Below are 72,089 nucleotides of genomic sequence, written 5' to 3' on the forward strand. Positions count from 1 at the left end.
ACACTTCACCCACTTGCTGATAATTTTTATAGGTTTTAAGTTTTTTGCCAACAAAAACCGTATTACAGACCGCATCTCACAACTGATGGGAATTTCATCTGCAGCGCACATTTTAAATTTGACTTTAAAAAAAAAAAAAAAAAAGCAGAGATGTTCCCGTTGGAATGACTGGATGCCGACTGGGATGCTGAAGACGTAGATACCAAACTATACGTGATTGGCACTCAACTAGCGGCGTCAGATGGAAAAGTTCCTTACTTTCTGAATAACCCTCGTAAATGCTTATTTTAAAAGATTGCTGTATGTGTAAGGAACTGTACTTACGTGGACATTCTTCAGTACACGCTCGGCAAACGTTATACGTATGAGGATAGTCTATATCCAAGGGAATACAATTGACAGATTCAAGGGTCTTATTCACACGGCATTCCTGAAAAACACCCTGGAAGGGGAAAAAAGTTTTGCTATGAAAAATATTTAGTTTTAATAAACTTTCACTAAAAGTTAAATAACACTCTCTTCACACCGATCGCGACAAGATTTCCAGCATGTTAACGAACTATATTGCTTTCACGAGAAAGATAGACTATTTGTAAACAAAAAATGCGCGGTTTGGCATCGTCAAATACGTGTCAGGAAAAAAATCCACAAAAGTAACATAGTTTAGTGGCAAACTGCTTGTTTACTCCTGGGATATCTTTTCAGTGAACGCAGTATAGCAGAAAAAAAAAACACGAAAGGGCAGTACAATTTGTTATAATAATGTAGCTCCGAAATTAAATGAAAAAAAATAAAATAAAATATGGGGGAAATGAGGTATATATCGATTATTTCCTTTTTTAGTACTACATGGGAACTAAAGAGAGAGCCATGGCCTCATCTATTTTGACTGGTTGGAGCGCAAATAGTTGCAAAAGCTGAAAATTGCGTCGGATATTTATAATGGCGTTAACCCCTGTCAAGTTTTTAGAGCCGTTGATTTTCATCTGGACCAGTCGGGCTTGATTTCCGGCAACCGGCATGGTAAAGATCTGCCACTTCTCTCGTGCTACATGGCAATCATAAGACTTCACACTAAATGATTATAGGTCGTTTGTAGAGAAGTACCTATGTAGAGATGGGCAAGAATCTGTAGCGGAGTGTTTTGGTTCAGGGACAAACGATATGATTTGTTGTTGTCGTACTTGACAAAGTGCAAAGGATGAAACGATGATAAAAATTATATATTGCCAAAGTCATGAATTGCTGCCCTAGGCAATGTCTTCACCTTCCAATTTTAGAACAATTTAGATCTGTTCCTAGATTGGATGGTTAGATCAGGTTTGCGTTTTGAATGGTATATAAGCAAAAAAAAAAAGCCCAGCAAGTCCTATATTATTGATCTGGACAATAACTCCAGAGAAATTTCCGTGAAAACTTCCGAATACTAACATGCAATGTCAGTGAAACAACCCAGTCATCTCTACCAATCTATGCAAGCCAAACTCTCTCAAACCACGAGATTAGGATTTTTTTTTTTTTTGTTCCTTTGAAGACGGACTTCTACAAGGGAATGCTATTTTCATTCAGTACAAACCAGCCTAATAATTTGTAAGGTAGAGGCAATTGAAATTCAATATTTCGCTTTTGCATCTTGTTCTCGCAGGCAGATGAGCTACGCAGAATTCATCTAGCCTAAACTTCGAATCTAAACTTACTGCCGATCTACCTTCCAAGTGAATCGATTATTGCATAAAAGGCATAAGTCACATTTTTTTTCAAAATTGAGTTAGCTGTGGTTTTTCCATATTTGTATGTAGCGACATCGACTAGTGTAGCAGGGAAGTCAATTCTTGTGCAACAAAGCACTTTATTTAGGGGTTACATTTTTCGTTTAGTGCAGAAAGGGCGTAAGTCCCGATTTATGCCCTTTCTGCGCTAAACTCGAAGGAAGAAATAGTAGGACGCAATGGCAAGTTCCTGGAACTAGATTTTTTGGCGAAATGAAGTAAACACAAATAACTCCTTTAAGGTAGCTTAATTTCGGTAATGGTAGGTTCGTCAGTTCGGGGGGTTAAGGCGGGGGGGGGGGGATTAAAAATCACCGAACCAGAATGAAATTCGCTAATTTCTTAGGAGTTTATAAACATTACTCTAGGAACTGCGAAAAAACTGTATACTTTCAGTGAGATATACACTGGCCAAAGTAAAAAACAACACTGCAGGAGACTTTCTAGAAATAACACTGAAAAAATTTAACAAGCTGCTGATGATTTTACTCTGGGAGGACATTCGTTTGTCCATTGCAACCGGGATTTTGGGATAGTAAAGCAAATGTTAAACAGATATGACAGATTATAATCATGGGAAATCAAATCTCTTATAAGTGAAATCCTGATATTATATCAAGATTCATCCCCCGTCAAAATCTGTTGAAAACAATAAAATCTGTAACTGCTAAAACAGGTGCCCTTCATTTTTTAAGTGGACTTATCTCTTTAATTGAGATTTTGGAAAAATATTCTACCGGGCGACAAATGTTTTCAATTATCAATATTCATGATGTTTAAATATTCGATAGAACATCAAAGGAACGGTTTCAGACTAGCTATTTTATAGACGGTTTTCTAGAGAATATTGCAAAGTAACGCTTGTCGATTGAACTACCTTTGCCAATATTGAGTATAAAGGGAAAATTTTCATATTGTTGGAAGAAATAACAAATAGCAAGATGATTATTCAGTGCAATTTTGAACACAGTCATACTAATATGTAAATCAAACTTGGTACACTAAACTAGACAAGAGAAGGATAGAAGAAAAAAAAAAGAAAGATTTGCATGGAGGATGTATTTGATGAATATGAATGTAGTTTTATACGCAAGTAAAACTTTTGCTTTTTCTCTCAGTTTGTTAGTTTTTGTATTTTTTTTTAAATTTTAAACCACATTTTATTATTTCATTAAAACAAGACTAGAGAAAAAGGAAAAACAAGATGTATTTTCTTAAGATAATGAATTTATGAATACGGACTTCACTAATTATTTTTGTCACTTTGTCATATTATTTTTCATTATCATAAATCAGTTTGAATCAAATCCGATTCACTTGATTTACATTTTTATCACTCTAAACTTGTCTTTCAGGATATTTATTGCAGAAAGGGCATACGTCCAAATTAAAAAAAACAGTTTTTTAATTAACTTCAGTGACAAAATGAAACTTAATTTAAGGTGAGGTTTACCACAAGTAGGTGATCCTACTTTTGACTGGATTAGTCATAAAAATTTTCATAGACTTTAGTTCATTTCTGAATGAAATAATCACTTTTTTTTATTCCTGAAAAGTTACATTAGTTGGACTTATGCCCTTTCTGAAAAAATTGATTCAAGTTTGGAAAGTACTAAGATCGACTCCGGGGGAGGGGGGTGATCCCCTCCCTTGTACCCCTGACACAATCCCGTTCAAAGCAATAATTTCCTTGACCAATGAAAAGGCTACAATGTGCTGTCCGGATATCTTACTGGCGTTTAACTGGGTCGGTCAATATGGCCTTAAGAAGTTTTGAATCGGCTAGGTTATAAGGTCGAAAGACATGTATCCGATCTAGATACACTTTATTGGGTGTAGCAAAGCAAGCAAGTCGTAGCAATATTTAATTTCATACCAGTTGATTTACAGGAGCTTTACCACCGCGTTCTCTCCAAGTCTGTAAATAGTCTGTGCAGTTCGACTCGTATGGAGATGGCAGCAAACGAGTCTCTTCCTGCAAAAAAGTAAAAGTGATTTGAACAGCAGGTTCACCACATGAAAATAACTATTCACTTGAAGCTTTGGGCTCAAGAATAAATACTAAGGCGCTATAGAAATGCAAACAGGTCGAAAATTTGAAGTAGATTATGATATATACCGATTTCGACTTTTTTCAATAATAACGTTCTTGTTTTGAAAGAAAATCATTATTCTTTATTTTTAAGCAGAAACGAGACTTCACAGAAAATTCGTTTTCATTTCGATAGCGTTTGTTGGGAGAAAAGCACTGGTTTCCTAGGAGCGAATCGCCGATCTTCGACGTCGCTCCTCGCCGTGTCGCTGAAATCAAAGTCAAGTGGATTCCGGCGTGGCAATTCAAGACGTCGCTTTAGCTCGGGCACGCATGCGCAGAAAAATCAAGGTTTTGCCTCGGCGAGGAGCGACGCAGACGATCGGCGTGTTCGCTCTACAGCATTGGTTTCCTAGAAGCCGACCCTCATCGTCGCTTATCGCCGAGAGGAAAACTTGATTCTTCTGCGCATGCACGCCCGAGCTAAATCGACGTCGTGAGTGGCCACGTCGGAATCACTTGACTTTGATTTCAGCGTCACGCCGAGTAGCGACGCCAAAGCTCGGTGATTTCGTTTCTAGGAAACCAAAGCTTAAAGCAGAATTTCTTCGTAGCAGATTTGACTTAATGGAGTTCAACTTTAGTAGCTACTGGGAGGGAACTGCAGGATGTAAAAAGAGACACATTCCGCTGAAGTGTACACATTTACATCTAAAAATGCAATAAAATGCTGTTCTTTCTCTATTTTCTTAACCGGAATCAAAACAAGTGCATTATTTGGCACTCTCACAAAAATTCAAAACCTAGTATTGTGTGGGTTTGGATATGACACTGGCTTAATACTGCTTCGAGCTTCATTTTGTGAAACCTACATCATAACGAATAATGAAATACCGGTATCGACATGATATTAAATCCAGAATTATAACAGTTTATAAAACACCAGTCCCGGTATGCTGATGGATTTGGTACAATTTCGGTTTTGGTATGTTATACACAACGGTTCCCTTATGATACATGAATGGATATTGTTCCGGATTCGATATCATACTAAACCGATGTTTCATGAGTTGAGTATTATATATTTTTACTGGATTTTTCTGGATTAGAGTTGTCACTACAACAGGCTTGTATCAATGGTTCTTCTGAAAGTACTTGCTGCTCAAGAATGAAGATTGGCTATGGGATGTAACCAGCTCTCTCCGATACGTAAATGTTCTATACTGCCGTGGGCAGGTAAAGGGCAGTAACTCCCAATTTTTCGTTATTTTTCTGTATTTTTGTCATCTATTGTACTTTAGCTTAATTGTACAAGCTTGCTTTTTGCTTTCCTCTGGAAAAAAGCGCGAATGAAACGTCTAATTACAACATTTTCCTATTGTTACTTAGTATTAAATCCAAACACATTTCTTCGAATGTCTCGAAAACTCATTTTTGTAGATACTGCCGTTTACACAGCAGTAAAAGACATTCGAATAGTTTAAATTTACGATTACAGGAAAAAGAATGCATGTTTCCCTCCCTAGTTGGTCATATATCTTCATTTATGAGGAAACTTTTGCTTTTTCCCATTGTATGCTCTCTCTCTCTCTCTCTCTCTCTATATATATATATATATATATATGTGTGGTCCTTATTTATATGGGAAAAATTTTTTTTCGGAATTCAACAAGTGACGCCCCCTAGTTTTGTGACACTATAACAAAAAGTAATCGGTGCAAAATTTGAACTCGATCGGTCAATAATAACACGTGCCCCTAGGACGTTGAACTTTAACACTTTTGATAATTTTCTCACAAATCTTCAAGTTTTTACTTCAGGCCCCTTACATCGTTTCTCCTAAGTTTGAAAAATATTTTTATAGCGAGGCAGCACTAAAATTAATCTTTTTAATTACTTCATATCGTCTAAAGATTTTACATTGAATAAGAATGAAATAGTGATTTAGAAAATTTACCTTAATCGTACGCTTTTCTCAATGTATCTCAATCGTGTTCATTTTTTCCCCCGATAGTCTTGTACTGTCTGTAAAATACTAAATTACTTTTGTGACTCATATTTGGTAAATTGATTGTGAAATTCTTCGATTAATTGTGCTCCTCTTTCAGCTGTATCATTCACAACTTTCAGCATTTTAACGATATCTCTTCCCTTTAAATAGCTTCCTTCATTTTGCCATGAATCAGGATCAAATAGGAAAACATCTTTTGGTGTTTGTAACTTATCAAACAATTTTATTAACTTGTAATTGATTCTATAAAGAGGAAGATCTTTACTAAGAAAGTATTCCAAATCAGCTACTGTTATCTGAAATTTTTCATACAGTCATCAGACACGTCTTCCTATTCAGCAAGCATTTTTTTGGAGTAGACTTTTCCTATCTTCAAAGTTAATTCTTTCATCCAATACGGACAAAGCTACTAGTTCATCCCCTAAGTACCATAAGTGATTTATGAATTTTTCAATCACTGCTTCTACTGCATGTTTGTCATCATTTTGTACGCTTCAGGTTTTTTAGACACTAGACTTTATATTAATTTAAAAGCCCTAGAATGGGTTGCTGCGAAAAACTATATCTTCATACAACATTCAACTGTAAAACAGCATTTACGGGCATTCTCTTCATGTAAAGTCAATTTAAATTGTTTCCTAAATATATAAATATTCAAACAATAAATTCCTTTTGCCACCCATCTGGCTCACGGATAAGCTCCAGGTTGCCGAAAACATATCCCTGTAGGAGGGAGGACTTCACCAAGAAATATTATTACACGTTATGAGAATTCTCTGTAATATTTCTTAATTCCACTTTCTACGAACAATAATATGTCATCAAATTCTTCTTTTAGAATTTAAGTGGTATGTGTACTTTTTGAATTTTGAAGCGCTTAAATAATGGAATATCGAGTCTAGAACTAAGAAAGGCAAGAACTTCTTCAAAGACACTCTGCAGTACGATTTCAAGTGCGTGATGATAGCAATACAAATGCAATATATCACCGTTCAGCTTTTACTCTAAAAAATTACATGCACAATTTATACGGCCGGTATTGTAAGCCGCTGTATAAAACACTACAGCTTAAACAGTTAGCAATAATGAACAATCATCTAAGATATCATATACAACCGAAGAAATATCTCAGAAATTCTGAGTAGCTGTTCAACACTGGGACCTGAAGCTATCATGGTAAGCCTATCGGCGTTTTTTTTTTTTTTTTTTTTTCAGTTACATCTGGATGTAGCTTTGTATCCCAGGGAATAACTAAAAAAATCTAAATTTAAATTCATGAAATCTGATTTTACCTCTCGAAGATTTTCTCTTACTCTCGTAAGGGATGTACGATTGATCATAAGTTTATTTGGATTTAAATTTACTGCATCTACATTAATTAATTAACTAATTTAAATTTACAGCATCTTTGTCCCTAATATGGCATTTGTCTAACACTGATGAAATGCGAGCAGATATCAATAGTTGTCAAGCTTTTTTGCATTGTGGTAGACCAGAAAAAGAAAAAAAGGTTCAACAGGTTAGGATAGATACCCATTTCGGTTTCTAAATCTTGTGAATTGCAAGAGGAATTTGATGATAATAAAGGATTATGTACTGAAATAGAAGACAGTTTAAAGTATAGATTTTTACATTATTCCGATCTGGAATTTTTTTTTTAATTTATATTTTGGATATGGAAAATAGAGTTGATTTTTATGGTAATGTAATCGAGGATTTTTCAAAATTTAAATTATAAGAATGCATAAACATTTAAGTATATAACTAAAGAACAGCGAATTAAAATATAATTGTCATTAATTATATTTATAGCATGGAAACCTAGTGACCCTATTTGCTACACCTATTACATACACAGACAATTTTCTAAATCAACACCCCCAAAGCCTGCAGGAGGCAATTTGTTATTGTCAAAAATCATTCATTAATGGCCTAGGCCATTCATTAATGGCCTTTAGAATCCCTTGTGTCCATCTTGGTGGAAAGAAATGTTCCTCTGCCGCTCGGTTTGAAACGAGCGCGAATAGCGGTATGCCTGTCCCAATGCCATTGGTGTACATGTTCCCTATGTAATATGTAAAATTTTACACAATAAAAGTGAGGGAATGGTTGGTCTGGAAGTAGCAACATCTGTTGAGGCTCAAAATTACTTTAAATATGAAATCTAGGAATATTTTTACATAAAAATGAGAAAATTCGCATTTTTTTCTTTGAAACTCAAAAAAGGGGGCACTAGGGGCACGTGTTAATATTTATGGATTGACTTAAAATTTTGCGTGGATCATTTATTTGTATGATGGAACAAATTGAGGGGGCGTCGTGTAAAATATCTACAACTTCAAAAATAAGGACCACCCTAATATATATATATATATATATATATATATATATATATATATATATATATATATATATATATATATATATATATATATATATATATATATATATATATATATATATATATATATATATATATATATATTGGTTTTTAAGAGGATATAAAAAATGCTAATCTACTTAAACTGGAAAATGAAAAAAAACTTTTCACAACTCCTTTTTCAATTTCCCTGCCAGCTGTTAGTTGTTACAAACCTGAAATAGAAATTAGAACCGTGCAATGTGGAAAAGAAAACATAAGGAACTTATCACCTGCCGTTAGCCAAATACATTGAATTTCGAAATTTGTACCAACAATAATTTTAAAAATTTACACGATTTGACTGTCGGATATCGTCTTAAGTTTGGTTTACTGTGGTGTGAAGGTGCTTGAGAACAAATGCCTTCTATTATAAACATTAATTTAAATACACCTGAAGAGTCCAATTTTGTTTAAATTTTCAAGAACTAATTCTAATATAAATTGATGACGTGGAAAAAATTACAAATACATAAGCCATATAAAGTATTGACTGTTTAATAAGTAATTATTATTAAAAATTTCAAGTTTTTCGATTGTATTTTATACGTAAATTAACGGACTCTTTGAAATTATTTATTTACAGTAAAACCTTCATTTCTATTTTCTTTTTTCTCGTCATATAGTTTTAATCTCCAATACTCAGACTTGCAAAGGAAAAGCATGCATAAGTGGCATTTTTTCACTCTTAAAGAAATTGGAAGTGGTACGCATAGCCTTTTTTTCTTCAGGTACTAACGCGCTTCCCAAAATGGTTGGCCAACTTGGGAGCTGGCAGGGGGTGCAAGATGATGCCCTTGCACACCCTTTATTAAACGAGCTGATGACTTTCTTTTACTCCAATTTAATGATAATAGTGCCTTGGAATAAGAAAAAAAAGCACTTTAAATATTTTTACCCCGAGTTTGCTGCGAACTGAAGCAAAAAAAAAAAAAAACCGTTTTATACAGATTAATTTTCCAATGTGATTCAATGATTAAAATCTCTAAATAGCGCCAATTGGGGTCAAACTAAAACCAAATCAAACAACAACAACAACAAAAACAAAAAAAAAAACCGCTAATTTTTTCGCCAAGTTGTCGAAAAAACTTGATGTTCAAAAGATTGGTGATCTATCGGAAAGTGTCCGCCAAATTATAACACCACTTGAGTTTGTATTGAAATTAACAATGATTCCCGCCCCCCCAAAGAAAAGGTGTAAAAGACCCCCTTTGGAACATTCGAATGCAACCAAAAAGGAAGGTGCACAACTAGACCCCACTATGTGTCTACGTACCAAATTTCAACTCTCTAGGACATACCGTTCTTGAGTTATGCGAGATACATACGCACATATACACATACGCACATACACACATACGCACATACACACATACGCACATTAGGGTGGAACGAAAAAAACAAAGTTTTTACTTTCGAATCGTAATAGTGCGGAAAAGTTGCGATTGGTGAAGACTTACAAAACAAAACAAAAATTTTTAAAATCGGATAATATCTTCCGATCCTGCAACGAGCCTCAATATTTGAAAAAATGGAAAATTTCGTGTTTTCTTAGTGATTTTTCAAAAATTTTGTTTTAATGTTTCTTTTTAAGGCTCTAACACGGAAAAGTTACGATTGGTAAAGCCTTCAGAAATAAAAAAACAAATTGAAATCGAATAATACCTTCTGATACAGAAACAAGCCTAAAAAATCGAAGAAGTTGAGAATTCCAGGGTTTTTTCCGAATTTTTAACATTTTTGGTTCAATGTGCTTTTTCAGGCTACAGAGCGGAGAAGTTACGTTTAGTGAAGACTTCAAAGCAAAAAAAAAATTTTTTTTTGAAATAAAACAATATCTTCCGATCGCGCAACGAACCTACATATTTAAAAAAATGTAAACTTGAAGCCCTTTTTCAGCTTTTTTTTTTTCTTTTAGTTTAACGATCCTCATAAGTTCGGTATGAAATACTAATGAAAGAACGTTTGTTTATAAAATAAATGATATTTTAGTACTAGCCTGCCTGTGAAATTGTCCACATGGCCCTTTAATCCCGCGAGACGCATAATTGTTTATGCCGCTCAGTACAGTGTATGCATCTATTACGGCCCATTAGCGCCTCACGATCTTGAATTTATGAGCTTTTTAGTTGGTTTGTGTCTATAGGTATCTTACTTAAATGAATAAAGCAGTCGTGCTGGCATCGGTATTTCTCAATGTTTCTAATGTGCGTGTGATGTCTATTTGCTCTTTTTAACGTGTTTCTAACATGAATCCATCTTTGCAGAAAAGAATTACGAGAAAGTCCTTAAGAGCATTATTCTATTATCAAAGAACCTGATTCCGTTTATAGTGTCTCCAAACTCTGGATCAGCCAAAGACATAGTGAAAAGCATTGTATTATATCTAAATGAACAAAGAATTTCACTGGATAGTTTAGCCATCGTAGGTTGCGATGGTACTAAAATCAATGCTGGGTGGAAAAGTGGCGCGATTCGTCAATTTGAAATTTGTATTGGACGACCATTGCAATGGGCTATTTGTTTATTACATTTCATTGAGTTTCCTTTTCGCCATCTTTTTCGGCATTTGTGCAAGGATCAAAGATATCTTTTAGATATATCTCAAGCGATAAAGGGTGGCAATTGTCCAAATGATTTGTCAAATCGTGACCCCGGCCCACTCTCACATTCCAGATGGCTCACTTCTGCAAATCGAGTTCTTAGACTGTACGTAAGTGTATCGATCCCATCAGGTGAGTTAAAATACATAGTAACTTTTATTTTGCGATGTTACATGCCGGTCTGGTTTGAAATAAAGAACCGCAAAAATTTCACAGACGGTGCCATTCATGTTTACAGAACAATTCAAACCTGTCGATACTTACCTGACAATCTAAAACAAGTTGTTTACCCTGTCATTGAAAGAAATTCTTTATTTGCGCATCTTGAAAACTTATTAATGGCAGTGGTGTTTGATGAAAGGAGTCACATAAGAGAACCAGCGTTTAAAAGTGTGTTAAAAGCCAGAGAGTTTCTTTCTAAAGGCAAAAACATTAGAAACTTTCTCATTCCATCTCTAAATTTCGAAGCAGAAGATTACACAGAGATTATTAATTGGAACACGACAAAGCTATCTTCTCCACCTTTTCTTCGAAACGGTCATAACAAAGACATTGAAAATTTTATTGTAACAGGCACTATACCCGACTGGGATATAAAACTATTCCCCTGCCATACGCAAGCTGTCAAAAGATGTGTGAAGTTAGTGACGGAGGCTTCACTCAAAGTGTGTGGATTTAAATCAAGAGATGGCTACATAAAAGCCACATTGAAATCCAGATCAACTATGCCCGAATTTTCCAAAAAAATCTGATTAAAAAATAGCTTCAACAAGAAACACTTAAAACAATAAGACTTGTATACTGGATTGTAAATTTGGTAAATATTTTATAACTTTTTATTATTTGAAAATATTTCATTATTGTAAAGAATGGTAGTTTTGCATGTTTAGAAGATACCTTAAAAGTCAAGTAATAAATTAATGTTTATGTGTAATGTAGGGTTTTTTAAAAGGCTTTTCCCTGTAACACCGGGGGAAAAAACAGCAAGAACAGTTTTACTTTTAATCACTAAGAAAAGATGAAATTCTCCCTTTTTTTACTTTTCATTCTTGTTCCTGGATCAGAAGGTAGTATTCGATTTCAATATGTTTTTTTTTTTTAAATTCTGAAGGCTTCACCAATCGTAACTTTTCTGTCTTAGAGTATTAAAAAGAAACATTGGAGCAAAATTTTTAAAAAATCGCTAAAAACATGAAATTTTCCATTTTTTTTCAAATTTTTAGGCTTATTGCGGGATCGGAAGATTTTAACCGATTTTAAAAAATTTTTGTTTTGTTTTGTAAGTCTTCACCAATCGCAACTTTTCTGCACTATTACAATTCGAAAATAAAAACTTTGTTTTTTTCAGTCCACCCTAACGCACATACACACATACAGTGGCTCCCAAAAGTGTTCGTACACCTTGAAATTTTGTAGTAAAACCAAAATAACGCAAAACTGAATTTGAATACGAAGTCCAATTTTTTTTCACACCATTCTTATGCCATTCTGAATAAAACTCAGTAGTTTTTTCAAAATATTGCCAGATTTTTATTTTTGTCAAAAAATGAAGAGACGGAGAAATAATGCGCCACAAAAGTCGTCGTACACTCAAATTTTTTCGAATAAATTCATGATTAAAACTATCATATGTCATTTTTTTTTATTATTTTTGCATTGTGTTGACCCTTAAAAGTCATTTGGCTTTAATTTTGTGTTTATTTATTCCTTAATATTGTGCTTATTACTTTAAAATGACTGGTATTTGAAAAACACCACAAACACCATTCGAAATTTGAATTGTTTACTCACAGTAGCAGTAAATTGGTTTGAAATGTCTCTAAATAAGGTAATTTATACCATTCTATAGTGAAGTGCTTGGTAAAATGCTTTAAAGACAAGAATAGGATCGAAAACACGGTAAGAAAAGGTCAACTGGCAAAGTTAACAATGCGTGATCGGAGGTTTACATTTAAAAAAATTATGAAAAATACACATTTGAGTGCTGAAAAAATTTCTGCAGAATTGAATGAAACATTTTACGTTTAATTTTCACCTAAAATTGTTCGCCAAGTTCTCTGATTAACTGGATTAAATGGGACCTCTTCCTGCAGAAATTTTCTTGTTCGTGCGAATAACAGTAAGCTTACGCTTTCCGTCGCAAAATCAATGATAAATAAGCTCAAAACGTTTTGGAACAACGTCTTACTTATAGATGAAAATAAATTTAACATTTTGGGGTTAAATTGTTGTATAATTGTAAATAAAAGAAAAAATGAGGAATTTAATCTGAAGAACTTAGTTGGATCAGTTAATCAGGACGGTGAAAGTGTTTTAGTGTGAGGGTGCATTACAGCATCAGGACTTGGAAATTTGGAATTTTTTGATTAAATAATGAATCATGCTGTTCATTTAAATATTTTAAAAAGCAATTTTAAACTATTAGCCCAAAATTTGGAAATTGGAAACAACTTTGTTTTTTATCGAGATAACGATAAGAAGCACACGTTTGCGTTTGGTGCCTCAAAAATTGTCCTTAAGCTTAGAAATACCCCCTCAATCTCCAGATTTGATCTTAATGTAACATATTTAGAGATATCTGGGGGCTAGATTACGAAAATACAGCTTTGAAACGAAAATAGAGCTAGAAACAGTAAGACTCAAACTGGGGTTGAACACTTACTCAGAAATTACGCAAAAAAAAAGAAAGAAAAAACAATGAAATCTATTCCCAGACGTTTAAAAGCTCTTGTTGATACTGCATGATGTTCTACCTAAATAATAACTCTGTAAAAAAATTAGATTATTTACTAATTTTTTGACATTTTTTCAAAGTGTACGAAGACTTTTTGTAAGATAAAATTTCCGGCAATTTTTGGTTTTTGATTTTTTTTAAATTATGTTTTAATGTTTTATTAAAAATTTTCATGTAGTTTTGTTAAATATAGATCATAGATCTTATAATAAAATACCTATTCCGAAACATTAATTCTAACCAATGGATAATGGCCTATTTCATTGAAAATCGTAGGTGTACGAACACTTTTGGGAGCCACTGTACGCACATACATACGTACATACAGCCGTCACGAGAAAATTGGTTGTAATTAATTCGGGGATCGTCAAAATGGATATTTCGAGTGTCTATACGTTCTTAGGCAGATATCCACGTGTGGTTGGGTTGAAACAAAAACTCAATATTCATTTGCAGGCGAGCAAAATGGAAATTAAGGCCGATTTTTTGGTGAAAATTTTTTTCGCGAATACAATACTTCCTTTACTTCGTAAGAGGAAGTAAAAAAGTTAATTCATGAAACTAAATAAATTTCATACTTTTATAAAATTAAAAAAATAATAACTATTTACATTAAACAAATAAAATTCAACTTATTTTAAACAAAGGATCAACCATAAAGTATAGCATGAAAAATACTAGTCTCATTTTTTAGCCTACTTTCCCAGTAAAAGTCAGAAAAAGAAGAAAAAAAGCATGAAAGAAGGCTTAATGCATCTTAAAAATATCGTGAAAAACAAAAAAAAGTCAAAAATAAATAAAATAATTAAATAAATATCGAAAAATTAAAAATTGGAAAGTTAGGGTATTGAGATGGGGAAAAATGTCTGTCGGTCTGTCTGTCCCCCCCTAATAACTTTTGAATGAATTGTCCGATTCGAACAAACTTTTTTTTGTTCGAAAGATCTCGGCGAGGACACCTCATTCCCACATTTCACTTTTTGATTTGAAATTTTTTTGTTCAATTTTGAACAGTTCGAAAAAACTAACGCGTACGGGGAAATTCAAGGCAATTCCGAACTCTGAAGCGAGTTTGCTTCAAACAAACTTTGTAGGAAAAAGCTTTTTTGATGAAAAACTTGTATATAAAATATCTTTTTGATTTGAACAATTTTCCGTTCAATTTTGAACAGTTCAAATCCCTTAACATTAGCGCCTACGGGGAAACTGAAAGTCAATGTAGATTCCATACTTGAAGGCGGATTTACTTCAAACAAATTTTGTTGCAAATAGCTCTTGACGCCAAACTCCAGGCTCCGAGAATTTAGGGGCACATGACTCCGACTCCCCGACTTCGACTCTGACTTCGTAGCTTTGGCAAAAATTTATACACGGGGGACAAATGACTGACTCCGATTCTTGAATATTCGACTCCGACTCTTTTATCTCAAAATGAGATTGACTCTGACTCCGACTCCGTAGCTATGGTTTTAACAGTAAAATAATTATTGTTGATACGACTTGTTTTTATTTTCACGCTAAAGTTTTAATTTAGGTGTTTTTAATTTAATATTTCTACATAAAAATATGCCAGACGATTTTTTTTTTTTTTTTTTTTTGACAATGAAAATTATTTTTTTAAGTTGACATTTTATTGTTTTTATTTATTTTGGTAAGTGCATTAATTCATTAAAGTATTATTTTTGGCAACAGGGGAAAAAGAAACGATTTTTTTTTTTGATATGATGTATTTATTTTAATGAGCTTATTAATTTTAATTATTATTTTTTCGTTTTGAAAGCTGTTGAAGATTTTTTTTAATGGAAAAAAGTGTATTAGCTGATTTGTTTAAAAGGTGCTGCTATTTTATTTGTTCGTTTTTTTTTTATTTTATTTTATTTTATTTTTATTTATTTTATTTTATTTTTTACGCATCTAATTTTTTTAGATGAGTGAGGAATATTTTATTCCTAGAAATGAGCTTAAAATATTTAAAAAATATGTTTGAAACAATTTGCGATTTTAGCTATTTTTGAGAATTTTGATCAGGTACTAGAATGTAGTATGGGTATACGGAAAAGTAGGCTCGTATAGTTCTAGACAGAACTTCTTGTATGTCTATGAGTGTCTGTAAGAGATGTAAGAGACGCACTTTCACCCCCTAGTTTTAAAAATAAAATTTAAGTCATTAACAAAGGATAAAATAAAACACGAAAACTTTAAATATCATGTTTATGTTTAGGAACACGGACAGGGGGTGCTTCTCACACCTCTTGGCTTTTGAAAATAAATAAAAAGAATTAAACAAGGGCGAACAACAGCATACTTGAAGAAAAAAAACCTTAGAAACTGCGTCACGAAAAATATTAATATTACACTTATGTCAATGAGGGCTAGCAGGGGGCAGTAAGAGGGTGTACCTGCGCTGGCTTTTAAAAAGAGAATTAAATTAATTAAAAATAGTATAATACTTTTTCAATAGCATTAAAAAAAATTAACGTATAATTATTTGAAAATTTATTATTGGATATAAAATTATTTTTTTTTTTTTTTTTTAAAGCAAAGGACAAATCTGTGCCTGAGAGCCAGACTAGAGTATGTCTAAAAGTTGAGATTTTCAGTTCAATAGTGCATGATATGTAGTATCCTATGTATGCACCATGCGAAAGTTTTCTCTCTCTCCTGTAAAGAGGCGATTCGCAACTCCAGCGCTCGAATACGACCTTGCGGTGATTTACAAAACTGTCGAAAAAACTAAAACATTGCCACATTGCGTTCCACGTGTGTCTGTTGACGTCGAAACAGAAAAATTTTAAATTAACCGATTCGGAAGTTTGAGAGAAATAACTCAGCTAAAAATGCAAAACAATAAGCGCTAGCCAAGCAAGGCAAAGAAGTATCATCTTCTTCTGATAATAATTCGTAATGTCATATTAAATTTTCTAGCATTAGTTGTTATTCTTGTCAGGCCACAATTATTATTTAGTTTTATCAAGAATTGATGAATATCGAATTCAACATCGTGGAAATGGTTGCTTAGAACTACGAACTAAATAGTTTGCAATAATTTTTGACGTTTAGTAATTCTTCTTGAATTCTCATTTCTTTCTACGTGGGCCAGAATATCCACAAGACTTTGACAATTAATATGAAAAGAATAAAGCGAAAAAATCATGCTTACGAACAACATTTACTAGGCTTATAAGCATTTTTTACGCTACGGCGTGCGTTTGTTTTACCCTTTTCATCCGCCATTAGACGATGGCTGCAGTGCCCACTATAGTTCGTTGGAGTAGCGAATTCTGCCAGCAACCATATTGGCCATTCCTGTCGACATTATATACAGTGCTGGCAAAAAAAAAATCTTTACATTTGGTTAGCAATTAAAAATTTTACATGCAAATTTCTTTTTATGATATTGCTTGGCATGATCTCTATTTATTTAGTCGAATATCGAATATTCGTTTAGATTGTGGCCGAATATTTGGCATTCGGCCAATTCCAAAGGGAACATGCCAAGTAAAATCACGACAAGAAAAAAATATGTAAAATATTTAATTGCAACTAAATGTAAAGATTTTTTTTTGCCATCACTGTACAAACTATGTAGTTACTATGTTATTCAGGAATTTTTATTTCTTTCCTGTTCCTGTTGGGTGAGCAAATAAAATTCTAATAAATCGCAACTCCAAAGAACTATAGGGGCACTCTAGCCACTTTCTAATGGCGGACGAAAAAGGTAGAACAGATGCACGTGATAACGAAGAAAATGCTAATAAGCCTAGTAAATTTTGTTCGTATGCATGATGTTTTCGCTTTATTCTTTTTAAATTAATTTTCAAAGTCTTGTTGATATTCTGGCCCACGTAGAAAGAAATGAGAATTCAAGAAGCATTACTAAACGTAAAATATTAATGCAAACTACGTAGTTCGTAGTTCTAAGCAGCCATTTCCACGATGTTGAATTCGATATTTATCAATTCTTGATAAAACTAACTAACAATTGTGGCCTGACAAGAATAACAGTTAATGCTAGAAAATTTAATATGACATGACGAATTATTATCAAAAGAAGATGATACTTCTTTGCCTTGCTTGGCTAGCGCTTATTGTTTTGCATTTGCAGCTGAGTTAATTCTCTCAATTTCGATGTTTCTAGTTTCTGAGTTCTAATTCTGAACAAAATTCTCACGGATACATGGTGGTAGTTTTCTTTTCAGTTAATCTACCATTATTTCTTTTTACTTATCTAATTCTGTAATCTTTCTACCATTTTATTCTACTCATGATAAAAATTATAAATGGTGGAATGGTAAACATGCGGAATCTCGCCAAGTGTACTTTGCTCGCACAATACTAAAGCTATAACCCTAAACAAATTTGGTGACACCTTTCAGCTGAGAATAAAAGCAATAAAGTAAATTCTTCCTCTGTTAAACATTTTCATTTTGTTCTACGATAATATATTCAAGAAAATATTTTGCATACTGTCTATTCCAACTAAATGCTGCTGTAAAATATGGTTAGTTAAATTAATTTAAGATAAAAAAAAACTATATTCTTACAAATTCACACAAAACATTAAAATTGTTTACCTGGTATAACGTTATCCAAGTTTGTTAATCCAGAGTTTTCTAGTGTTAACGCTTTCACCATTTCTCAATCAACTCACGTTTTAGAAGGAAATAAGGAAAACTAACATTATTTTGAGAAGCTCGAGAATACTACTAAGGGACGAAACAATTTCTGTAGCTGAGAGCAATCTAAGACACATCGATTGCGTTAATAAATGCTTAGAACAAACTACCTATGTTTACGTCAACAGACATACGTGGAAAGCAATGTGGCAATGTTTTAGCTTTTTCGGCAGTTTTGTAAATCACCGCAAGGTAGCGTATTCGAGCACTGGAGTTGCGAATTGTTTTAAAAGAGATTTTTTTTGGCTGCTGTCCAAATCTTAAAACAACGTTTCCATCTAGAATTTCATTTTAAATTAGTTTAAAATTGGTTGCCCTATTCGGACATAGCCTTTATTTTATCGTCTGTCCTTATTTTAAATTTTTTACATTCAACGTTCTTAACTCTTTCCAGCAGCTAGGCTACGTACTGGACATTTCAAGGACATGAAGATTCTACCAAATAATATTAAATCCTATCCCATCTGCAAGCACTGTCCCTATTCACAACTAATCCCGGACCATGTCTTTAATTGCCAGGCCATTATTCGCTCCCTCCTCCAACTTGGAGCACCACCACATGAAATCCCTTACAGTCATCGGGCTCCAGAATTAGCGGATCTTGTTTTTAAGACTTTTGAAGCCATTTAAACCTTTCGCACTCTGCACTTCTTTGGACACGACAACAACAGCAACAACAACTCTTTCCAGCATATGAAACTTGTTTCTTTAGCTATGTTTATTGATTGTAGTGTAAGTTTATCATTCACCGGCCTCATATTTTGGTACATTTAGGATGTGCGACTTTTTGTTGGACTTTTTCCCGTCACATGGGTGAGTAAAAGATTAACTAGAGAGTTAGTCCAGTCAATGAGTGCTCAAAACAGGGGTGTAGCGGACGCAAGGAATATGCGATAATTTTTGACTTCAGAATATTGTTAGGGGTAGTTAGTAAGTCAACATACTAAAAGTACTCGACCCTGGGGGGTGAGTTAACGGTAGGAGGGAGGGGGGAAGAAAATTTTGGGTTTTTCGAGAAAATGTTGGAAACGGTGGGAAACTGCGTTTAAAATAAAAATTGAAGCTAAATAAATTTACTATGAAACTGTGTTTACACATATGTGTCGAATTTCTAATAATTTTCCGGGTATTTGTTATGAAAAATCGATGATTTTCGGAAAAATTCTCTCTTTTTGTCAAAAATTTGATCCTAGTGTCTCCAAGGATCAGTAATAATGAAAATTGTCAATGACAATGTTGTAGAGCTTTAAATTTCCTGTCAATTTGATATGCTACTTTGTTATATTTTATTCAACCAATCAAAAGTTACAGAATTTCAAACACGCACTTTCATAGCAAAAAATGGAACATTTGCCACTCACAAATTTCAAACCAACTCGAAAGGATCGCGCACTTCCTCTTTCTTCAATGAATTCGACAATCCTGATGGAGAATAAAGAAGTATTTGTGGTTTACTACTACTCAAATGATGTTTAAGTGTTGAGGGCGGGGGGGGGGGGGGGAGGGGAAGAGTAAGAAGTGTGACATCAAGCATTTTTTAATACGAATATGTTTATAAAAATTAGTTTATGAAAAGTACTTTGTGACAATTGGGGAGGGTGTCAAAATGTTGAGAAAATGTGTAACATCATTTATAAACAGCCCCTTACCAAGAAATCGGAAGAAGATTTGCAGAACTACGTTTTAAACGTTTTATTCATTCTGCATAAACTTTATGCAGAATGAATTAGATCCATACTCATTGCATTATTTAACGAAAGTGAACTGAGGAAGTGCAGAAATCCAGCATTTTCTCAGTAAGAAATTTGTTAGCAGTAATTAATAAGTAAATACGACTGAAAGTCCCCGACGCTGGGAGGGGGGGGGGAGGGAAGTCAAATTTTGTGGTTTTTGATTATATCTTGGAAACGGCAGGAAAAATGTGTTCGGAATAAAAGCAAAAGTTAACTAAATTTATTGTGAAATTGTTTTTCTTACATATATGTCACATTTTCAGTGTTATTTTAGGTACGCGTTCTTGAAAACCAATATTTTTCGAAAAAAAAATATCTCGTTCTTTTTGTCTCAGAGTGTCTGTGCCAAGCAGGCGCTCAAAGGATCTTGTGCAGCAGTCATGTGACAAGGACCCTGACGATTTTCTGTGTCATGAAAATCCACCAGCTGAACACCTGAACTACAGACTCAAACGTGATACCAAAGAAATGCGAAGCCTATGCTCAATCACAGCGACACCTAGCTGACAAGCAATCAAAATCTATGAAATTCTAGCATGTACTCATTTTCGTTACTCTTATTGAAATGAATATGTGACACTATAGCAGGATAATGAAAATTTAAATAACAGAAATAAGGTAAATATAGCTGACCGGCAGCACCTTTTTGTAATTATAGTTTTTATTACATTATTATTAATCATATCTTGAAAGTGTTTATATGGAATATGGACTAACAGTAATTAGAAAATGAAAATATCATGTGTAAGGTGACATCTTGGTTCTATTCTGAGGCGGAAGGGTCATGTCACCAGCAGTGGAAAAGTTGTTCTTAGAAATTGGTAATGTATTGATGTCATCGTCGTCCCCTTCGTGTTGGATAAATATTTTGATTCCGCTGTTGCAACTGCCCTTGCAATGCAAGCTTGCGACAGAGTAGTCTAACGATGATTTTCTACAAGTGACCTCCTGCTCACTTGTAGAAAAGCAATCTGTCAAAATCATCTTCTAGATTCCATCAGGAGCAACATCCGATCCCGAAAGTTTCCCAGCACGAGTTAGTCATTCCTCCTTTCCCAAACCCCTAATCCGGTACTTCACCATTAAGTACCTAGCTACAGGTTAACTTTGTAGTACGGCAGAGTGAGATCAGTCTTAATGTTGGCAGCTACTTTGATAAATGATCTGTAACGGAACTCATTGTGCGATTTTTCTGTGGCTAAAGCACCATACCATGAGAGATCACTGGACGCGGCATTGTCCCGCCCCGCCAAGGAAACCAAACATCAGCAGCCAACAGAAGCAAATCCACCGCCAAAGACGAAAGAAAATAGAAGCGACCAAGAACAAGATTACACGACAGAACAAGTTGGGGTTTTTTGGGTTTTTCACCCCTCTGTATCTCAGCCCCATGAAGACCTCCGAAGTTCTATCACAGCCCCCCGGGGGGCTACGGTAATGATTTTTTGTATACATATTCTTGGGGGGCCATTGAGTACATATACAAAAATTCAACTCCCAGAGACATCATGGGCCGGAGTAATTGAAGTTTGAAAATCACTAATTTTCCCTAAATTCTAATGTACTTACTTTCAACTCATAGGTTTTGTTTATCTCGAACTGCAATTGCAAGGTTAGAACAGATCTAACAGTTATTCCAAAGTTGTCTTAGAAAATGAAATTCAATCAAGACTAAAACATATCCAACAGTTGCAACTAGACGTTAAATCGCGGATATCACAAATTTGCCACAGCGATTGCGCATGCGCGCAGACTTAGCTCATTGGGCTTTCTGTTTTCAGATTCTATGTTGTTTGTTTATACATAAGCAGAGAAACAAATTAATGAATGAGATTAGAATACTGTCTCCCCTCCCCCCCCCCAAAGTTTTGACGATACGAAATTTCTTTCCTCCTGATTTTCAGTTTTGATATATTTATGGAGGGAAGAAATTTTAAATGACGTCGCGAAACTGGGGTTAAACCATTACAATATTTTACGTGACAAATTATATGAAACTGTACGCATATGAATACGGCATATGTAACTTTTTAATTGAAAGTGAAAAATAGCACTTTTTTATTGGTTTGCTTATTTTCTAAATTAATGGATTTTTCACAAACAACGCATAATGAATTGAAAATATATGAAATACGTGTGTGGATATCCGTGCTTTGCAGTAGTTTGTTAGCTGAAGAAATTTTTGCAATAATTTAAGCAAGACTTTTAATGAGCTTAGTCCGCGCGCAACATGCGCATTCGCTATGGGAAATTTGGGATATCTGCGATTTGACATCGAGTAAAGTTGAATAGATCTTCTGACACATTCAAATTTAAAATATTTAATGTCTTAGTTTTTTTTTTGCTTGATGATAACATGCGTCGTTTTCAAATTATCATATTTTGTTTTTCAAATGAACTTTTAAACAAAACTACACTGAAAAAAATGAAGTTTTCAAAAATGAGTACATTCATGCTTTCAAATTTTCTTGAAACCTTTTGTTTCAATTATGAGTACCCATGTTTTCAAATAGTGTCCTGAATTATTTCATACTCAAAAATGAGTACATAATACTCAGTTTTGAAATTATTGCATATTCAAAAATGAGCACAAATACCTCAAAAATGAGCACACATGTTGATTTGAGTATTTGACGAGAATTTCAGTGTTTCAAATTTGAATACCACGTAGTCGGAGCCATTTTGACTCGCGATATATTCAAATTCGAGTGTTTTTTCATCATTTTTGAAATTGCTGGTTTTAGAGTGTAGGTATTAAACAAGACAAGGACTTCTATCAAGAAAAAGATAGATCAACAAACAATTAAAATTATCCCATAAAACGTAAAATGATCCACGATTTAAGAAAAAATGTAATTAAACAAAAAGCGAAAAGCTAGATTAAAATAGCCCTCAAGCTGTAAAACATTTAAAGAAACCTTCATGAAAATGTTAAATAATCTGTAAATAAAGAAACTAATATAGAATTTATTGCGAAGTTGTAAAATACTCGAAAACAATATAATTTAAAATATAGTATTTTGTTATCCAAGAAGTTTTCTTTGCAACAGAGAGGATACAAGAATTGCAATAAAATTTAAACCGCCCAATTCTCGCAAAATGAACATAGAATCTTAATAGTCAGAAAATAACTTAACGTAAAATTAGGCTAGCCATTATTGTTCCTTAAAAACACAAAACAGCGTTGTTTCAATTGGAAATTTTCTGACTTGAAGTTCTCAATTCTAAAAATACAGACAAAGTAATAATAACAATGCAAAAAGATGTGATATCTCATCAAAAACAACCCTGTTGTAAAAATTTCCCCGCCAAGAAAACCTTTAACTTTTCCGCACAAAAAAAAGAAAACCTGCATCCTAAACCCAAAAAACCTCAGCCATAAAAAGTTATGATATCTAGTTTGCCCGACAAGTATCTGCCAAACTATCATCCTCCTTCTTCTCCTTTTTCATCACAGCTATTTCCATTAGAACCTCCACCCACCTTCAACTCCTCAGATCCTCAGAAATACGGATAGATCCTTTAAATTGTTTATCTAGTTTGGCGGGAAGCTTTTTACTGACCAAGCAACCACCTCAACTAGAAAAGCTTCCCGCCAAACAAGATAAACAATTTAAAAGATCTTTCCATATTTCTGAGGAGTTGAAGGTGGGAGGAGGTTCTAATGGAAGTAGCTGTGATGAAAAAGGAGAAGAGGGAGAATGATAGTTTGGCAGATACTTGGCGGGCAAACTAGATATCATAACTTTTTATAACTGAGGGTTTTTGGGTTTAGGATGCAGGTTTTCTTTTTTTGTGCGGAAAAGTTAAAGGTTTTTTGGCGGGGAAATTTTTACAACAGGGTTGTTTTTGATGAGATAGATATGACCCCAGCAGCCTCAATGGATTCAGAGGAATAACTGTTGATATATACCTTAGATACATGCTGTATGGTTGTAGATTTCTGGCAGAATGTTGTGATCAGTTGAGGATTTGACTATCAAGAGGGCAATCAGGAAGACTTCCTCTCAAATGATAGCTACCGAAGAATTTTGCCATCTGATGATATCAACGCAATATCAACGTCAACGTCACCTAAAGCTCGGAGGATATTTGTCTGGTTTTACTGCAGCTTCATCATTAGCGGATTTGTCAGCTGGCTGTTGTTATGAAAGTTGGACAGAAACCTTCTTGTCCGTCGTTTCAATTTTCTAACTGACATTGATGTCCATATGGTTTATACATTCGTTTCTTTTTGCCTAACGGTTTTGTAGATTATCCTCAATAACAGCAAATTCAAATTTAATTAAATCAATGTCGTTATCAATTTCCTTAAACAGTATGTTTAGTGCTGACTTTCTGCACGTCCTCAGTCCATCAATTCATACTGCATATACGTAATTTTGCAAATCTTCGTCCGATTCCTTGGTAAAGGGCTGTCTATAAATAATGTCACATTTTTTTTCACCATTTTAACCCCCCTTTTTTAGGCCCCCTTCCCAACGTTTTTAACCTCTACCCCCCTTCCCCTCCCTCTGTCACAAAGTTCGTTTTATAAGCTACTTCTCATAAACATATTCGTATTTAAAAATGCTTTTGATTGCACTTCTTACTCTTTCCTTTCCCCTTGTCACAAAGTCGCAATTTCACGACCCCCACCCACACACACCTTAAACATCATTTGAATTGTAGTAATCCACAAATACTTCTTTATTGTCCATTAGGATTGTCGAACTCATTGAAAAAAGAGGAAGTGTGCGATCCTTTCGAGTTGGTTTGAAATTTGTGAGTGGCAAATGTTCCATTTTTTGCTATGAAAGTGCGTGTTTGAAATTCTGTAACATTTGATTGGTTGAATAAAATATAACAAAGTAGCATATCAAATTGAAGGAAATTTAAAGTTCTACAACTTTGTCATTGACAATTTTCATTAATACTGATCCTTGGAGGCACTAAGAGCAAATTTTTGACAAAAAAAAGAGAATTTTTCCGAAAATCATCGATTTTTCATAACATATACCCGGAAAAATTATTAGAAATTTGACACATATGTGTAGAAACAGTTTCATAGAAATTTATTTAGCTTGAATTTTTATTTTAAACGCATTTTTTCCACTGTTTCCGACATTTTCTCGAAAACCCCAAAATTTTCTTCCCCCCTTCCTCCCACCTTTATCTCACCCTCCAGGGTCGGGGACTTTTAGTATTTTTACTTACTAATTACCCCTAACAATATTCTGAAGTCAAAAATTATCGCATATTCCATGCACTCTACAGTGTGTTCATTGACTGGACTAAGTGAGGAAGAGGTCAAAACTATTGGAAGAACCTGACACTGGTCAATTTGTATCCTAATCAATGTATTATCAATTTTTGTCCTAATATAATACCAAGATATTGCTAAATTGTTCTTATTAGATTATATTCATGATTTGAGGTTCAGTATTTTCAAAATATTTGTCGAGTACGTATTCTTTTCTATTGCTTAAATTAGTGTAGTATATTCAAAAATGTATGTTATACATTGATAAAAAGATCGATGTTTTAAAACATCGATGTTTGGAAACATCGATGCTTTTTGGTCGATGTATCAATACCATTGATGTTTTAATTTCTAACATTGATGTTTTGAAACATCGATGTTTTGCCATCGATGTCGCACCTCTACTTGGAAGGAAAATTCATGCAAGGTAAAATAAACAACTTTACACAGAAGCAATCTTAGGAAGCTCGTAATAGGATTGAATACTTTGACCTTGAGGAAAAATGATGCACAAATATACGGCCCTGTATAATCGCACCTCATTAAATTTACTTTTTTAAAACAAATGATTGGCGAAAAATTCTTAGGGAATCAAAGTACTTCATTTTGAAAGAAAATTTTTTTTTCTTCATTTGATCAATTTTCCCTGAATTTTTCTTATTTTTTCAAAATTCCCTGACATTTCCCTGAATTTTCCCTAAGTGATAAAGTTTCCTGACTTTTCCCTGATTTCCCTGATCTGTCGTCACCCTGTTAAATCTCCGTGGATATAACAGATATTTTCACAAAAATATAAAAATAAATCCTACATAGTTTGTACAGTGCTGGTAAAAAACCTTAAACTAAAAACAGTGCTTTACATTTGGTTAGCAATTAAAAATTTTACATAACTTTTTCTTGTCGTGATTTTACTTGGCATGGTCCCTTGTGAATTCACAATCACACAAGGGCCACATCTGGACGAATATTCGGGATTCAACCAAATAACTAGGGAGCATGCCAACTAAAATCAGGACAGGAAGTTTGCATGTTAAGTTTTTAATTACCAACTAAATGTAATAATAAAGTTTTACTATTTTTTTAATTTATTATTAATTTTTAAATTTATTTAATATAAATTTAAATAAATTTAATCTCTCTCTCTCTTTCTCTCTCTCTCTCTCTCTCTCTCTCTCTATATATATATATATATATATATATATATATATATATATATATATATATAGAGAGAGAGAGAGAGAGAGAGAGTATTTGCGTGAATACAGTTACATATATACATACTGTACGTATACGACACGAATCATATTAAAGCAGAGTTTAAACAAGTGTGATAGCAACCTAGAAAACACATTAAAACAATTAGAAGGAGCAAAAGCAGTAAGTCTGTGGAAATTAATTTTTTAAAAATGAGGAAACTGGATAAGAACTACTAAGCTTATGATGCTAGATTTTTATCTTTCACAACTAACATTTAACAATAAAATTCAATATTTAACACAAACATTTAACAGTAAAATACATCTAAAAGATTATTTTTTGTATAGTGAGTGAAAAACAATTTTTTCCGCTTAAATTTTGAAGTAAAATTTAGACGATATAATGCAAATATTTCGTTAACATTTGTTGATAAAAAATATTTTCTTTGTGTTAAGCAGAATTTTGTTCTAAACTAGAGTGTCTTCGAAAAGTTCCATTGTAGATGTCATGATATAAAACTTTACAATAATTTTCATCTAAAAATATATTAGTAGATTTGATTTTTTTCTCTATTTCCTTGGCACAGATTAAAATAAGTTCAACGCTTGATCTTTTCAAAATGTTCAAAAACCTTTCAACAGCACGAGTCAAATGATTGTTAATAAGCTTAAAATGCAATTTATCTTTCACATTCAACAGTAACATTTAACAACAAAATTCACATTTAACAATAAATACATCCGAAAGATTATTTCTTATATAATGAGGGAAAATATTTTTTTCCTTTGATGGCGGAGCACCAAGATTTCGTAAAAAAGAAATTTAATATAATTATTTTGACCGTACTTGTTCGTAAAAAATACTTTGTTTGCATTAAACTAAATTTTCTCCTAAACTAGTTCGTCTTAATCGAGTTCCATTGCAGTTGTCACGGTATAAAACATTACAATAATTTACATCTAAAAATACAAGAGTTATAGAATGGTTTTTTCCCTATTTTCTTAGGGTAGATTAAAATAAGTTCAACATTTTCAAAATGTTTCAAAATCCTTTAATTTTGACTGCCAGAGTCAAATGATTAGTAATAGCACCAATGTAGAAACGGAATTTATAACTGAATGACATTCTTTGTAAGTGATACTATATGAGAATGATATCGTTTCAGAACGAACCACCACTTTCAGTTTCCCAATCGCACTTCGTTTCGCAATGCATCACTGTGCTAAATATTACCCTACGGATGAGGAATAAGACAGTTCAGATCACAATGCAATTTCGCTAAAATCACAAAACAGAGAGTTTTACTGCTACAGTAGAACGATTAAAAAATAATTCACACTTATTTATATTGACGGATTTCATCCATATTGATAGATTTCATCTTTATATTGACGGATTTCATTTTAGTGGAATAATGACGAATAGACATTTTCTTTAACGCAACGAAACCAGTGTTGCATACTGTTCGTTAGAAACACTGCTGCAGAGTCAGAGTCTAAGTCGGAGTCGGGAGTTGAAGGTTTGAAATTTCACGAGTCGGAGTCGGTCATTTTCCTTCAAAGTTCGCAACTTTGCCTGTGCTTCCGAAGTCGGAGCCGAACTGATTTTGAGGTAAAAGAGTCGGAGCTGGAGTCGGTCATTTTTCCTCCGACTCTGCAGTCCTAGTTAGAAGATCAATAATAACGAACGGCATGGTTTGGGTTTTCACTCTTCTGCTCCATACCAGCGCTGTCCCGAAGAAGACGAAACCGTTTCTCCCATCTTTTATTCCAGTAGTGTAGCACAGCAAGATCCACCCAAATAATTCCCACCCCGAAGAGAAAATAAAACTCCATCAGTAGCGGGAAGAGACTTTTAGGACATTTTGTCTCATTGCTGTTGACGGTTGTGTTGTTGACATTCGAGGAGGTGGTGCGGTTCACATTCGCGGAGGTGGTGCTGGTGACACGCGAGGAGGTGGTGCGGTTGATATTCAAGATGGTGGCGCTCCTTCCTCTCATCCAGAAGTCATCGCTTGCCAAAGTGTAGAGAAAGCCGCTTGCCCAGTAGGTAATTAGGATCAAAACATTAACCAAAACAAAAAGACGGAATTCATTATGCTTCCTTGTGGTCTCCTGTCGATAGCAGCGATCGTATAGAATCTTTTTTCGTGCTTGGTCGAACTCCATCGTTAGCATGTCCGCTTCCAACGAGCGAAATGGATGAACTCCCGGACCACTATCTAAAGCAGCGTCGCCGGATTTCCCAGGCAACAGGTAGCCCAAAATAGAACAGCAGCCTGACTATTCGAAGTCGTCGAAGTTGAGTTCGGTTTTGAATGTTATTTTGTTATGAAAGAGCGAGTATATTTGTTTCCAAAATCCAGAAGAAAAGAACTTTCTTAAACTTCGTTAAGAAATTCAAAGGTACTTGGGTTTTAGGTCGCAGCCGTGGCAAAAAGTAGCCCAGGTGGAAATTTGAAACGCCGATTAACGATTGAAAACGCCGGACGAATTCTGGGACTCCAGAGCCTCTTGAGCTTCTTCTTAAAGCGGATCGATAGCTAGGGATTTCATAAAAGGAAATTTCCCCTCGTAGGGAGAAATGAAGAACTGGAATGCATCCTCAGAGAAGTTTGAAAATTAATGGCGTATATTTTATTCTAAGTATTAACGCTAAGTAATGCATAATTCAGTAATACGAATAAAGGGCGGGGGGGGGGGGGTGATCAGAGAGACAGGCTTCAAAACTACACTAAAGAAAGTTATCACACTATCATTCTTTTAATTAGAAATTGGTTCTCTGCGTCAAATTAAACCGCTGTCAGATATACTTGTTTTCCATTTAGCTATTAGGTATGAGTTTAACACCTAACGTATTTGGCGGATGCCAATAACGAAAAAGCTACATTTTCTATTGTCTAACGGATTTTTGAGCTTCTGCTTTATATTGTACAGCTGGTTTAGTTTCCTTTCTTTAATTTTTTTTTCTCTCTTCATATTTACATATTGCATTTTAAACCGAAGCACAGCCAGGCGCAAAAGCTAGTCTCGACTAAAACTGAATTAACAATCCCTACCGTTGCTAAAAAGCTATAAGAAACTCAGCTCATTTTCAGCGTCATGAAAATTTTTGCAGTAATTAGGTATGCAGTAGAACACTGTAAGAAATGTATAAGGTTCTCAGTATTAATGGGTGTAACGTTACATGAATTCTGGATTGTGTAGAATCATTGTTTTGAAAACTCAAATTGTTGGAGGAACCTTACACTACGGCTTCAGTAAAATTCAAAGCGCATGCGCAAAGATCAAAATTGGAATAGAGCACGTAGGGGAAAGTGGGGTAAAACCAGGAAGTTGGGAGCAAAGCGGGTACCCCCCTTCTAGCCTCTGTAAGCGCTGCAATCGCGTGGACAAGAGAGGAACTACCTTCCAAATTGATGAAAAAGCAGCGGCCATTAAATTAGAACACAATAGACTCGCATCTTTCGTTTCTGTGAAGAAACTTCTGTTTGAGTGGTTTTTGTTTAAAATTTTTGAACAAAACTAGACCGATTATACTACGTTCCTGTTTCTGCAACAGTAAAGGTATGTAGCCTCTTTGTAAAACATTTAATTACCTTCAATATCATTCTAAGTAATTGTCTGTACTGTTCCGTATAATCATACAACGGCATTTTTTATGAAAGCAGTACGTGCGGGGCAAAACCAGGTACTAACCGAGGGGCAAAACCGGGTACTGCCCACATACACTGAGAGAAAGAAGCAGAAGGAAGACAAGAGAAAAGGGAAAATTGTTATTTTGACGGGCTCCCCATACAGGCTTCATCGTCAGGCAACATTAGAAGAAAAAAAAAATATTAAATAAAAACAAAAAACCCGACTGCGTGAAAACCAAAAAATCTAAAAAGAAAAATGTATAAGCCCAGTAGTTTAGAATGTTATTAAATACTACTGAATAACTACACGGTTGAAATAGTTTTATAACCGTACACAGATAAGACGAATCATAAATTCAAAAGCAGAATAGAAGGATCAACAGTCGAGACCCGTACACAGATAAGACAAATCATAAATTCAAAAGCAGAATAGAAGGATCAACAGTTGAGGCCCATTCCTTTCTAATTCAAAGAACCCCGTAAAATTTGAATGGACCTCGACTGTTGTTCCTTCTATTCTGCTTTTAAATTTATGATTTGTCTTATCTGTGTACGGTTATAAAACTATTTCAACGGTGTAGTTATTCAGTAGTACTTAATAACATTCTAAACTACTGGGCTTATACATTTTTTTTTTTTTTTTGGTTTTTACGCAGTCGGTTTTTTTAGTTTAATTTAATAATTTTTTATTTTATTCTTTTTAGTTAATTTTCATTGACTTAGTTATTATGATTATAAGACGGTACATTTTGCAATCTTGTCATTTCGTTGAGAGAGTTGGTTTGTATCGTGAGGTTTATTAAGTAACTTGCGGTGGTCTAAACTACTGATAATTAGTCCTTCTAGGGACCTAACTCGGCTTAAAGCTACATGTGCTTGACCTTCGGCAAAAACGAGTGAACTTAAGTCAACCACAGTACAGCTATATAAACAGCATGTATAACTCATGATGACGCGAAATTGGAAATTCGTCAACCAAATCTTTCTCGCAAAACTAAAAAAAAACCTGTCAAAAAAGTACACGTCGCGAAACTCAGTCCCTTGAATCAAGGCAAAAACAAATGCAACATATTAGACATGAAAATCGAATTAGTAGACTTTCTTTCTTTTGGTGCTTATTGCACGGATTTATTTTGATGAGGTCTACAATCTGAGTGTTTTGCCTTCGTGTGTTACGGATAATATATTTTTTATTAAAGTACAGAATACATATAAAGAACACATGAAAGAATTTACATCAGAAAGAGGGGAAAGTACATCCGGAGTGAGGGTGTCTTTACCCACCGCCTCAAGTGGGAGAAGCAATCGCTTAGACCACTCGGCTATTGAAACCCCAATTAGTATACTTAGTAAACAAAAAAATTCAGGCAGCGAAAACTACCTGCATTTGTCGCATGCAGGTAGCATGCGACACAGTGTGACACACCCAACGTGTGACGATCCCGAACTGACAAAATCTGGCAACTGGTTGTTTATATGGTGAATTTTAATTACTGTCATGTGTTTAGTGACACTCCCAAGGTTAAGACAAATCGATTGACGTAAGAATTACCAAAATTGGCCAAGGCGTTTAGCCTGTAGAACGCCACATAGAAACGGACATACATACATACATAGACTGATAAACACATCATCCTCCTTTGCGTCGCCCACGCGCAGTCGGATAAAAAGAAAAATGATGGAAAGAAAACCAAAGATATAAAGACGGAAGAAAAAAAAACCTGAAGGAAAGATAAACGAATCAAAGAAAAGACACCATTATAAAGATGCCAAAAAGGAACAGACCTAAAACAAGCGTTCAAAAAAAGAAAAACAAAAGGAGCAAATGAGAGATGAGTCCTGTGAAAAGGATGACAATACTGACTGCATTTACTACAATGAGCTTCACTCGGACTCCAAGGGTGGTGAGGGATGGATCCAATGCATCCAATGTTGTCGTTGGGCCCATGAAAGTTGCTCTGGGGCTGAAGAGGAAGATAACTATTTTACTTGGGACTTGTGTCAATAAGCCTTATATTACAGCAAAAAATTAAAGGTAATGACAGTTAAATTTACTGACAACTCATCGATACGTGTCCTTTTATACTTATTCTATTATGTTGTGACAATAGTTAACATATGTCATTAAATAAAACTTGAATTTTGTGGAGACTTTAAATGTTTTTATTTTCCCATAGCAATAACATATGTACCCGGTTTTACCCCACTAGTGGGGAGGACGCCGTTATTGCAGACCACGTGCGACCAAACGACGGGAAATGGTTCTGGTTGACACGGGAACATTCAGGGTATCTTGCACCTGCTGCGGGATCGAAGAACAAGTGACTTGTGGGTCTGCTACAGCTTGTCGGTGGATGCGTCAATCCACGCGTTCTGACGTCACTCTGGCTGCCCCTGCACCCCTCAATCTTGCCACATTTCGTTGTTCCAACCATCTTTGGCACAGCCGATGCACCGTGCTCGCATCCATGTGGGTATCAGCTGCAATTTGACGTACGGACCAACCTCCCCTTCTCAGTTCGATCACCATACCCCTCGTAAAATCGTCTATCTGCTGGAAGTGCCTTCGTTGACGTCGGCCTGGCATTCTCTCGTGTTACACGCATCCTCCAAGACAAAAACAAAATTTCTTCGATAATTCTCCAGTCAGAAATAACGACACGAATATTGCCCATTCTGCAAGTTCCTTCCCTTATATCTTACTTTACGTGCGTGCGTCGGAGAGCTGCGCATTTTGCATCCTTTAGATAACTCAGTGATATACGTCTACTCTAAAATTTGCATAAATTTCTGAACACTCCTTCTTGGCGTTGCATTTTCAAGGTCGAACAGTGTATATAGTGCCTTAAAAATTTGCACAGATGTTAAGCAAAATCATTTAAAACACGTTTACAGACATTTACATAATTGTAATTGTAAAGAATTTTGAAAAGAACTTGAAAACGAATATCAGAAACAAACAAGAACAAATTTAGTCAAGTTTATCGTACATTTAAATCAAAGGCTAGAAATTAAAATCAAACACAAACCTTTCTTGCTCAAGAGGAAATGATGTTAATATTGTAAAAGTATCATATCTCGGAAAGAAATTACAACTAGCTATAAATCTAAAAAATATATAATATTAATACACACAATACTAAAGAAACACACACACAAAAGGATTCGATTTTTCCAAAAAATACATGCAAGAGACCGAATTATTTGAAGATTAAGGACTTCTAGACAATTAGAAGAGATGTATCGCGCTGATGTTAACAGTACCACCGACTTGCGTAAATTCAGAAAGAACTTTTTCAACAGTAGGAAAGTTGAGCACTAAAATGAGTTCCAGGCCATAGAGGCACTGCAATAGATGCATTGTTTTTTACCATTTTTTTTAAAATAACATTTGTTCCTTTATTTTATATTTTTTTCACACTACATTTCATAAATAATACAATTTTTGTACAAAATTATGAAACGTGGCAACGGAACAATACGTTTTCAACATGCACGGACTGGCTCCGTGCTTTAAATAGATGGCGATCTACCACTGGTTCCGTGGACTACTGAAATGTACTTCATGGTGGTCCGAAGCAGTTTTCAGTCCAGGATCAAAAGGGCATCAATAATTTCGAGCGCTGAAATGAATGCTGTGTATATGACGCCTTTAGTATCAAAACCATTTCAATCCACTTTTTAAACTTCTTATAGGAGAGACAAAATGCATTCACAGATTGGGTTGTTTTTAAAAGAAAACCGGTTTTTAGCAACAGTTTTCAACCTTATAGAACAGGCTGCTCTCAAATTGCTTTGTTACGTGCTTAGCAACCATCAAGAAGTATCAAGTTAAGGAATATTTTTTAAAATTAAGAGATTGAGTTAGTTTTGATACCAAACACTTGATACATGCATCCCAGCTTTTAAAGAAAACATATAAATTTGACTTTGAAGAGTTGAGACATGGAGCAAGAAAAGGAACCCTACAGCTTACACTCTGTTTTTCAATAAGTGTCAAATATGACCGCAAAGTTTCAGTAGGTGATATTTTTTTACCATGTTTATCCTTAAAGTGTAAGACGTGCCTCCCAAATAATTCATGCCTTCGATGTAGGGCGTCGGCAAGAAATAGGGAGAATGGACAGCCATCTGCACTGACCCTGAAGTTGGATAGTTGTAGAGGGGCTTCAGAGGCTCTGAACCGTTGGCTTTCTCGAATGGATTCACGTCGAAGTGGAACCTCATGACTGTGAACAAAAATGCATTAGAAATATTTAGGATGCTGGGAGCACTCAATGAAAGCAAGTAAACGTTTACCTTCCTTCGGACACAATAAACATGAGAGAGAACAAAGAGCTGACGCAAATTATATAGAAGAAACCCTTAATGCTCCAGAGTTACCCGTGCCACCAAGAACGTAGTTTACCGGTTGATTGGGGCCCATATTACCGTTCTCCTTTTTTGGTCTCAACCAGAAGCCTAACAACCCATGTACCAGCTTTCTCAGAGGCTTCGATTGGTAATGGTCAGTTGGAGGACTTATAGTGCATTCAGCGAGAAATTATGGTGGAAGTGAACAAAGCAGCGTGACGCTTAGCGATACAGTTATCTGCTTGGCATTGGGATGTTAGAAACAGCGCCAACCAGATAAGGGAAATGTTCATGAACAGAATCGCCAATCTAATGAGTAATTAATGAAAATGGCAAATATTGGCGTCAATTCGCAACCCTCTTTATTTAATTCGGTTATCACTTATCCCTCAATGCACCATAATGACCGTGGGAGATTGAAGGTTATATTCACCAGCCAAATTGAACCTCAGACAGACACCCGAACCATCGCTGGAAGCATTCCTCAACCAATCAAAATAGTGCTTCATTCGGGAGCTCAAGTGTCTGAATGAAATTCCATTTGGCTGGTGAATATGGCCAATGACGCGGACCAGTCACCATCAGCGTACAAGAAGGGTTGCCCAACTGATTTCGAGTTTGCAAGCTTTTCTTCCCCGAGGAAAGCCCTTACCGATTCGGCTACCAATCTGTGCAAGAATTATTGCCTACTGTGCATACCCGTGTTTTGTGTTACTTGGTTCTAACATTTAGAGCTGTCGTTGGCAGCTACCATAAAGCTTATGAATGATTTAGTGTGATTGCTGTTTGCATCCTGCAGCTTAAAATTTTTTGAAATGAAAAAGGGGTTACTAGTTACTCTAAAACGCATGTACGCAATATCTCTTGTAATTTTTGAGTCATTGTTGCTCTCTCTCGTTTAATCAATAAATTTTCTGACTCTTGAAATTTTACGGAGAATCATTTGCGGAAAATTGATTCTACCTCTACTTCGCCTGCACTGAACACTGCTTTGTGCATAAATCTAGGTGAGAATTGAAGCTAACAATTTCAAATATTTGATTTTATCCGGCTTCATGAACAGTTTTAAAGGTTTAACCAAAATTGTTATAAATAAAAGACTAAATAAAAACTCGCAAAAGAAATCATGCGAAGAACCTAATATAAGACACACAAAGTATTTTTAAAAAAATTAAAAGAACTTGAAAAAATAATGACAATAATAAATAAATTAATTAATAGTAAAACAAACGTGGGAGGAATGAGATAAACATTCTGAATAGACTTAGAGACTTCGAAAGCATATTGATACATTTTTTCGAAGAAATCAGTTGCTCTTGAATCGCTGGATGGAAAATATTTAAGAATCGTCAAAAGGAAAATAATATGTTGCACCCTCATTTTCATTGAATTTTTGTGAAAACAATTTTTGTGAGAACGATTAACACGGGATATCTATTCTTAAAAAGCAATATATAAATATAATAAAAGCTAATCATAAAGATGTTGATGTAACATTTGAAGAAGCTTTTTATTTTTTTTATAAAAAAGGAAGTATTGTATTCGCGAAAAATTTTTTACTCAAAAGTCGACCTTAATTTCTATTTTACTCACCCCGAATGAATGCTGAGTTTTTTTTTTTTTTTTTTTTTCGACTCGACCACACGTGGATAAGTGCCTAAGAACGTATAGACACGCGAAATATCCATTTTGACGATTCTCGAGTTAATTACAACTAGTTTTCCCGTGACGTCTGTATGTACGTATGTGCGGATGTGCGTATGTATGTCGCATAACTCAAGAACGGTATGTCCCTAGAAAGTTGAAATTTGGTACGTAGACTCCTAGTGGGATCTAGTTGTGCACCTCCCCTTTTTAGTTGCATTCGGGTGTTTCTAAAGGGGTCTTTTGCCCCTTTTTGGGGAGAAATCATTATTAATTTCGATATAAACTCAAGCGGTGTTATAATTTGACGGACACTTGGCGATATATCACCAACATTTTGGTCGCCAACTTGGCGACAAATTTGGCGAGGTTTTAAAAAATTTATTATTATTTTTTTTTAATCTGGTTTCAATTTGGCCACTGTTGGTGATATTTAGAGAGTAAACTATTGAATTACATTAAAAATGCCAATAATGGGGAAATTATATTAAATTGGAGTAAAAGGAAGTCATGTGATGCACACATCGGCTCGTTTTTTTGTTTTTTTTTTTGTTACGGGGTGCGTTAAGCTTCAACAGAATTTAAAGAAACTCACAGTTTTCAGAGCACTTCAGATTCGACCACATTAATTACTCGTTAAACGTTCCTTGATCATGACAGCAATTACTAAATTCAGATATTTTAAGCATAAATGGTTTTGGTAAAATGTACTTACTGGCTGCTGTGGATATTTTCTCTCTCTCTCCGTAAGGTTTTCCCCACAATGAATATATTGTATAGCAGTACTGCGGCAAATCTTCTAAAGTGTAGTAAGGGCCCATAACGTAATCGAACCTGTGATTAAACCAGAAGTATTATTGTTTAGAAGTTTGTTGAAACAGCTGTGGGAAATTATATATAGTGAAACCTGTGTAAGTTGACCACTTGCGGTGCATTACTTTAGTGGTCAACATAAACAGGTAGTCAACTTACAAAGGTTGATTTATATGATAAGGGCGTATTCCATGCCTGAAAAAAGCGGTCAACTTTGACAGGTGGTCAATGTACAAGGGTGGTCAACTTCACAGGTTTTACTGTATATATATATAGAGCAGTGAAGGATTTTGCTAAACGGACGCTTCTGACAGCCGAGGCAGACGGAAACCGGACGAAAGTTCTGGGTGACCACTTATTTTTTTCCCGAAAACGAGAGGCCCATTTACCGATTTCAGTGCATTAAAAGTACTTACTTTAATTATTTCGAGAACTTTTTCTCATTTTAACGGAACTTTTAGTCCTGTTTAAAGGCTTGTTTCGTATGAAAGTCCATTAAAAAAGGCAAAATAACACCCAACTCTCTATGTTCATCATTCTTTTATGTGTGCAGAAAATTGTCTAAAAAGCAATTCAGGTAAGAAGCATTGCTTCTAACGCGCGTACATGAGTACATTCATCCATTCTTTTCAGCTCTTGAAAACATATATTGTTTAACAGACGTAAAAGAAAGTATTGCAGTGTCTTTTTTTTTTGCTTTAGGGCACTGTTTTTTTTTTTTTTTTTTTCACTTTAGGGACATCACAAGAATAGATGAGTGCTATGGATAATATCTGGCGTTTGATATTAAAACCAGCTCTACCCATAAGCAAGCCCACGCTAAGCCTGATCGGCGCCGTCATGCAAATGTGTTTTGAGCGGCTTTATGCAGGAGCGTTCTACAAAAATACTGTTAACACCTGGAACGAGGTTTTGTAGACAAATATGAGGTAGAAAATAATGCATTTGGCATTTAATTTATTAAAAAACAATGTGTAAAAATGTGCATTTATTGTGGATTACAGTGAAAGTTATTACGTCATATCTCGAAGATATTTGGATTTCAGTAGCTCCTCTGATATGCTAAAGCATTTTGAAAAATAAAATATTTTAAATATCAAAGTTAACGCCGCTCTAAATATCTGTCTAATCACTAACTGATGAATAATTGATCAAACTTTCAGGCCCAAAGCTCTTTTTTGACACACAAATAATTAAAGAAAAAGGAGGAGGCTCGAGTAGTTATGGTGAAGTCTTTACTTTTTGGATCCAAAGTTAACCAAAATTGTTGACTACAATACACAAACATTACGCACTAGTAAAATATTTGCAAATGGGTTTTCAGTATTGATGATATGAGATAGTGGAATTGCCACGAACAATAATTACAAATCCGAAAAAGACATATATTACACTAAGAACAATACAACATATTCACCTCAAGATCCAAAATAGGGAATAGAACATTTCTTGCGCCTCATGTGCTCAGACTTGTATACTCAAGACATATCGAAACAGCATTACGGAATGCATAGCAAATTAGGAAGAAAAATGCTAATGTACGCAATAATTAGCATCACGTGCTTTCAGTGTAAAATATTGCACTTTTGACAGCATGTACAAAAAGGCAATAACTTTTCATTCAATGTCAAGGAGAAGATTATTTCAATGAGCAGTGTAATTTCACCACCAATAATGGACATAATCAGAGCCTGATGAAACGCACGGTCCGAAGGGTCCATGGACATGGACATCACAGTTCTAGGAGCACCCCAAAAATTAGGTAACTGTCTTTATTTATTCTCATTATTGAAAACTTCCACATAAAAAATATGCACATTTTCTTGTGAGATGTTCACCAAATTTTGCCAGGGCCTGGTCATCACTTTGGCTTGACCGGGCCCTGGATCTATTGTAAAGTGTGTTTTTTTTATTGAAGAGATTCCCCCTATTGTGGTGCATTTTTGATTAGCAGAGCTCTGCGCCTTTTTGGCTCTGGGCGCATAGGTCGTGCGCTGCCCGACCTCACACATAGGGACGGCGCGGCCCTGTCCATGAGTTTCGAAACAAATTTTTTTCGTAATTTGATACACTCAAATCTGTATTTATGCGGTCTTTTTTTTTTTTAATGCGATTTTTTTTTTTTTTTTTTTGTGCGGTATATTAAAATTTCAATCAGATTGGGATTTAATTGACGAAATTATTTTCAAAACGAGTGCGAGGTAGTATCTTCAAGTGACGACATAGGCACCCGATGGGAAGTCACTGTGACCTCCCAAACTTTTCCTTATTCGGGAAATTTTGTCCGAGTGCTCGGCAAAAATTATCCACTTGGTTTATTTTGATTTCGTTTGAATATTACAATTTTGTAAGTTTTTGAGTTATTTTTCTATGTGAGACTTTTTTTATGCAGTCCCTATCCACCGCAGAAAAAACAGGTTTGGGTGTACTTCTTTGTGGATATTATTATGCTACAAAGCGATTTGGATCGCATCTCGTTCTATCTGGTTGGCAACTGCTGCCAAAAAGAAAACAAACGAAAAGAAAAAAAAATTATAAAGAATGATAAATAATAATCCGTAAAGTATTTTCATACCTCCTGAATAATTAAAAAAAATAAGATGGACCTAATTTTGATACCGATCTCTCCCCATTTCACGTAGTAAGCTTAATTGAATGGTCTTATGACAGAATAAATCATCATCCATAGTGTTTATTTTTCAGTTAGAAGTTTCAAGTTAGATTAAAATAGAAAAATACACATAAAACATATTTTTGTATTTAATAAACTAAGAAAACAGTACTACCAAGTAATACTTGACATGTTTATACAAGGCCAAATCAAAAAGTCTTTGCGCCTATTTTTTTAGCCAAAATATGGCTGTGAATACAAAGCAAACATACATTCCCAGCAGTGACAGTTCCTTGAACCGTACCAGCCGTATCTGCTTTCTGCTTGGAAGAGCGGAGTTGCTATTAGTCATTTTAGATGACGGTTCTTCTACAGACGTCCACAACTTATGAGCAGCAAAGTTTTAATCGCTTTGCGTGGAGCAACGGACAAAAGCCCATAGCAATTCATAGGGTCACCTACAGTCCAGACTTTGCCCTAGTGATTTTCACGTTTTTGGTCTACTGAAGAAATTTCTGGCAGGACAGATATTCACATGTGACGAAGAAGCCAAGACTGCGATCTGACGGTGATTCCACAGGCAGCCGGAAGAATTTACCACAGGGGGACCTCTAATTTAGTGCTGCGATGGGACAAATGTCTGAACCGGTGTGGCGACTATGTGGAGAAATAATGTAAGGTACGTAGTACACTATATTTGTAAATAAAATGTACCTGTTTTTGGCAAATAAAAAATAGGAGCAGAGACTTTTTGATTTCCCTCGTATTTAATTAATTTAAGACAGAAAACAACATTCGCAGCATATTAACAAGTTAAAGTCGGAACTTAAAGAAACTCTGGCATAAGACCCAATTAATACGTTTAGGTGCTGAGTACCTTACAAGAAATCTGCCTTCCTGGAGGAAATGTTTGGTTGGACCGAACATAAACGTAAATTTAATTCATTTAAAAAGCAGCAAACGACAGAACACTTACGAGCAATTCTTAATTGAGCCAGCGAACTCGATGCTACACGTCATATACTCTTCAAGTCGTTTGCGAATTCTGTCGTGTCCCTCCGTTGTAAAATCAACCAAATGCATAAACTTGTTGAAACTTATGAGCTGCAAAATTCAGTAATGATCACACATTCCATATTTATAGAATTGTTTCAAAATTATTTTGTAAATTTCTGAACTCAAAATCAATGAAATTCCAAGACATTAAAATTAAACCAGAATGCTATATAGGCGAAGTTTGTAGCAAGAGAGGGATTTCCTCATACCGTGCATCCTATCAAAATATGGCTGCAAGTTGGACGGGGGGAGGGGGGAGAAGGGGACCTAGCACTGTCGTCTCGGTATTTAGGAGCGTGCAAGTACTTAATAGTAAAATCACTCATGTACAAGTAAAAGAGCATAACATCATCGTTAAAAAGATGTTTTTATTCTTTTTGTAGTTGTAAGAGGTGTGGAGCTACTTAATTTCAAAGCACGTGAATTTTTGAAAAAATGACTATTTCCCACCTTGTTTTATTTTTGGAACTCGGTAAAATACCTAAAATTTACTTTTCTTTTTAGCTCAAACTCTGCTTCAAAAATCACGAACTATGAAATTAAATATATCTTCACCTCTTACTACAGTAAAAATAAAAGCACCGTTTTAAAAGCGGTTTTATGCTTTTTAATCCGTTTATACCGTTGATTTTATTCGCAATCAAGTAGTTTTTGAAGTATGAATCGAAAACTGAAAAAGAGACAAATGAAATCCAAGGTGATGGCGGGAGTTCCCCCTACTTGCGGTCATATCTTGATAGGCAACTCGGCAAAAATATAATACTCTAATCATATTACACCAATTGAGTTTATTGCATGATTTAGAGGACAAAAAAATCATACCTTGAGAGGAACACATGTGTATTTCAATACTTTTAAAAAATAAAATTAAATATCCACTAACATTTCTAAAAATTTGAAAATCAGAGCATTAGAAAATTTGTTATACCATAGTACATGTCATACGCTATATTTTCATTGCCCATCCTGTACTTTTTTTCTATTTAATTTGAAATATACATGTGTTATGGACGTAATGTACTGCCTTTTGTTACGTCCGAAACAAAAAATGGTACGTCTGTAACGCCATTTATAAAAAAAAGATAGAAATTGTAATGTTTTAAACTATGGTAAACAATTACTCTGATGAATTGCTAAAAGGACATAAAAGGATTTCTTTTAATTTTGATTTTTAAAAAAATAATGACAACTTTTGCTAAATTTTTGTTACGGACGTATCATTACACTTTATTTTTTAAAAATTTAAATTGCCTGATTTCATTTTGCACAAAAATTAAAATAAATGCATGTTATTATAGTATCATGTTAATAGTTTAAACTGTATTGCAATTAATTTTGTTTATTTTCATTTTGCTATTAGAAATAAGCGTTTGAAAATGTGGTATTTGTTTCTGATTGTTATGAAGACCCGAGTATCACATACTTCCAACTTTTTACCATTTATCATTTAACTTTTTTTAAAAAAATCAATGCAATATTCTGAAAATACACATTTTAAGCTGTACAATGATATATAATATAGCTTTATAACTGCAATATGAAATTTTGACTTACTGGTTTCACTTTTCATGGAATTGCCCGTATGCAAATTTTGTAATGCTTAATAAACATACGGGGCAGAAGTTTGCTATGGAATCTTAGACTAATAGATATCTAAGAGAATTGGAGTGGCCATCACGTGACTTTAGAATTCTTTTCAATAAAAGCTTTGCAAGAGAAGGAGCTATCTTGAGCGGTCAAGTTTCATGTTTGTTTCGCTTTATTTATAGTATACTAGCAAAAATACCCGGCGTTGCCTGGGTAAGTAATAATTATGAGAAAAAATCGTTACTTGCTTTTGTTTTCTGTTTTAAGTGAAAGAATTTAAAACACATCTTTTTGACATGATTAAAAATCGAGTTTCTTCCTTACCCATATAACTAAAATAACAATAAGTATAAAGAATAAAATAGTATTGATTTAGAAACGAAAGCACTATATTTAAGCATATACAAATTTCCAAAACATGAAATTAATCTTCTCATGTTTAAAAAGATTAATCTGTAGATACTTTTTTTTTAACATGGAGTCTAAAACCTTCTCTGTATGGCTAATGAAGTGCGAAGTGATTAAAAAAAAGTAGCTGCGCTCGTAACCCCCTTATACTTGCTTTAGTTATTTTGGGAAATTTCAATCATTGTGTGCTCTTGGTGCGATTTTACCGAATTTGCGAAAATCGTTTTGGGGTACCTTCGATGATGCTCCCCCATTCTTTCCTTACTTTGTAAAACGATATGATATTAATTTTCGTTACAGAGATATCGTCGCCAGATGCTGAGATACTTTTGGTCACCATAAAATGGCGCTAAACAGTTTCATCCGAAATGTTTCCAAAATAAGTAAAAAAATTTGGTGATTGTTTGAAATTGTGCAAAAAAGGAAAAATAATGGAAGTTTTTGTGCTATTTATGGATTTGCCTAATTTAGTTGCTGGATTATTTAACATAGTAAAAAAAGTCTTTTGAAAATTCTTTGATTGGCGATATTTTGTTTACATGGTGAAAGCTAAGAAACATTATGACATAGTCTTCGGCTTCAAAAACAGCGACGTTGAAAAAACTGCCAAATGCATCAGCTACGGAAATCTTTCTGCAAAAATTTTGGCGATATTTCTGCTGGTTGATTGGATAATGAGTAAGTGTTCAATCAGCATAAATAATAATAAAAACCATTAACATTGAAGTTCCGTTTAAGTGAAAAATGATCAGCCAAATCATGTATTATTTGCCAATCTTGTGCAAAAATCTTACTTCAAGATTTGACTTGAGAAAAGCCTTGAACAGTCACGAAAAGCAAAGATAGTCAACAATACAACAATTGTCGCTATCGTCAGGGAGTTGAGATGATACACTAAATACTGTATTGAGTTGAGGAAAGCCTTCGAACATGGAACTAAAAAGCTCATAACTCGTTTTTTATTCTACTTACAAATTTCGAACAGGTGCCATCTTCAGCAGAAAAATCAGAGCTTTCGATGGACATATAATGTAAATGTGTGCAAGTATTTTTTCATCCCAATATTAGAGAATTTATAAAAAAATTGTGTTTTATTGCCCCCCTAAGGGGGTTTTGCTCCCCATAACGGGACAAAAACTACTCTATGTGTTATTCTGATGCATAAGCTATATTATTGTAAAGTTTCATCAAAATCCGTTCAGTAGTTTTTGCGTGAAAAAGTAACAAACATCCATACATCCATACATCCATACATCCATACAGACAAACTTTCACATATATAATAGTAGTAAGATTAGCTTGTTTAATTCCTTAAAATCGCAGTTTCTAGGGAATATGGACTCACATGTAGCTAGCAGAACGAAAAAGATTTACTTAAAACACTTCCAGAGTCATTTTTTTCTTAAATAAATGTTCTACATTTTGCTAATCGCTTTCATGCATCTCATTCATAGAATATGTTTCTTACTTTTAGTAAACAGTTTAATAAGTGAACTTTGTTTTTTATCACTTTCTATAAACGTAAACCTCATTCTAGTTTTTCAATTTAAGGTTTTTACAAAATATTGTATAACATAGTATTGGATCCCAAATTCGGATTGCTTGAGACCGCGTTCTTTCCGGATTTTGGATACTGGCTCAAAAAATAGTGAAAACTCTCTTGTCGTGCAGAATTTATCACGTTTTTCCTGATTTTTCTAATTAAAGAACTTATCAAAAAAAGCTGAAATAAAAGTTTTCAACAATAAATTGGCGAACGATAACAAATTTGAACATTTTAAACTGAAACGAGCTGATGTGTGCATCACATGACTTCCTTTTACACCAATTTAATGCTATTTCCCTATTATTGCAATTTTAATGGGATTCTCTCTCTAACTCTTTAAATATCACTAGCAATGGCCACATTGAAAGCAGATTTAAAAAAAAAAAAAAAAAATCGCCAAATTTTTCGCCAAGTTGGCGACAAAACTTGGCAACCAAAAGACTGGCGATATATCGCCAAGTGACCGCCAAATTATAACACCACTTGAGTTTGCATCGAAATTAACAATGATTTGCCCCCAAAAAGGTGCAAAAGACCCCTTTAGAAACACCCGAATGCAACCAAAATAGGAGGTGCACAACTAGACCCCACTACGAGTCTATGTACCAAATTTCAACTTTCTAGGACATACCATTTTTGAGTTATGCGAGATACATACGCACATACGCACATACACACGTATGCACATACATACAGACGTCACGAGAAAAGTCGTTGTAATTACCTCGGTGATGGTTAAAATGGATATTTCGCGTGTCTATACATTCTTAGGCACTTTTCCGCATGTGGTCGAATCGAAAAAAAAACTCAACATTCATTTGGGGGTGAGCAAAATGGAAATTAAGGGCGATTTTTGAGTGAAAATTTTTTCGCGAATACAATACTTCCTTTTTTGTAAAAGGAAGTAAAAAGGGTCGGGGGAGGAGGGGGGGCGGATTTTTATGGTTGGAAAAAAATACTTTTTTTGATTTTTTCTAAGGGAAAACGTTTTGGATTTCAGGTTTTTCCGGATTTCGGGACTCCGAAATTACGGTCTCATACTGTACTGTAAAATTATTTAACAATCCTCAAAATTATATTCTTGTGACTTACAGCTTAATTTTGTTGTTATTATTGATATATTCCGCTTTAATTCCTAATTTAAGCAAACAGTTAGAGGATAATATGTTTGCAGCTGGTTAACAAACAAAAATAAGCAAATGAAAATCGACTCAGATAGCTTACTTACCTTAAAATCTTTAGGAGGCTCATTGTTTGTACACAGTGCAGGCATAATAGTACAAAACTGCTTTATTCGAAAAGATGCATGGTAGCGCATAAGGGTGCACACCGGCACTTGGAAGCCAGTACAGAGTTCTTTGAAATTGTAGCTAAAATAACAAACAGAAACCTTGCAAGTAATTGAGTCATTTTTCTTGAGGAGGAAGGGGTGAGGAACACAAATAACTATTCATCTATACTAATATTATAAAGAGAGAGAGACAGAGAGCGGATTTTGTACAGTAAAACCTGTGTAAGTTGACTACTTGAGATCAAAGTAAACAGGTGGTCAACTTATAGAGGTTGAATTACATGATATAGATCTAATTCCGTGCCTGAAAATAGCAGTCAACTTACTGTCTAACCATCGATTACATGGAAAGGCTAATATCCGGTTTATAGGCGGATATGGACGTATCTATTAGTTTATAGGGTGTTAGTTGGTTTGTTACAGCTATGCACTTTTGCCTCTCTATTACTTAGTCTTAGTTTTGTAAAAATGAAAATTTGCTCTCAGCAACATTTTTTTAATCCAAAGTATATTCGATTTATATTCTCACGGCAAAAATTAATTGATTTATTTATTAACAACAAAGATTTGAGCTTACCATTTTGCTTTTACGTTCCTGAACGAAATGAAAATATTTTCTTTTCTTTTTGTTGTTTCCATGGTAACTATTTTTGTTTTTCATTATTTTATTTTAGAGAATGCAATAAATGAATAAGGCACAAGTGACATTTTAAAACGGGTGCCTGAAAATCCCATCCTTATTTTCCCTTCTCCCCTGCTAGATTCATTCAGATGGAATAGTCTTTACTTGGCAGATTGCCAAATTACATACAATCCGCGGTCAAACAATACAAGGGAGGTCAACTTCACAGGTTTTACTGTATGTTTATATGTTCCGGGTTGTTTCCGGACCCACTGCACCGTATTTGAAAAATTCTTCTACGATATGAAAGGTACATTCTTACATAGGCTATTAAGTATGCGTATACCGCACCCCGACGAGGAAAGTGACACAACTCCAAATTTGGGGGAAACGTTTCGACTGTCGTGTGAAGAATGCCGGGCGATTCCTTCACTTTTCTGCACTGTTAAAAAGAAATCCTGAAACTGTACGGTAAAAGTTACTGCCATCCATGCTGCTAGTAACTTTTACCGTAAAATCCTATCTTCTGTAAAATTTTATGGTACAATAAACGAGAGTTAAGAAAAGCAAAAAGCGAACAGCAGGATTGAACTTGGTACTTCGGATGAGCAGGCGGCTCTGCTGCCCACGATACGAGTTGGGACACATCGAACGAGAGAAATATAGTGCTATGTGCTTCGCATTGTAAGTCACGTGGTGTATCAATTGGTGCTGCAATCGTTTACTTTTTTAGGTAGAATTTACTGTAATTTTTTTCCGTACTGTAAACACTTCATTTAACCGTAATATTTACCATAAAAGTTTCCTGAATTTTTCACATTATACTTGGTTTCCCTTCCTGATAATTGCTCGTTCGAAAGTTGATTCAACCAAGTTTCCTCGTATGAAGGAGGCTTAATTTTTACGTAAAAGGTGTACAATGTGAATGTTCTTATAAACAAAAGTTTTACTCCGTTTTACCAAGAACGATTTTACGTAACTCACTACTCAAATTTAAAATACTTTTGTGTTTTAGAAATGTTTTTTTGAGTAAAGGCAACAATTTAGTCTAGAGCTAATAGCACTTTTTTTTCCATAATAGCTTTGAGGAGACTTATTTGTAATTATTCAAGCATCAATTTATGTTAATTCCTTTGCATAATGTCAGTCATTAATTGCTTTTACTCAATAAAATTTACTGACTGCTATAACGCAAGAATACTTTTGATAGCAGTGTTGGGCATTGAAGTTAAAATTAAATTTTAATAGTCGGTCATTAGTCTCATTAATTTCAATGCTATAGTTCGTGTGAAATAGTTGCCATGTGTGTACGAAGAGGATAAAAGGTTGGGAGTGACTGGTTTGGGTTTTTTTCTTTATTCTTCTTCTATCTGCAAATTGTCATGTTGCTTTTAAAACTCGTACAGATTTGGGTACATTATAGATATATTCAGTAAATTACCGCCCATTAGCCAGGGCTAAAGCAGAAATACATGGAATACACCGCCAACTCGACATTTCCAGCCGAGGACTGCAGTTTCGTGCAAACTGCAGTCCTCGGCTGGAAATGACTAAGTTGGCGGTGTATTTCATGTACATTATAGATAGTTTTAATAGAAAGATGAGAAACAGTTGTATAAAAGATATGAGGTGATAGTTTTCTATTACGATTCTATAGTGAAAGCTTAAAGTTTAAAATCAGATTTCAAAAAAGAGATATTGGTGAAGTATCGATGTTAAAAGTACTTTATGAAGAAACAATTAAAGAAAAGTATTGAACTTATAATAAAAAAAGTTGATCACAAAATAAATGTAAAATAGCTTTAATTCATGACCCAGAGGGACATCTTACAGTTGTACTGTATTATGTTCACTAGGGTCCCAGGCTTCTGCGGAAGAGTTTGAAGACCACTACTGCATATCAGTGCCGGATCTAGGGGGATCAAGGGGGTGGCAACTTCTGCGGGAGGCAAATTTTACCCTATTTCTGTCTTTCTTTTCGTTGAAACTCGATGTAAAAACTTGTAAAAAGATGGGTAAGAGCGGCAGTTTCAAGATTTGCCTGCCCCCGCCCTCCGTCTTGGTAAAATCGTAGATTCAGCTCTGCTACATCCCGAAGAACAGGAACATATATTTTATGGAAGGAATTTCGTTTTTCAAAAAGAGATAAAGATTTTCAGTTTTGATAAATAGAAATAAAAATAAACTTATTTTCAGTGAGTTTCATAGTAATATAAAAATAATTAAAATAATAATAATAATTTAAAAAAAAAAGATTTCTAAAATGAGATTATGACAAATTTAATTGATAAAATACTAATTTTGAGTTAGATTTCTGTGTCAAAGTACAGTTGTGCAGAGTATATTTTCCTTGTAAAATAAGTAAATGACTAAAATACATTTTTAAGTGGATGATTTTTTAACAAATGGAGATATTTCTACAAATGTAAGGTGCTTTAACATTGTAAAATTATGTCGTATGAGAAATGTTGATTTAATTTACCATAACCACAAAAATATATGTAAATAAATAGAAAGTAAATTTTTGCAATATAAAAATGACATGGTTTATTTTCGATTTAATTTGGGGAAAAAAGTAGTAACTAATTAGTAATAAGTTATAAACCTGTATACTCAACTTCAAAAACATACGAGTTTACATCAGAGCTTACATTAAATATTGATGCAATACACTCCGAACCTATACAAGCACGCAAATGTCTGCCTAGCTAATGTCATTTGTTATTAAAATATAAAATCATGAGCACCAATTTCATTAGCATTTTGAATTACCTTCTAATTTTACTATTTTTAAAAGAGGTAAGTAAATGGATTAAATAACGATTATACTATTTAAATGATAGCAATTTTCATTTAAAATTTACCATTGCAATAGCTTAAATTGCTAGATACAACAAATGACCAGAACATTTGAATGATGAGCATTAAACATGAAAATGTTGATTCTTTCTGTCGCAACTAATAAAATATATTAGAAATGACAATTTTAGGCATTGTAAAGTGGTTTGCTTTAAAAACCTATTGATTATTCGGAGAAAACAAAATGCATGCTTTTTATGGAACCAACAATCGTAATATTTCAAAACTAACCCAGAGAAAGTAATTGGTAGTTAGTAGAAAATAATTCCAGTAAACGAAAATGATCATGATTTAATTCAACGGTACACTAAAGTTTATTAGTTTCATTACTTTTGAAGTCCGTTTACTGATGCACGCAAGTTAAAAGCTATACTTTTTAACTTTTATGCACGCAATGTACGACACCATGAAGTAAGTTTTTAATAAGCTCAGAAAAACGTTTAGTGATATAGTATATGATTTGTCCAATAGGAAATCTGTCTGACTTTTTTTTTTTTTGAGCAATCACGATTGCTTCTCACTTGATTGTCCTTGATGTTGTGATTCCTTTTTCAGCTTGGATCAGGGGCCTCTGCAGCACCACCGCCCACCGACGCGACTCCTCTGGTTCTGAGCAATGTCCCCCGAAACCCGCTTCTCCTGGTCGGTGGCGTCCATATCCTACATACACATGCTCATAGACATACACACTCACACACGCGTGCGCCTTTACACATACACACACACACCACTATGTGCACATATGTAAGCTTACACACACACACACTCAACTATACACACGTAACCACCCAGGATGAGGGATATGCTTGGGGGAGGGGTGGGAACCGTTTCTAGAAACAATAATTCAAATGAGTAGGGTCTTATCACAACTCGTGATTGTGAAAAAAATAATTTAAATTTAAAGTTTCAGAATTTAAATTAGGGGTAATTGGGGGATGTGGTTCACAGGTCCTTATTTTATTTATTTATGTTTTTTTTTACTTATTTTGGAATTGTCTAGCATGGCTTGACAATCCCCATGAATCCGAATAGCTTCAAATAATCCAAAAACAGTTGTGAGTCGCGAAGGATCTCATCCTTTGTAAATCCCAAACTAACCAAAATGTGAGCAGGTGAGGCCTCATCAGCAGAAAACCAGTGGCATTCCGGAGAGGTCTTATGACCCCCAAAAAGCCTGAGATTTCCTATATGGTCACTCAAAAATCTGGAGTAGGTGGTCTGGTCAAATTTGAGCCCGAAAGATTCACCCTGACATTTTGCAAAGTGTCATGAGTGGATGAGAGCAGTTTTCATTTGTCTGTTTAACTCTATTTTTGAAATCTCACTAAATGTGATATCCCCATGAGGACTCCTACTCTCCTCGGCAGCCGACCTAGCCAGGGAGTTTTCTGGCTTGTCCGTACAAAATTGAAATAATTTACCACTATGGCAATCAAGTACGTGTCTTTTAAAACCATTAGAAGATACCACTTTAAAATGCTAAGCAAAATAAAAAATAGTATGTATCTGACCTGCCTGACTCTTATAAAAACTACCTCTTTAACCCGCACATTTACCTCACCGCGATGGGGTGAGAATGATGCCAAATATAGAACTTCCTCCCTTCTTTTTTAACCACTACTTTCTCCACATGTTGACAGCAAGTTTTTTAAGAAACACGCACTCTAGTTGTATACTAGCTCTGTGGTTAGAATAAAATAGGATTTTATCTAAAAGAAGGAGGAAGAACGATTTTATGATTAGTTTTGACTCTGATATTAATGCGCATGAAAGTAATATTTTACTAAGGCACTAAATACAAACTGTCAGATAAAAGTGGAATTAAATATGAAAACCGACGTTTTCGTCTCGTAATTGAAACATTAAAAGGAAATTTAGGAACAAAATATCTGTGTACACAAAATTTCCGTTTGGTCCGTGTTTACATCAAATTATTCTGATCTTGCACCTAGTAGTATAATGAATTTAGCAAACGAACTGCATGAACAGAATATGAAGAAGTAGGAAAATAATTTGATAAATGATGTATCTATCTATTAAATCTAATAGATCTTAATCTAATCTTATCTATCTAATAACTTATACAAAATTTCATGTAGAAATTACGTATAACCAGATAAACAATGGAGGCGAAAAAGATAGGAAAATTCAGGACTTTTTATGGGACTTGACCAATTAGAATGTTTGTTGAAGAAAGTTCCACAATTGAGCACTTGCCTCCTCGTAAATTTATGCCTGCTGCCACAAGATATATGTTAAAGTGAAACAAAAAGTTACATCTAAAACTGAACGAGCCATTTTTCTTCTATACCAACGTCGATTTTCTAGCATAAGATCAATACTTTCTCAACTGGCAAAGAAAACAAACATACCATTTTACCATCTTATATAATTAAAATCTGAGCGTATATACCAATCTATGTCCGAGTTACTTTTCCCGAACGTCAGTGAACTGATTATCGAAACTGGTATCGATAGATTCGTAATTTTCCCGTCTTTATGTTTGGCTATTTAACACAATCCTCCGATAACAATTAGCGGAGATATCAATTATAAATTATATTAATTATGATACTTAGATTTCGACATGAAATCCCTATTTTTCGATCTCCATTCAAATAGTTATTCACTGCTTCATCTTAACTTTCCGTAAGTTTGTGTTTTTAAGTCCGGAAAAGGACTTAACTCTAATTTAGGCACAATTTTCACATGAATTCCCGAATATGGGGGTTAAAAATTATTTGCACATATTATTATTATATATCCGTTGGAAAGATTAGAATTTTCTCAGTTCTACGCGATTTGTTTCAATGCTCTAACTTAATTACGGCGGGAGTTATTCGCGTTTTTAACTCGAATTTTTTTAGGCTTCGCTGAAACTTAGGCACTACTTTCTTCATTAAACATATCAATAAAAAGTGAAGGAATTGTCCCACAGTTTCAAAATATTTTCTTTATTCAAGTTGTTAACCATTTTATTTTGCGTTTCCACGGTAACGCTTTTTGAATCTATTGTTTTTATACTTCTTATTTTTATTCCTTAAAATTGTTTCATTTTGTGTTTCCATGGATACGCTTTTTAAATCGACCTGTCACATTTTAATTTCTTAAAAAGTATTTTAATATCTGACGTCATTGGTAGGAAGTGAAATTTTGCATGATATTTTATTTTATTTTATTTTATTTTATTTAAATCTGATTGTTGAATATACGTCACTTGACACAATTTTTATTTTCAAAGTAGACCGGGCAAAGCCGGGCAACGCAGCTAGTGAACAAATAAAACTCTGGCTTTTGTTTTGAGACTTTTCATTGATCAGGGGATTTAAAACCTTTCCGTTTTCGTTATTTTTCTGCAATCTGTCGGACAATTTTCCAGATTTTTGAGTTCAAGCCTGATTGTTGAACACCCGTCACTTGACATAACTTTCATTTTCGAGGTAGACCGTGCAAAACCGGGCGAAGTAGCTAGTAACGTCATAAAATTATTTTGGAAATTGTACTATTTATTAATACAAAGGACCTCAGTGACCGTGTGGTCTAAGCCAGCGGTTCCCGAACTTTTCCCCCTTGCGACCCCCTTCCAAACTCTGAAAGAAGATGGCGAACCACTTGGGTACTAGGTAGACTTGCCAGACGTCCCGGTTTTCAGTCAAAATCCCGGTGTCCCGGCCAGTTTACTTCACACCCCGGAAAATATAAATTTGATTACACTGTAAAAAATCTCGGAAAACTCTCTGAATATACAAAAAAGCTTTCCGTAATAAACAGATTCGTACGCCCTCAGCAGTTTTCTGCTCTTATCAAATACCTTTCCCGTTTAACAAGAAAGTAAGAGTCGACGCCTGTGCAGCTCACACGGCAATTTTATAGTCCAGCACCAAATCCAAACTGAAACTCGTAAAAGCACGCACTGAAAACAAGTGCTGACTCATGTGCGAAGTAACACTCATCAAGGGGATTAGTAGAAGTTTTGTTCCACGCATGAATTCACTGAAGATAATTTTAAAGTCTTATATTTTCTTGCTAATGTATCGTCATGAGATTGAATTTGAAGCAATGTCACTTATTTTTAAGTACGAAGTGCAACTTCTCGACGCATGCTAGCGGAAGGAATACAAACTGAAATTAAAAACCAAATAACTGCCGAGAGGACGCCATGTAAATTCGTTGCGTCGCATAACTTGTGTGGGTAATTTACTTTTTTCTTGGATACTTTTCTTCTTTCTACCAAATGGGTAATTTTTGTAGGCAGAATTTTATTCTGTCATAAAAATCACCTTTTTGGTGACCAACGCCTGCAAAAGACCACCACCGACGAATAGGTAAGTCACTTTGCAACTCTATTACTTTAAAGTGATTTAGTTCATATAAATCTCGTTAAAAAAAAACTATTTTCCTCAGTATCATTTTTTCTTTGTGAACTATTGCAATTTGAAAACATTTTACATTACATAGAACACATATTTAAAGTGCAAGTGTGTCTAGTTTTATTCTGTAAAATTTATGAATTGTAGATTATAAAAAACTTTAAATAAGTGTTATTGTGTACTTCGTTTTTATGTGTCAATCTCAGTTAATATTTGGCTGAACATTTATGTATCAAGCATTATGAATTAAATGTTATAATATGCAAATTGTCAGGTTTGATAGTTCGTCTTTTAGGTTGCATGTTTTCATTCTCTTGTAAACAGTGTAGCTAGATTGTGTGATGATGTTGGTTTCAGTGATATTATTAAAATATATTATATATGGAGGTTCATTTGTTATATTATCAGGTTCGTTAGAATGGAAAAGAAACAGAGCCGTTACTATAATTATTTAGCTTTTATTTTAGTGAATTAATTAATATCTCTATGTTGTTGCAAATATGACTTAGCCCACAACAAGACACTAAATATTTAAATATCAACGAAAAGCACATTTTCTATTGATACATGAATAAAAATGCCTTACCTCCTTCTTATCAGGACAACAAGGCATACGGGCTGTATTCGAATCGACTGCACTGCACTGTGCTTTTTACATCACTAAAAAAATTCCCCTTCGTCCTTTCTTCTTCCCAAACATTTCCCCCGGAACCCAGGCAAGGTCCTCGCCAATTCGCCTCCTCCGCAGTAAAACAAAACCCTGCCAAAAGCGCCAACACACGCATATTTTTACTGCTCGGGAGGCCAAAAATAAGTAATATGTAATGTCAGCATTACAGATTGTATGAAGTAAATAAAAAAACTATCTCTTGTAATTAGGAACATAGTGCTTCAGTATTATCTAAATGACGATATCTCTTTAAATATTTGCATTAGCGAAACGCTTTAAATTAGTTAAATGTGTATTAATTTCTTTAACAAATAGATTCATATATGTATTTAAAAGTGTCTTCATTTTTTTTCGTTTTACGAGCTTCAATTTTACCAAAAAAAAAAAAAAAACTTAATAAAATAAATAATTTTGTATTTTTACACCATATTAAAGTATTTGACTTATAATTTATATGATACTTTGATTTATAATGTATATGATACTTTGATTTATAATTTATATTATACATGAAATATTATTTATCTCAGCAGAGCTTCATTAGTACGATTTATTTTAATTACAATGTACCTGCCCTTAAGGGAAAGAAGCTGCAAATATAACAAACAAGAGTTATTTCTCAATAATATATTTTTTGTATATATATGAAATACACAAGCAATGAATAGCAATGAGAAAAAGAAAATTAAAAGTAGCAATTATTAGAATAAAGTTGAAAGGTTGAATTCGGAGCTCATCAGCCGTGGAAGATTCGATAAATATGGTCAAAAGACCAAAAGATATTAAACTACTTACTAAATAGAGAGTGTTTAAGCTCTAATATATGCATTATATTGGGCCAAACGCACCATATGCTTAACTATATGCAATAAACAAGAGCTTAAACCTAAAATTAAAAGTAGGGGTTTTTTCCCTCGGCTAAATTAAGAAACAAGTCCCTATAATTTGTCTTCCTCAGGACGGTATCTACTGCATGCATACTAGTTTAATGTAGGACAGTCAGGAGGAATGAGTCAGTGGCAAAAATGAAACAGCTGCATTTACATGCCAAAATAAAAAGTAATATCATTTAATGTCATTGTTTTAAAAGTGATCATTTTTAAAAAAACCATGTTATTAATATACAATGTACATCTGGGGAGAAGGGCGGGGGGCGTTCACCACGCAGACTGTGCAATTGACATTTTCAGGGAGTTGCTTTTTTAAGGGGAGGGGGCGCTTTATAGCATTTTATGGGTGCACCATCACTCTTATGGTGGGGGGGATTCTCGTATATATGAAATGAAATAATCATGTAATAGAGTTCAATGTTTTAATAAATAAAATATATATTGCATTTTGCGCACACTGTAAAAACAAAATCAGTAACCTATTTTGAATAAGTATTTATATTTGTGATGAGCTGGAAAAGGGCAAGAATAGAAGAATCAACCCGAATGGTTCCAGCAGGGGGACTTGGTGTCATATTTAAACTCATCAATTTCTCTGTTGGTACTTTTCGGTACACTTTGTTCGTCAGAGAAATTGACTTGAGGTGAACGAATTCCGGAACGCGAAGGGTAGGTAAGTCCTGTCAAATTTTATCCGAAGATAAAAGCTATCAAGTTTGATACAAGATATGTTTTTAAATTCTGCATTAAAAATACAATATGTTGATAGTTTTGTCTTGAAAATATTGAGAGAAAAACTGAAGTTTCAGATTGTTTAACAAACAATCCCCACCTTTCAGAATGTACCCTTCCCCCCTCCAATTCCCCGACGATTTTGTGATTAGAAATGAAACTTCTAGATTATTTCATAATTTTTCAAAAATTTATAACTGTGCATATGTTATGCTGTTAACCATGCTATTTGTCATTAGAAATTCAAAAAAAAGAAAAAAAAAAATCCTCGAATGATTCTAAAATTGCTTGTATTATTGCTCTTAGATATGAAAGAATTGAAACTGATATGGTATGCAATACTATAATAAAGAATTATATTTTAGAAAAAATCACGGAAAAAGGATTCCGAAATTCTCGGAAACGTTTTTGAAAATTGTTTGGAGAATTCCGAAATACTCGGAAACGTTTTCGAAACTTTCATGAACCACAGCTGCACAGAATACTCAGAAACATTTCCGGAAATTACGGAAAGAGGATTCCGAAATACTCAGAAACGTTTCTGAAAATTACAGAAAGAGGATTCCGAAATACTCAGACACGTTTCCGGACATTACAGAAAGAGGATTCCGAAATACTCAGAAACGTTTTTGAAACTTTCATGAACCACAGCTGCACGATATACTCAGAAACGTTTCCCGATTTTTTTTAGTGTAGAGATGACCAAAAAATCCGAAAATAATAATTTGTGGAAGATTATTTAGGATAATTACTTTGTCATTTAAAACATAGACTTGTAAAACTACTATAGGATAAGCTTGTGGTGATTTTTACAAGATAAAAACCAAAAAAGACTTTCTAAAAAAACGAATTAAAAATACATGTAAAAGATGTTCAAAATTTATTCCTCATTCAAAGTACTCTTCTAACAAAAATAAGAAGAAATATTAACATGTAAGAAATAAAATGATTATATTTACCTGCTTGTGTCACTTATTATTACTTCTGGTTAAGGCTAATTTAATTAGTAACCATTTATTCTCAGCATTAAGAATAAAATACTAAAACACTCTAAAAATCAGCCAGGGGTGTGTTGTGTGTTCCCTTTTGAATATTCGCGACGAGGGGGGGGGATATTCCGATGTCCCGGTTGAACATTTCAGAAATCTGGCAAAGCTTAGTACTAAGTAATAAGTAACAAGCAAAAAAAAAAAAAAAAAAACGCTCGCGCGCACACACACACACACAGCACAATGCGAACTAAAATGATCGCTAAAAAGGAATGCAAAACAAATTCACCAAAAAATAAACACAGTGATTATTCTGTGTTGAGCTTCAATCAACTTTGAAAATTTTTTGAAAATGGGATATTTGTGAAACAAAGAGGCTCAAAAGTTTGGCTGAAATTTTTCTGACACAAGGGTGCACTGTTAAAAATTCAGGAAGATTTTCTGGTAATTGTTACTGTAAAATGGCGGACTAACGCATCGCTGATTTTTATGGTAATTTATACCGGAGAAATAAGCGATCCCAGCGCCAATTGGTTGCTGTGGCCTACCGAGGAAACCGTAAAATTTTACAGTAACATTTGATTTTTACGGTAATAGTTACTGACAACATGGATGCCAGTAACAATTACCGTAAATTTTCCGGAATTTTTTTAACAGTGTGCATTTTTCTCTATTATCACTAAATCAGAAGTCAATTAAATAATGATCTTTAAAATAACTTTGAGGGAACTGTCTCAGATTAACTAAATGAACTTTTTCTTACAGGAAAATGAGAAAGATCTCTAGGTTTAAGTCTTCTTGAAAAGGACTACGAGCCTAGCTGTTTAATAAATATTACATTACATCCATTAATTACGTACATACAATCATTTGATTGCTGAAGAATTTTCTTGTAACTATGCTATAAGTGAGGAGTAAAATGCGTATAATGAAAAATAATACAAGCGTCTATTTTCAAACTACGCATTTACTCTAATTTTTACAAAAAAGGTAATTTTTAACAAAAGAAATATTTTTAAGCTGACTTACTGCAAGAGAAATTTTCTACACAAATTTCATAAATTTCTTATTTACATACAGCGCAAATTAAGTTGCATCGTTAAATTCTGTTGATTTTTTTTTTTTACTGCGAAAACCTCACACTGACAATTTCACCCACGAAAACTTTCTATAGACTTAATTTTTCATACTTTCTGTGGTATTTTTGGGTTGCTAGCCATTCTTTCTCTTTTTCGACATTAAGACTAGAAGTGAATTGTAGTCTATGTAGTGTGAAAATCATAGCAACAAACAACAGTATGATCACGCTTATGTGCATTTTTGACTCAACACAAGAGAAGAGCGATAGCTCTTTGTCGGACTCAAATGTTAAAGAAACTAAACATCAAAATATTTAATACGCTCGCATGTGCTCCATGTAATGTTTTCATCAAGTTTAATCAATCTTTCCAATCGAAAGCTTCTGAGGAAATGAACGCTTTCAAATTCTTTCATCTGAGGATTGTATTCATAAGTAGAGCTTTTTCAGCGTGTCTTCAGGGCTATCATTCTCAATGGAAGTGATAAAACTGGCGCTTTGCATTGACAAACTAAATTATCAAAATGTGAAATATGTCAGGAAGTATGCAAATATTTACGTGTTAAGAGTATCGAATGTGCGAGAGAAAATGAAAAAAAAGGAGCAAAATTTGCTTGAAACCGCATGAACATGAGACTTCATGAGAAACAAGCATGTTAAAACTTCGCATAATATTTTTTTTTTCATATACAATTTTTTTTTTCATGAACCCTCAGGAGTTCGCGAACCACCGGTTGGGAGCCGCTGGTCTAAGCAATTGCTTTACACACTTGAAGCGGTGGGTTCGACTACCACCCTCGCTCCGGATGTACTTTCCCCTCTTTGGGATGTAAATTCTGTCATGTGTTGTTAGTATGTATTCTATATTGTATAGAATAAAAATATATCATGCGTAAGGGAGGCAAGACACATAGATTGTAGTCCTCATCAAAATAAACCTGTGCAATAAGCACTAAAAGAAAGAAATATAATAATGTTATCAAAAAGTCACTATAAGAATAAGAAGTATCTAAATTATCCTTAAGAGCGTCACCTAAAGTTTATTAAGAAAAGTACCACATAAATTTAAAATGATGGTTCAACAAAGTCAGCATAACAATGATGTCATGTATTTCTTACGAGATTTTTACTTTTCGCAGCACTAATCTATCGCAGTTTCGAAAAGCTAAAATTTGAGCCGGAAGCATTAAGCATTGCACATTTGTGATACCAAAAAATTAATACAAAATAGTGTATTATTTTATATAGAAAGAGGTTTTCCCACCAATACTAGTAAAAATTAAAAAAAATGTTTTAACTACATAACTTACCCAATGGGATTGCAAAAAGTAAAAGCAGGCAATTCCAATTCGGACCTATAAACTTTTTGAATATCCACAATCGTTGGATACTTCAGGTACAAAAACAGGAATTGCAAAGTCTGATATAAAAATCCGGTAAGGCAACCCAACAAGAACATAAAACGAAAAATTTCCGTTACGTAAGCTTTTTTCTTCGACTTAGCCATGATTAAAAGCGCATGTACGAATGAATTAATACAACTGATAAACAACAGTGAAAGAGCTCATAATATTGATTTTTGTCCCATTAGAATTCGACGTTGAACACAGCAGCGTTTTTCACGAAATGGAATTAAAAGATTATTTAATGTCTAACTTAATAATTCATCTTTTATTACATAAACTAATGGCTTTAAGTTTGGGCCATTTTCGGGAAAATTTAATATCTAACTTTGTAATTCATGTTTTATCAGAAAAACTAATGGCTTCATGTTGGGGCCATTTTCGTGGGAAAATAATATGAGTTTGGTTTGATACTTTAGATTTTTTTAAATCAATTTTAATAATTACCACCGATTAACTGCATCTTTTTCAATTGATTCTCTATGTAATTATGTGCGATCAAGTATCAATTGCTTGTACATGATTAATTTATAAGGATTAAAAAATATTTCGTTTTGGAACGAGCAGGGGAATATTTGATCTCGTTTTAAATCATAAGGTGCTGAAATTTAATTGTAAAAAAAATACTACTAGTTATATTATACACTGAGGTGACAAAGGTCATGGGATAGCAAGATGCAAAAATGCAGATGGTAATAGTGTCACGTACAAATGTATGAATGGGCAATGTATTGGTAGGGCTTTCATATGTATTCATGTGAAAAAGATTTTTAATCGTGGTTTTGGTCACACAATGGAAATTATCAGTTTTAGAGCACAAAATGATAGTTAGAGATTGACTCGCGGGGTATTCTATTTTGTGAATCATTGAATTAGTGACAAAAGAGAATTGAAAACACCCAATTTAAGGTATGATCTTCCACAATGGATATTGCCTAACCGCCTACACTTCTAAGTTTTTCCATCCTGTTAAAATCATTTCGAAAATATAGTAACCAGTTAAATCGAATCTGTTAATATTTTTAAAGAATAAGTAAAGCTTTGACCAGGAGAGATGGCGGATGACCTTGAACCTAAACATCATTTGTAGCCTTTGTAATAGGTAGTTTGTTGTTATTTTGTAATAGATTGGGTTAGCGAGAACGTTCCTCTTACTGCTTGGCGCTTTCTGGTTGATTCTACCAATTACAAATGATACAAGGTCAAAAGCCATCTCTCCGTGGTCAAGCTTTAGCATACTTACATAACTACTTTGAATACTACAGTCAACAAGCACCGGGAGTATAATTCTATTTTTTTTCCTGATAATTAACTATTTACTCTCCACTATGTTTTACTTGCATAAATGATTTTTAAAAAGTTCGTTTTTGCTTTTTATTGTAGACAGAATAATAGTTTTAGAGTTATTATTTCATTTTCTGTATGTTCTGTAATTTTTACATTTCCTTATGATTAAAACGAATTTTTTTAATGTTCTGTACCTCAGAAACAGACAAAAGTAAGTCCAAAAATGATAATTTTCAGGTTTTTACGACTTTATATGTAGATTCTTATTCCGCATAGAGTCATCACCAAATTATTCTATCCCTGGCCGATGCGCCCTTTCACCTGTGAGCCCTCAAAAGCCCTGTGCGCGCCTTCGTTTCCTTTTTTTTTTTTTTTTTTTTTGTTGCACTTCCGCTTTTTTTTCGCCCTTTTCTTTCTTTCTTTCTTTTTTTTTTTTTTTTTTGTATCCTGCACACCTGTGCAAACTTTTTCTCTTTTGCACCTCTAAACCTGAGCTCCTTCAGTTTTTCTTTTGCGCCTTTTTTTTTCTACCCCGCTCTCGAGCCATTTTTTAAAAATTATATTCTATTCTAATTTATTTGCGTTCTCGAACGTGTGCACCTTCATTTTTTTAATGCGCGCTCAATTCTATGTGCATTCGTATTTTTTTTTCTTTTTTTCGCTTTCAAATTGGTGCGGTGCGCTTTTGTCGTCCTCGTGTTTTATTTCTTTTTTGTTTTGTTTTGTTCTCTTCGCTTCGAGGGTTTTTTTTTTTTTTTCGCGCCCATTGGGGTCGAGGTTGGCGCCCTCTTGGGGAACCCAGTCCACCTCTGTATCTAGCTAAACTAAAATTTATGTCGTAAAAGTACTGAATCGCCAATAAAATCTTCAATTTCTCAACAATGAAAATTTTAAATGCTCTTTTAATTTTTCCAAAGTGAGTTAGTTTTTATGAACGGGGTTGTCTAGGAGGGGGGGGGGGTACGCCGTTGTTTGCGCCATTGAAATTTTTAGGGGGAGGGGACGTGATTGAAAAAAGGTTTCTGATTCCATTTGGAGGAGGGGGGTCTCGTTCTTGAGGGGTTACTTCGTATATTTGAGGGGTGTGCGCCATCGTCCTTGAGAAGATGTACAAAGCATATAAAATATTTTAGTTTTTTTGTTAAGTAATTAATTTTTATACAAAGAGCAAGTAAGGGTTTCCTTGAAGGGGTTTTATAATCCATTTGAAAAAGGAAATAAAGCAAAGGAATTTAAAAATGTTTACTTGACATTAAAAGAATCTGTAAACATATTTTCTTCAAATGATATCAAATTTGAATTGTATATAGTTTGAAAGATGAATGTATAATATAGTAAATGAAAAAAAGAAATAAAAAAATATCGGTTATATCTTCGGCACCATGTTAAACTAACGAATGAGAAAAATCGCAAATCGTGTTTTTCAAATTCGATGGTTTGCCGTAGTACTCAAAATGGGATACCTACTGGTCATAACAACTTCAAGCGACAGTTTTATACTTAAAGTTATCCACAAAAATTAAAATACTGAAAATAACGTGTCAGGTGGGAAAATTTTAATGTTTTGGCTCTTCTGAAAAGCGCCAATTTTCACATTCGTTAGATTGACATGGTGCCGACGATGTACACTTAAGATTACCTGAGCAACCGGAGTAATTATTTTGCCTTCCGGAGTTCATTTTGACAAGTTTTGTAGTGGTCATGGGCGCATTATACATAGGGAAAGGGGGCCACCATATATACTCAAATGCAAGGCATTTTATATGAAAAAACAACAAAATGCATAATTACTTATTTCTTAGAATCTTGGAGGAGAGGAATAGGGAAGTTTTCGATTTTTCAATTTTATTTTTATATGATAGCGTAACATGTATGAACATCATAGGTGAAAAAATTTTTGCGATACGATAAGTAGTTTTTTTTAAATTAATTTTTAAAGTTCAAGCGCCTGTGACGTCAGATGGCATAGGAAATGACGTCCGATAGGAGAGAAACGCTAGCGAACCGGTTCCCATGTCATGGGAGAAATCGAAGAACGTGCATCGACTTCGAAGATGAAACGTAAAAGGCTTATCTCCTCGCATTTCTGGAACATTAAACCTCTCATCCTCTCGGAAATATTCGAATTTCACCATTGATATTATTTGAGGAAGATTATTTAGATTGTGCTTTAACGAATCCGGCCTCCATAATGTGTTCAGAAGGATTATTGAATTTCTAAAAAATAAAAATATCAGCGCGCTCAAAATGTCCCTAGCGAAAACAAGGGATCTTCGGCGGAAGGCTGCCCATTCGCGCCCTGTGACGTAGGCTCGTGACGTTTCAGAAGAGCGCACTTTTGCGCGTGGATTTTTAAAAATTCATTAAAAATCAACCACGGTGTTTTAAAATTCGGCGATGGTGAATTTTTTAGTTTTGAGGGTCAATTAACAATATGCAATAGCCAAAATATGAACATTTAATAGGTTGCAACTTCCGCTTGAATAACGGGTCTGCTCCCCTTCTATTTCGAGCTGGATACGTCCTTGGCTTTTCAATATAAAACGCCCCTGGAGCAATGAGACATGAATTAATGTTATCTCACTATTCTCGCATAGTGAAATATAAAATCAACTGCTGCTGTTCTCTGACAAAGAAAATTAACACCATTATTCAACACAGTGCAACTAACAATGGAGATATTTTGCTTCAATGGGCTCAAACTACATATGAGGACATACTTATTTCTTTTACATGATACTTGAAAGTAACATTTTTTCTGTAATTATTGTTTACAGTAAGTCGACTTATCTTTTCAAAACTTTACGAAACTAGAAATATCCAAACAGAAAAAGAGAATGCTGTTGTTTCACTGTGTCTCACTGTACCCACTTATTCATCAATAAATTAATTCATTTACATTTCTTCATTTTGTGTAATTCACTTCCCCTACACTATTTCTTTCGCGTTGAAAATGTTTTAAATATTGGAGCCTGACTCAGAGGCGACGGTCGGTCATGGGAGGTCATTGTCATAGGCAGCTGGTGCTCCAAAAAAGTGGGGGGTCAAAAAAGTGTGTGAGGTTAGGGGGCGTGGTCCCTGAAGCTTTTTTCCTTCTTTTTCTTGTACAGTTGGTTTGCATAAATATTTTTAATTCTATGGCCCTCAAAAAATGGATTTTGGCTTCAAAAATCAGGACGATTGAAACCTCAGACATTTCCTTTCCAATTCAAAATTCTATTTTTATAAAATAAGATGGGAAAAATTAAAGATTAGAATTTATTTGGAATTTTTAATTGTTACTTTGGTGGAAAAATTCAATCCACCCTGTAAAAAAATATCTTTTAAGGGGGTATTCTAGTCTAGAAATTCAAAAAAATCATTTTTTTCCCTTTCATATTCTCAAAGTTTAGACCTTTAAGAATAAGTTTCTAATTAAGAGAATTTATGGAAACTCAAACTATTTTTGGAGTTACAGTTAATTTTGTTAAAATGAACTCTTTTGCTGAAATGAGACTGCGAACTTTAAACGCGTTTTTCTCGAAAATAGTTTTTTTTGATACGGTTGACAATATATCTCAAATTCTAATGCACCGATTTAATTGAAATTTGGTACAGACTTTTTAGTACTATCAAAATTGTCTCAACGTAGGAGTTTTGTTATTTTTTGATTATTATTATTTTTTGAAAAATACCAAAGTTCAGAAAAAGAGCCAAAAATTGAACTTTTTTCTTTTCAAAACGACGCCATTTTGTAAAAAAAAATTATTTTAAAATCAGTTACGTCAAGACAATTATACATTCTTGTTTAATAAGAAGTAACTTTAACATATGTTTCAGACCACCTGGAGGATTGGAATCATGTCAACCAGGAAACCTCCCTTTTTTAGAGTACCAACTTTTCCAGCCTCCACCAACTTCAATTTTGACTTTTTTTCAACTATTATGCATTTTTATACTTTTAAAGTAGCAATAAAAAACTGATAAAAATAGATAATGAAAATAGCAACTGTTTTTTTTTTTCTTTTCCCGTAAAATCACCTTAAAATCAAGCCACTAGACTAGAATACCCCCTTAATCGATTATTAATTCTTACCTCTGAAAAGTGAGAATGGGCAAGACCCCTTTACTTTTGAAAGTGATGGGACAGTTGCCTCCCTTGCCCTCCCCCCTCTTCGAGCCGCATATGGTTACTGTGACCTTCCAAAAATGTTCTTATTTGGTAAATTGTGACTGACAGTTCTACGACGTCTACGGGCATCATTGCTTGACTGACTAAGATAGTAAATGGCTAGCAATTTCTGTTTGGCATAACGACCTTATTGCTGTTAGACGAAATGTTTTTTTGAATCGTCATCTTTTCACAGCAGATGGCGACACTAGCTAATATTGATATTTAAAATGATCTGCTTTCTGTTTTATATTGCGTAAGAAGTGAGTAAATTTTTGACAAAAAATCTGTAGAAGAAACAGCTAATGAAAGTAAAGCAATAATGTGTTTAAAAATTTACTTTCTTATAATTTTATCATTATTCATTTATTTTGTTAATTATTTAAAAATAAATTAATTTAAAACATTTTCTCCTTTTAATTTTTTAAATGAAAACTGCTTTTGTAGATAATTGAATTGGGGGGGGGGGATAATATAAAGATATAAATATATGATTATTTTATACATTTTTGATGCATTTTTTTAAAAAGTGGGTTTAAAATCGGAAGTTTAAAATTCACATTTAATGTTTATGTAGTGTCTCAAATGGTGGCATTAAAAATATATTATCATTTTATTATTTGTAATATTAACTTTTCAAAATACAGCGTTGCTTGTGAAAAACTGTTTAAACGCAACAAAAGAAGCAAAAAGTGCTACATTGTAAATTTATTACCTGCCATCTTTCTTTCAGAGAAATCAAATTCATTGCAAATTTGAGGTTTAAAATCTTGATTATTTTTTCTCTTAGAAAATATAACTGGTTTTCAGGAATGTTTTTTTTTACTTTGAATAATCGCATGAATGAAGAATATTGCACAAATAAAAAATCTAATTGAATCTAAGAAATGCTCAGTATTATGGGAAGCTTTGATGAAAATTACGAGGGAAAAAACTGACAACATAACGCTCACCTCATAGTTTCAAATAGAAATTTTTAGCTAGGCACAAGCTTCATATGCTACAGAAAAAGAAAAAACTTAACAGTTAAAATTTTTGTAAAAAAAAAAAAACGAAAAAAAAAACGATTCTAGAGTGTATGGCAATAGCTTTAAAAAAAAATCATTAACGCTCCTATATATTTAAACTTTGCTAAAAACGGTAGCAGTGTATGAAAAAAAAAATATATGTAAAAGCTTAAAAATGCTCACTAATTATTGCAAACATATTTCACACATATGACAGCAATTCATGCAAACAGATTTCTGAAACAGATCAACGATACGTTAATTCCAAAAAGTATAGGGGAGGGAGGAGAACTGTTTCGAACAAGTCACTCGTGTCTTGATCGGGTCTGATCATTCGTGTACGCGCGTCAGTAGTGTAGATCTAAGAATCAGTACTTAGTGTAGAAAAGTGCTCAGGGTAGCGTCTAAAGCAGTTAGTCGTGAAGGTCTCAAAATCAGAAAACAGTGTTGATCTAAAGCAATGAGTAGTGTAGATCTAAAAATCAAGTTTCTAAAAATCAGGTTTCTTTGACTTCGGAAGGTTTGATGTCATTGGAAAGGGGAGGGAAGAAAAAAAATTACAGATGATTTAAAAATCGATATTGCATTTGTTAAGTTAAAATGCGTGCATGTATCTACATTCAATAAATCATTGACGCTTTTTTTTTTTTTTCAAAGTGTGAAATGCGCGTATAAGCCGTATCTGCGTCGCCGGCAGATAATTGAGAATTGACTGTATATGACCCCTTCATGGTTCAAGAATAGGGTAAGGCAATCTCCAGATCCGTTCGTCTTCTGAAAAAAAGGAGTACAGTAGACCCTCGTTTTACGCGGGTTTATTTTACGCGGTTTCGATTATACGCGGTTTAAGCTTTGACACCTTTATTTTATTTTACGCGGATGAGTTTCGGTTTTACGCGGATGCGGCAATGTAAACAGATTAAATTTTCCTCTCTTTCAAAATCCTAACGCCTAAAGATTGCAAATTACGCGTAATCAACTGAATTTTGGCGTGCTAATAATCGAGTTGGGCCACTGGAGACATTTTATGCGATTGATTCCAGAACTCTTTCCAGAAGTAAAGTTATTGAACTCACACAGTACAGAACTCACTGGAAGAAGAGCTTTTAGGAGTGACAAAGGCGGCCAAAACCATCGAGGATACCGACATCGGTGGCACACAACGGAAAACGTTCACATTAAAAATTTTGAACCATTTCTAGACAATAGACATGATCTTGCTGATTTGTTAGTGGAGGAAGATTCTATCATGGAAATGACGCAAGTGGTCATGGATGCGTTAATGCTCTGCAAAGAATTACAGAGAAAAATTCGTAATGACTGTTGCCAGCTCCTCCTTATAAACAGAACACGAAATTAATTTATGTCTTCTTTATGCATGTTGTGCAAAAAATCGATATCAGTACACATTAAACTCATTATACAATTATTCATCGCTAGAATGAAGTAGTTTTTTTTTTTTTTTTTAATCTATATACGGAACCTATAGCCATTACGCGGAAATTTACGCGGATCCGATTTATGCGGCATTTCCGTGGAACGTAACCCCCACGTAAAACGAGGGTCTACTGTATTGTTTGCGCTAATTTGCTCTGGTTTACGTTAATAATTTTGTAAGCAAATATAAAGTTCTTATTGCAATTTTTATATTAAAGCGTTTATTTTTTTCCTCTAATTAGACGGCTTTATTTTGCTGCATACGTTTTCCTATTGAAAATGCAAAATAATTTATAATTAAGGAAACAATATTGTTAAATTTTTTTAGCAGAAATGATGAAAAAAGTATTTGCCGTAAATTTCTCAGGAAGTTGGAGTCGTTTTCATTGGGGGCGGATCCAGTTTCTCAGGTTTTGGTGACAGTTTCATTAAAGCATGGGCTCACAAAGGGTCAAGAGTGTTTTCAGATACAATGCTCAAAGCTTCTTATTGGAATAGGGGTGGAGGAAGCCGGTTTGTGTTGCGATAACGATTATTTACATTGTGAAAATCCAAGACCTTTTCTTTTAACCCGAACATAAATAAGACGTCCAACTTCAAGAACAAAGTTGCCACAAATACACTACACATATTTATAATAATCTTTTTTGTAGAAGTTCGTCCCATTGCTGGGCAATAGCATTCTCAGTGTAAAAAAATATGCACCCAGGGGGGAAAAAAGCCAGAGCGATTGTTGATAGCAATTTTAGAGCAACCTTACTTTGTAGTATTATGTAAAATTAAAAATTTATTCGTAATTACATTGGAATTTCGAAGAAAAAAAAACTACTGTGAAAAAATGCAGTACTGAAATTTAAAGGAAATTCTAATAAAAATAGTTTTGTAAAAGATAAGTATGATGTGCAAGTTTTCATTAAAGGAAAAATGCTTGAACATATCATTTCAGAAACATACTAAGTTATGTTAAAAAGGATTGTCATAAATGAAAAGCCATTCAAGAAGAAAAAAAAAGAATTAACAATTTTTTTTTCTTCTTGGACGCAATCAGAAAGAATAGCGGGTTGCATTGAAAATGTGACAAAAATTAAAAGAATTGGCGGTGGATAACAAATTTTTACTGCGCTTGGAGTATAACGAATAACTATATACACAGCGATTCTAAATTACATGCGCGAGTTTTGAGCTGTGTTTTATGAATCCTTCCATTTCTACAAATGCATAGAAGTTTTGGCAATAGCCTGTTTTTAAATGCTTTTAATTAACTTTGTCAAAACGTTAAATAGGATAGATAGACCAGGGCACGTTTACTCAGTGCCCTTTTTTTCAAAACGAATTATAACTGGAGAGTCAACAGTCTTTACATACTGATTAATGATGATCCCTAGCAAAATTTCCTCACAAGTTTTTCAGCATCAGTCGAGGCTTCGGTCTAGCGCATGCAGAAAGAATAATCTGTTTTCTACCAAGTCGAGTAAATTTTGAGTTGAACATTTTGAAGCTTACTGTGAATAAATAATACTTAGTTAAAAAAGAACAAATATATAAAATTTAGCAGAATTTTATCCTTTTTTGAGAATTGTATTTGTATGAACTGAAATGTTATTACATTTTTTACACGTTAAAAATAATTCCAAACTTGGCGATGGGGCAAGTTTACGCGTTGACGTTTGAGCACCTTTATTCACATTTTTACTGTGCCTTACTTCTAAACGTGCCCTGACTTTTTTCTTTTTTTGCTCCGAACTGTATTAAAACTCTTTAGTATTTTCAGGCTATTTAGTTTTGAAAATCACCATTTAATTTTTCATTGAGTTACAAATTCGTATCTTATCCTTCGTATTTAGCTTACAATCATGCAGTGCTGTCTTCATGCCCGTTCAGATTTCACTTTATATACTATTCAGTCTGTAATAAATTTTCTTTATTTTAACGATGGTAAGATATTGTGTCCAAAACACTAACAGGAACCAATTTCGGTGTCAAAATAAATATGCGTAAACAAACCCTGTGTCCGGGGCACGTTTACGCTACCGACTTGGACTAAAAAATAATTTTTTTAACGGTTAAAAATACAAACCGAGCAACAACTGAATATAACAATTTTGACTCCATCAACTGCTTCATAAAACCGCAATGTCTGAAATTTCCTAAGTTAAAACATAAAATTTAGGAAATTCATTGAAAAAAATCCGCGTAAACGTGCCCCGGTCTTCCCTACATTTTTTTTGCCGTATTTCTCTAAAATAATTATATAGTTTGTCACATATGATACATTTTTAGATGCTTGGTGTGCTATAAATTAAATACTTGTTGCTTATAAATTTCAAAATTTGAAATATGCTTTAATAAAGTTTTGTGTTGCTCTGTTTGCTTTGCGTTCAAAATCGAGGTATCCAGATCTTATCAAAGATGAGATGGATACGCAGAAAAATTTTGCTCACCCTCCTTACAGAATGTTTTAACTACAATGTTTTAGGCTACAAAAGCCTTTTTCGAGTTGCACTTCAATATAAGAATGCATAAGAGCATAACAATAGATTCCTAAATAGGGTTGGTTGGGGTAAGTGGGACCCCTTTTGATAACAGTTCGTTTTCGAAACCTCATACAAAAGTTTTGAAAAAAAAAAAAAAACTTACTGTCTAGTCTTATTTTATCTTGGATATTATCAATAAACAAAAGTTTATCATTATTTTCTAAATTAATGCTTTATATATTCTTAACAATTTTTTTAAAAATTTGGATGAGTGCATCCATTAAAGAGACATTTACTGTCTCTTAAATCTGTATCACGGAAAATTTTAAAACAAAAAACAGAACAATTTCATTTGCGAAATTCATGGAAAGCCTATAAGTATATATTTTTCTTTTACATATAAACGTGTGTTTAATGAACGTAATACAATTGATTAAGATCAATTTTGATAAATTAGACAAAACTATAAGTTGAAAAAGAAATTGGCAACACTACATGGCGCTGTGTCTATGTAAAGTTGGCTAAGGAAGAACCATCATCACTTAATCCTCAGTAATTATTCCAACATCATCTGCACCACGCCAATAAAAAACGTCACTATTTCTATTCGTTCTTGCAAATTCAACAGAATGTTTTAATTTTTATCATCAACTTCTAACATTAGACCTACACAATACTTTAGGGTTTTCTTTCATGTAAGTTTTAAATCCATAATCACCAGCTTTAGCAATTTTAGTAGCTGAACTATCAATTCCTACCAAGTCTTGACAGTTGTCCTGCATTTCACTATTACAAATATTTCAGTTGCTTTTAAACTTCAGTTGATTTTCAAATCCTCGCTATTATAGGGGACCCACTTACCCCATAGTGAGGCGAACAATTTTCCTCTTATAGCGAAAGTTTACGGGGTACGGGGAACCCCCCCCCCCTCATAAACAGTTATTAATAATATTTCAGTCAAAAATTCTTGTTGCAGTATGCACTTCAAATTAAACTGTACATGAAGGGTTGATGATCATAAAAAATAATAAAAACTAAATGGGTAACTCTTCTTTGAAAAATGTTGGTATTTTTCGGGTTTTTTTTTTTTTTTTTTTTTGACTAAGTTTTAGGAAATAGAAAAAAATTCCACGAAATTCAAATATATGCAAAACCAATCACTGTGAGGAACTATGATATGATCAATGTAAAAAAGTATGAAAACCGTATGCATATTTCAATTTTAGGGGAGTGACCACTTCCCCCAACCAACCGTATAATTGATTGCCTATAATAGAAATGCCATACACATGTTGCTTCGCGTACAGTCAGCGGTTCCCAACCTTTTCTCCCTTGCGAACCCCTTCCAAACTCTGAAAGAAATTGGCAAACCCCTTGGGTACCAGATAATAAATAATAACGAGCAAAAATATTGTTAAGCACACTCACTACAAGAGAAATTTTCTACACAAATTTCATAATTTCCTTGTTTTCATATAGCGCAAATAAAGTTTCATGGTTAAATTCCGTTGATTTTTTTACTGCGTAAACCTCACTCTGCCAAATCCACCAAAATTTTCTATAGTAATTAATTTTTCATACTTCCTGTGGTATTTTTGGGTAGCTAGTCTTTCTTTCCCTTTTTCGACAATAAAGCTCGAAGTAAATTGTTAGCGTTAAAATTATAGCAACGAACAACAGCATGATCACACTTCTCTGCACTTTTGACTCAACACAAGAGAAGAGCGACAGCTCTTCGCCAGACTCAAATGGTAAAAAAACTTAACATCAAACTATTTTAGACGCTCGTATATGCTCCATGCTTTTCATCAAGTTTAATCAATCTTTCCGATCAAAAACTTCTGAGGAATCGAACGCTTTCGAATTCGATCATCTGAGGACATTGTATTCATAAGTAGAGCTTTTCAGCATGGCTTCAGGGTTATCACCTATCATTGTCAATGGAAGCGCTAGTACCGGTACTTTGCAATGACAGACTAAATTATTTAAATGTAAAATATGTGAGGAAGTATACAAATAGTTTCAAGCTAAGAGTCAAATGTGCAAGAGACAAATGAATAAAAAAAGAGCAAAATTTGCTTGAAACCGCTTGAGCATGAAACTTCATCAGAAACAGGCATGTTAAAACTCCGCAATTACAACATTTTTTCGCGAACCCCCTGAAAATCACTCGTGAACCCCCAGGGGTTCGGGACCTGTGGTTCGCGAACCCCCAGGGGTTCGCGAACCGACCGTTGAAAACCGCCGACAGAATCATCGTTACAAAGTCTCCTAGAGAATCGCAGGGGAGGCAATGAAGAAATACTACTCAATGCATTTTATAACAAAAAAAAAAAAAAAAGTAATACAAAAACGCATAATTACATTGTGAGGGCAATTGACCTCTTACCCTTAATCGTCCAAGGAACACACCTCTTCGTAGCCCCTTTTTAATGTGAAAACATTTTGAGGAGATTTGGGCAGCAAGCAATAGTAATAGGGAAAATTAAGGAGGTTTGACCCATAGGGTGACTGGACCCATGAGGATTTTTTCCATGAAAAGGATAAATTTTAGTCATATTATTGGTTGACCAGTCACACAACAGTATTTTGCACTGTCTGCATATGCGACACTTGAGACCCATATGCAGCCTTGAGGAACATAATTTTTTAATACTCTTTATGCTTAGAATTATGCTATTACTTTTAGCCATAATAATGTGTAAAAATGGAAACTATTTATTATATTTTTGTTTCGTTCTAACTATTCTAAAAATAAA

The 72,089-nt window shown here is 34.1% G+C and overlaps 1 protein-coding gene across 1 annotated transcript; it reads right to left on the bottom strand.

Annotated features, from left to right (window-relative positions):
* Positions 1–324: 324 nt before the first annotated feature.
* LOC129233661 (uncharacterized) lies at positions 325–40,517 on the bottom strand (the record flags this gene model as incomplete). Its single annotated transcript, XM_054867636.1, has 5 exons — positions 40,451–40,517; positions 36,766–36,884; positions 34,092–34,282; positions 3,646–3,744; positions 325–430 (listed from the first exon to the last, which is right to left on the bottom strand). Coding segments are annotated over exons 1-5 (559 nt in total), but the record flags the coding sequence as incomplete, so codon positions are not given.
* Positions 40,518–72,089: the final 31,572 nt, after the last annotated feature.

The sequence above is a fragment of the Uloborus diversus genome, unplaced genomic scaffold (assembly GCF_026930045.1).
Source record: "Uloborus diversus isolate 005 unplaced genomic scaffold, Udiv.v.3.1 scaffold_594, whole genome shotgun sequence".
Lineage (NCBI taxonomy): Eukaryota > Metazoa > Arthropoda > Arachnida > Araneae > Uloboridae > Uloborus > Uloborus diversus.